Source organism: Elgaria multicarinata, chromosome 11 (assembly GCF_023053635.1).
Source record: "Elgaria multicarinata webbii isolate HBS135686 ecotype San Diego chromosome 11, rElgMul1.1.pri, whole genome shotgun sequence".
NCBI lineage: Eukaryota > Metazoa > Chordata > Lepidosauria > Squamata > Anguidae > Elgaria > Elgaria multicarinata.
In genome coordinates, this window is record NC_086181.1 from 27408470 (window position 1) to 27464068 (window position 55599).

The 55599-nt window shown below is 48.7% G+C and overlaps 1 protein-coding gene across 1 annotated transcript; it reads right to left on the reverse strand.

Moving 5' to 3' along the window:
- Window positions 1-3322: 3322 nt before the first annotated feature.
- Window positions 3323-44481, reverse strand: KREMEN2 (kringle containing transmembrane protein 2). Its single transcript, XM_063137254.1, has 8 exons — window positions 43062-44481; window positions 24257-24523; window positions 22350-22474; window positions 19492-19645; window positions 13659-13991; window positions 9471-9599; window positions 5200-5272; window positions 3323-4496 (listed from the first exon to the last, which is right to left on the reverse strand). Exons 1-8 carry the CDS (start codon window positions 43126-43128, stop codon window positions 4205-4207), a joined length of 1440 nt encoding a protein of 479 aa, XP_062993324.1. The 5' UTR covers window positions 43129-44481; the 3' UTR covers window positions 3323-4204.
- Window positions 44482-55599: the final 11118 nt, after the last annotated feature.

Below are 55599 nucleotides of genomic sequence, written 5' to 3' on the forward strand. Positions count from 1 at the left end.
ATGTGAACTCATTTGAAATAGGGGCCTGTTCATTTCAACTTCAAAACAAATGCCAGGGAAACAAAATGGGTTGGGTCCAGGATCTGCTTTCTGCAAGAGTAAGGGCTCTGCTCACCGAAGGTCCCTCTGCTCATTTTGGGGGGATCTTCCCCACCTTATACATCTCAGCTCACCCCCATTTAGCAGGGACTCCTGACTGTGTGGCATTTGAGGGGGGCGGCTGGAAGGACTGGTGTGGGCAGTGATGTCCACTTTTCTCAGCATAGCTGATCCAGCATAAATCTGGATCCAGTTGCCTATCTTTGAAACAGCATTGCATAGTGAACATTTCTAAAATAAGGTGCTGGAACTCCAGTGAGCCTGTAAATTGCACTTGCTTCCTTGGAAGCCCTTACCTTGAAGCCAGACATATCCAGTGGCAAATGGTAGTCAGCCTCAGCGCCAACACCCAGTACCCTTGGGCTGCTGCCTGGGTTCCAAACCTCTGGAGCGACCCATCAGCACTGAGGCCTCTCCCCTGGCCTTCCTTGCATGGGGTGGTTGGATCTGCAAGCCATCATTTGCACTGAGCAGCAGGTTGGACTCGATGGCCTTATAGACCCCTTCCAACCCTACTATTTTATGATTCTATAATTTTAAAAAACCCAATCCCCTGTAGCACTAATGATTTGGTGTCGAATGAAAGCACTTCACCGATGCTCAGAAACACTCTCTTTATTGTTTCACATATTCTAGGCTGAGAACTGAAAACATCCCATAGCAACGGGCCTAGTTTTACAGTCAGCTCTGGCAGCAATAATAACAACAATAATCAGAAATTAAAATATATACGAGGTTTTCTTTTAAACAAAGAAACCTGTAGCTCTTTCTGGTTCTTCAAAATGACTGAAAGTGACTCATTTCTTCTTCTTCTTCTTCTTCTTCTTCTTCTTCTTCTTCTTCTTCTTCTTCTTCTTCTTCTTCTTCTTCTCTCTCTCTCTCTCTCTCTTTCTCTCAGGGCTCATCTACACCAAGCAGGATATTCCACTATGGAAGCGGTATATAAAAGGCAGGAGCCACACGATTGCTTTATAGCAGTATTGAAGTGCACTGCCAACTGTTGGGGCCCATGACACATACCATATACCGCTTTCATACTACTTTCATAGTGTTATATCCTGCTTGGTGTAGATGTGCCATGGGCCCCAACAGTTGTCAGTGCACTTCAGTACCACTATAAAGCAGTAGTGTAGATCCTGCAGTGCACTTCGATACCGCTATAAGGCAGTAGTGTGGCTCTTTTTATATTCCGCTTTAATAGTGGAATATCCTGTTTGGTTTAGATGAGCCCTTGGTCTCTCTCTCTCTCTCTCCTGTCCCTGCTCTCAAAGTCTGCCCCTCACCTGGTGAATTCTAGAGTCCAGCCATCCACACCCATTATTTGCAATAAGTATGTTTGTAAACGCACTTTGAGATCCTGTAATTATGACTGAAAGAAACGGAGACACTTCATACATTCTGTTCATGGGCAATGAACCCCCTGCCCTGCCCTGCCTCACCCCACACAGCACTCCAGTCCCCTCCTGCACCCCACGGAGAACGGTCCTCGGGAGGCCTGGTTTCTAAACGGATAGCCTTGGCAGGTTCCCCCCATCACCCCCAAATTATAATTGGAGATATACTTGACTCTTATCTCCCCAGAGGAGGGACTTCAGAACAGGGGTGTTGAAAACCTTTCAGGCCAAGGCCAGATTCCATTTGAAGAAGCTCTTGGCCAGGGCTGGTGCTACCATAGAGGCCACTCAGGCAGCCGCCTAGAGCGCCAAGCTAAGAGGGGCGCCGGGTGCCTCGCAGCACTCATGCACGTTGTTGGCCGTGAGCTGGGCCGGCCCAGCCCGAGGATTCAGCTGGGCCTGGGCGGGCGAGGTGGCGCCCCACGCCCGCCCAGCCAAAGTGAAGCCAGGGACACTGGGGTGGGTGGGGGCTCCACGTTCGGACCCAGGAGGCCGCCGCCAGAAGAAGGAGAAAAAGCATGTGGCAAGCTCAACCCTGGCCCAAGCCAGCCACTGCCTTACTCCCAAGGAAAGGGCACCAGATCGCTTCGCCTCTCTCCTCAAACAGGCCGTGATGTCCAGGCAGGCGGGCAAGCGGGACTCCCTCTCCCTTCCCCCTTTCGAATGTGTACGAGTATGAAACTTTGGTGAAGAACATCCGTTGAAAGTGTTCTGCTCCCTGATAAAGATGCTGAATCGGCCCAAAGGCCTATCTAGACCAGCCTTCCGTTTCCACAGTGGCCTCCCGCTCATGTTTCCTAGCAACGGGTATACAGAAGCATACTACCTCCGACGCTGGAGGTAATGAAACAGCCACTAGTAGCCGTTGATAGCCTTATCCTCCATGGATTGTTCTAACCCCCTTTTAAAGTTGGGGGACATCACCATATCTTGTGGTGGCAAATTTCATAGTTTAAGAGCCTCAGTACAAGTGGCATGAATGATGTGATTAGTAAGCAATCGTGTCATAGATTTAAAACAACAACAGATGCAGGGGATCAATTATGGAAATGTAGCATAGGGGGAGGGGAGGTTTAAGACCCCCGCCCTCCACAAGGCAATTCACATTGGGGGGGGAGGGGAATCCATGGGAATCAATGGGGGGATTGATGCATGGGGAGAGGAGAGTTTCACTAAGATTGCACAGCAGGGGAAGAAAGGCTTAAACCTTTCTGCAGGTTGCAGTTCTGCTAATAATCACTGCCCCCAAAGCATCCAGTATATATTTTTTTTAAAATCCACATGATTGCCAGTCACATCGTTAATGTCACATGTAGTTAGGCCCTAAGTATTTGCTGTGTGAAGAAGTGTTTCCTTTTCTCTATCCTGAATCTCCCACCATTCAGCTTCATTGCATCACCCCAGGTTCTAATATTATGAGGGAAATGTTTTTCTCCCTATCCACTTTCTCCAGACCATGCATCATTTTATACACAACATGCTCCCCCCCACCCACCTTCTTCTGAAACTAAATAGCCCCAAACTTTGTAACTGTTCTTCATAGGGGAGTTTCTCCAGCCCCTCAACCCCCAATCATTTGGGTTGCCCTCTACTGCACCTTTCTGGGAGGGAGAATACCCAGAACAGTGACTCATACACAATGGGCAATGGGCAGACTCCTTTAAGGCTTGGTAACCTTGCGTGTCTTTGCCTTGGGAGTGAATGAATGTTCCATTTAGAGATCCGATCCAGGAAAGCAGGAAATCTTTAAACCTTCACTGTCCTGCTCCAAGCCCCATCCCAATGTGGCAGATTAGCGTAGACAATAACAGAGAAGCATCCTCACCAATATGAAAATAATTTAATGACACTTTAACGTTCCAAAATCCATATTGTGCCTGTGGGGCGCAGCGGACAAAGGGGCGGGTTTCTGTCTCCTCTCTTTTTTTGGTGTGTCCATAGAGCCCCCTGGAGCCAAGTGAGTTACCTTTCCAAGTCCATGATCACTGGGCTCTGCTTGCACCGAAGTGTCCTCCAGGTGACATTGGGGGTTCATCACTCAAGTCCCATTTTTTTAGGATCCAAAATCTAGCTACCCTCCCTGTGGAACCAATCCCTTTCTCCTTCCTCTTAACCCTCCAAGGTTGTGGTCACATAACCTCCCCCCACCCCTTTCCAGGCCTTTGTGTCTCACATAATGCAATTTTCTGAAGAAACCCAACTCCATGGGTTTGTCACACTGTCCTAAATTTCCCCATAATGCTATGCGGTACGAATCCTGTCCTGATGGGGATGTCTTTGACCCAGAAGAAATGTTTTCAAAATTCCAGCACCATAATGAGCCTCTTTGCTCCAAAGTATGCCCAGAAGTCTCTCCCGAAAGGGATGTGGCGAGAGGGTCCCACCACGTCAGCACTCTCCTGCCTCATAGAAAGCTACTGTGGCAGCAGATTAGAACATCTCGACTATAGGGGAACATTGCTATGCATGGCTGCTATCAAACGGCTTTCCATTTCTCTGGAATGTGGTTATCAGGGCCACGCTGGGCATTTGCTTCCATTATGTTCCAGCTGCCCTGCCTCACACCTTGAGTGGATATACAGTTGTAAGATCCAGGTCTCTTGGTCCCTAGTGAACTGAGTACGTTCCACCTCAGGGATCTGGCAATAGAAAGAAGGCTGACATTCATGAAGGTGACTGTGGGAGTTGAGAATTACAGGATTTGCCTCGCCTCAGATGGTGGAGATGAGAGATTTGAGCGAGGACTGGTTGGTGGAAGAAAGGTTCTCATAACTGTGGCACAGGCACGAGCAGTCCGAGGAGGCCTCGTCGTCCCCGGCAACCCCGCCATTGTGCAGGGGGCGATGGTGCGGAGCGCCGCGTGTAGTGCAGATCACCACACGGGTATGTCGGTAGGCTACGGCCCACGCCTCACCCCCGAGGCACTGGCAGCGGCTTCGCGGGCCTTTGGAGGAGAAAGGGACCAGGGAACCACCGGCTTTCTTTTGCACAAAAAGGCAGGTCCTGGAAAGGAGAACAATACAGGTAACACAACCCAGTGAGTTGAGAATTCATGCCACCAGCAACAGCAACACATCTTGAGGGCTCAACCATCGCCCACCACTTACAAAAGCCCCTTGACGGCACATCATCCAAAGTTTAATAGATGAAAACAAGTGATGTGACAAATCACAAATCAGTTGCCTTTGTGGCCATTGGTTTATGGCAATAAAATTATATGTTCCACCCCTGCCACTGTGCCATCAAAAATTTGGCAGCACGGTAGTGGCAATGGAGAAAAAGGCTCCTTTTCAAAGTGAGAAACCATGACAGCAGCTGGAAAAAGGGTCTATTTGAAGCAAATTTGCTTTTTGCTTTAAAAGGGACCTTTCCCCCGCTGCTGCTGCCTCAGTCTACACCTTTAAATACAATATTTATGTAAACAAGTCCAATTAGGGATATAACTGTAAGGTATTATTAATGTTCTGTCTCAATGGGGTACGCCAGGGTTGGGGAACATGTGGCCCTCCACATCTGGCTGTCCAGTCTAACAGCACCTAACGGGTCACACTTTCCCCACCTGTTGGCAGATCACTCTGGTATGAACTTCACAGTTGCCTTTGGCATGGACAGGCAGGGAAGGGGATAGAACCAGAGTGGGATGCAAATGCCGGAGCAAGCCGATTTCGCTGGACATCTCCCAGGTTTCTCCCCTACCCCAACCTACCTCTTGCGCAGATGGTACGAGATGATGATGATGGCTAAGATGAAGGTCCCTGTGGCTGTATACATCACCCAAGCTGTGTTACAAAGGAACAGAAGACACCATTTGTAGTCAACATGCTTGCACCAAAATTCTATATGGAAGGCTTGATTGTTCTCTACAGAATAAGGCTTCATCTACACCAAGCAGGATATTGCACAATGAAAGCAGTATATAAAAGGCAGGAGCCATACCAAGCAGGATATAGCAGTATGAAAGTGGTATGGTATGTGTCAACGGGCGCCAACAGTTGTCAGTGCACTTCAATACCTCTATAAAACAGTAGTGTGTCTCATGCCTTTTATATACCGCTTTCATACCGCTTTCCTGCTTAGTGTAGATGAGGCCTAAGTCTTTTTCTACCCTTACTGTGGCTGAGAGAATGTACTCACTCCCAGCACTGGTTTCCTCTCTCTCTTTCTCTCTCTCTCTCTCTCTCTCTCTCCAGCTCCAGAGAAGTTAAAGTAGGAAAAAGAAGTCATCAATTTTCCATATGAAGACAACTTAAATCATGGAATGGCCAGTGCTGCTGGTGACAGTCAATGTCCTGGATCTGCAAAGCAATTCTACAGTACCTGTCTCCACTCTCCTAAAGTGTGACTACAAAGTTTTAATCAAGACATGGTGAAGATTTCACCTGCAGGCTCACTTTTAAAGGGGGGGGGGGAAACCCTCTTTTCATATGCTGTAAAAATGATAGAGGTATTCTTCCGTTACACTTACATTACTGTGTGTTTTCTTTGTAAAGTGCTGGCCACTGCCTGCTTGGTAAAGACAGACATCCTGTGCATTTCATATAAATTTTTATTGTATTTGCTGTCTCAAGCAGATTCCAAAACACTGAAGAGCCAGCCAGTTCATGGGGATCCACAGTGGAGGCTGATGACTCTGATGTCAGTGGGGTGGTGAATCCACCCCAGGTTTCAATCAGAACCAGTCCGAAGAAGCTTCATACTTTGGAAAGCTCCTTTAGAGTTCTGATTGGTTCTGACTGAAACGTGGAGCGGATTGACCATCCTACTGACTTCGGAGCCACCAACTTCCACTGGAGAACCATGATCAGATCACACATTTCTCTTTTTTTTTTAAGCAGTTCTTTAGAAAGGGTGGAAAAGGTAAAAGATGGGGAACAATTTGGACTGGGATTGTGTCATGAGGTTGTGGGGAGGATAACCATCCCCTCCTGTCATAGTTTCCAGATGTAAACCAACCCCTGGAAATTTCTGTTTTCCCCATTAGGGAAAACGTGGAAGTACTCATACGTTTTCCCTAATGGCACAAATAAAGGCTCCATGATAGTGTGAGAACAGGACAGTTTACTTTGGAAATCCAAATTGCCTCAGCAATTAAGGAGATGTCAGATATGAACACAAAACTCAGAGTCTTGTCTGGTTTGGCCAAAAGAGATAGGTTAAAACAGGTGTGTTGAACCTCAGGCTCGTGGGCCCAAACTCCCCCTTCCAGGGCCCCAGTCTCCCCTGAGTACTGTTTATTGGTTTCTCAACTTTTGTGCCGTTCCCCTCCCTCCCATTTTAAAAGATTGAAATGCCTCTTCTAATACTTAGTTACTGGCAGTAAGAGCTTTACGTTAAAATAGGCTGATATCTGAGGTAATATTTTACCCTGCCCATTTTGCCTTCGGCCCCACCCACCACTGGAATGCAGCCCCAGAGTGCTTCTCTGAAAGATAGCACCTTGGAGGCCGGTCCATAATTGCAAAGCCTTTCCCACTGGGTGGTGTGAAATTTATGAGGTAATTTCAACATCCAGGAGTTGGGGAGGGCAGTGTGGTGCTGCAAAAAGAGGAGCCGTGAGAATACAGAAGGTGGCAACTGATTTAAATGCTTGCTAGTCTGGCCGGTACAAGGAGGAGTTTATTTATGTGGAAGTTTTTAGGATGTGGTGACAACCCAAATAAGGGATGTTCTTGGTCTGTGGGCGTGTTTGCGAGTCTGCTTGGGCAGGCAAGAAATGTAGGCATGTCATCGGACTCTGTGCATTCCACAGTTCCTTGATTGTGCCACACAAGCATTCAGAAAACTGAGCAACTTGATTTGTTCATTTTTAATGTTCCTAGTCCCTGTGAGTGCACAAATAGGTGTAAAAATGCCTGGGGAGTGTCTAGCAAAACTGCAGAAGCCAGGTAAGATGGGGACCGAGCAGTCTTTCTGGCCGAAACCAAAATGGGAGGGAGGCTTTTGTTGCTTTGTCCCGTTTTCTCCAGTTCCCCTGGCTAGCAGTGGAAAAATGTGCAAAACAAGCAGATATTCATAAACTTGCTTAACTGGTCTAATATATTGGCCTAATATATGCAGCCTCCGTGCAGAGTCCTGATTGTTGTTTTTTCCTTTAGTTTTTTTTAAAGTGCAGGGGGCCTTGCCCAGAATGAAGATTTATTTAGTATTTCTTATATCCTTTAACCCAACTCTGACTACAAACATGAACCTTAATGCATTCCATTAACCATTTGGGGGTTAAGCAGCATGGTTTAGCATGTTGTCTGAACGGGGTCATTGTAGTACAAAAGAGTGACCCCTGGTGGTTTTGTGGCAGGATTGCACCACAGCAACGTTTACAGAGGGATGGGCACAAGTTGGGCAAATTGCTACACATTTAAGATGGGAAAATCATTCTATTTTCTGTCAGTATCACTTTTGCATGTATTCACCCATAGGTCCATTATGTCTTGCTTCTGCATCCATTTGCGATTATTATGTTTAATCCACACAAAAGCACATAGATGATTGTGGATTTAAATACATATTCTCTCCCAAACTGTACATTTTTAAAAAGGTATTTTGGAATGTGCAAAAGCCGGTAGATCACTAAGTTCTAACTCACACATTATTAGCCTGGGAAGTGCAGATCTGGTCAGTTCATATTGAAATCTAGAATCATAGAATAGCAGAGTATTCTATATATACAGTATATGCAAGATGTGTGAAATATCCCCAACGTTTTGTTTTGTTTTTAAATGAGAAGCCACTTAGGAAAAGGGAAATTTAGAGCAAGAAAGTGGAAGGTGAGTGTGTGTGTTTCCCTACCTATTTCTCAGTTCCAAATGGGATCCCCAAGTAGTGTTCTCCCCTCCCGCATAAAGTGCCAATCATATATTCACATGCCACTGGAATCCTGTGGGTGTGTGGCAGGAAACTGCCGTGGAGAATGGTTTAGAACCCACATGGGCAACCGGCAGTCTATGAGCTACAGGCGGCCCTTGGAAGCTATGCAACCCATCACAGGTTCCCAAGCTGCCTCCTTATATTTCCTCACCTACACCACTGCACCCACCACAGGTGTCTGACAGGCTGTTGGGAGCATAAATGTGCTGGGGAGGAAGGAAACACAAGAACAGTCATCCCCATGCGCCCTCTTCCCTGGCACAATCACACTCCTAGGCTGTCAGGAGCATGATTTAAACTGCCTGTGTTCCTTGCTGCCCAGCTGTATAGCAGAAGTGAGTGAGGGTGGCTGGGAGGAGGCACAGTGACAGTGTTCAGGGAGGGCAGGTTTAAACCTCTGCATGTACTGCGCACAGAGATGGGGGGGGCAGAATGTATGTGGATGTGCATGGGGATATGGAGTGTGTGGTATGTGTGGATTACTCATTGCCCCATGAGTAATTGCCCCATTACTCATTGCCCCATGCAGCCCCAGGAGGGGGCTAAAAAGTTTGCACATGCATAGTTCAGGGCCACATACCATATTGAGTGGGAGGGTGGGGGCTGCACACGAGATGTGCAAAAACAGACACATGTTCACAAGCACACAACTGCAAAGCTCCTGCCGAAGATTGGTGCTTGAACCTCCTCCCCATTGCAGTGATCTTACTGGGAAAGAAGGGATGTGGGGCCCTTTGAAATTAAGTGCGTGGGGGTGACACTCTTCTCACACCCTCTTTCCCGGCACTCCCAGTTCTACTGGGAAACAGGGCCCCATACACCATGTTCCTCAGTAAAACTGGTTCTTCAGAATAGATAAATAGCAGGTAGAAAAAAGAAATAAACACACACACACACAGCTTTTCTCTGCTCTAAATCCCCCTCTCCCACAGCCATTTGTTCTTTTTTTTAAAAAAACTACCCTGCCGTCTGGGTTTTCTTGCATGTAAAGGGTAGCCAGCTCCACAGGTTCCTTTGCCAGGAGGGAAACTGACCCATGGGAGACTCTTTTGCCCTGAGCCAGCCAGCCAGGTTAGCACAAGTGGCAACTTCAGGGGAAGCCTAGTTCTTTACCTCCTACCCCAATGGTGGAGTCACTGGCACTGTAGGTCCAGGTGGAGTTCAGCCAATCAGAGGAGGTCGGGACAAGATGGGATCCATCGCCTGGCAGGGTCCGTATGTTGACCGAAGGACCCTTCATTCCTGCATGGAAATCAGAAACATGGATTGACTTTACAGTGAATTTTAAACTCCCCTTTCCCCCAAACTCTGTGGTTTAATTTATTATACTTAGGAACAACAAGATGTACCTTAATTAAGATTCTGGGTACCAGAATCTTGATAAACCCTGACTCAGCCATGATAAACACTGACTCAAACTAGGTCTTGCTTTTGAGAAGCCTTTGATACACCCTTCGTCAACGTGGGAGTTGCAGTCTGGAAGGCAATTGGCTGGGAACGCCTGCCGTGGCATGTTTGCCCATTGCGCACACCAAGTGCTACTAATGTTCATTTCCATTGAAAACTGGATCATTGACCTGCCTTATAAAGGCCGTGGCTTGTTAGGCCATAGCTAGACCTAAGGTTTATCCCTGGATCATCCAGGGGTCAAACCTGTTCATCTAGGTGACACACAGGGGATCCAATGCTCAGGCAGGGGCAAACCCTGGATGATCCCAGGATAAACCTTAGGTCTAGTTGTGGCCTTAGACACAAAACTTGCCCTAGTACTTGGGGAGAAGCCAGAGTAATGCGGTGATCAGAGTATCCAACTGGGCCAAGGGAGACATGGTTTCAAATCCTTTCAAGCCTAAGCCATGAGGCTCATAGAGTGACTTTGGGCCACTTATAACCTCTCAGCCTTATCTCCTCACAGGAGTGTTCTGAGGGTAAAATGGGGCCCAGGAGAGGGAGAACCATGTGTGGTACCCTGAATTATTTGTAGGTAGGGTGGGATGGAAATGTAAACAGAATTATATCTATATATAAAACAAAATTAATTTAAGAAACAACACCTTTAAAGTAAAAAAAAGCCCTTTTGCATGCAGAAGGGTCAACTCCTGGCATTTCAAGTAACAGGGCCAGGCCTAGGTAGGCCTCTCTCAGACAGCTGTTAGGCCTATTTCAGGGCCCACCGCTGACTTCTGCCCCTGGGCTGCCCCACTTTAAAAAATAATAATGCAGCACTCTGACTAGCAACAGATAGCTAGGTCTGGCAACCAATGTCTAAATTTCCCAGCATGCCCCCAAAGTAGCATTGCCCCAGAGCATTGTGGGAAATTAAAATGGCAGTTCCCACCAGCTCAGCCCACCAGCTCAGGTGAGGGGGTGGGCCACCACCAGCAGGCACTTTGCTGAGGCTCCCGACAGACTTCGAGCAGGTCTGGGAAAAGCCCGTCTCTGCCTGGTGGCCATGTTTCCAACTTTACAGTCCTGTTTTAATCACTGTTAGAGGACAGTCCTCCATTTCAGCCTTCATCAATTTGGTGCCCTCTAGATGTGTTGGACTATATGTTGGCTGGGGGTTGCTGGGAGCTGTAGTCCAACACCACTGGAGAGTATCAGGTTAAGGAAGTCTGCTTTATTTGAAGACATCTTCTATTTTTAAAGTCCAGTTTGATAATAAAGAGCCATAAGAAGAGAGAGCAGTAGGGGCCTAGAAATTGCTCATCCACAGTTAGCACTTGGACAGAAAACTGAGTTTTTCTACACAAGGTTGCTACATCTAGTTTTGTTTTTGTCACAGAATTGAGATCCAAATTCTAGATGAGGCACCTTTCCTGGTTTTCTGATGCATAATTTATAGGTGGCACTGGAGTATAGCAGAACAGTACAAATACACAAGAGGAAACTATGCTTTTTTCGCTTTCACAATTAAATGCCACTTTTCCCCTGCTCTAAAAAACTTGTTGAAAGTGCTTGTTAGACAAAGAAGCAAAACTGGAGGGCCACACGGTCATCGAAAGAACCCACCAACAGCTTAGTAGGGAATGATAAATGCCTCGTATAGGAAACCCCCTGATCCCAGTCTTCCCCACCATTGTATTTCTGTTTCAATTGTAGTAATTGTTTCCAAATTTACATCAAATACCTACGAATTAGGATATGTTATCCAAATCTGCGCTGTCCTTTTGTCCTCCTATGTGGTGATTCATTCCTGTGGCCACCCTAGGCAGAGTAGATGCCTAGTATGCTCAGGATAAAGGCGCTGCATATGTATATACACATGACATCCCAAAGGAAGGAGTGGGAATGGGAAACCAAAGGGAAGGTGTGATCCTTCCCACACAACAACCCCCAGCAGGGCTGGCCCTATCAGTAGGCAGAGTGAGCTGTCTGCTTCAAGCAGCTGATTTGGGGTGTCACATAAGAGCAGCAAATTGCCAATAATTTAATTTATGATCGCTATATTATTACTGCCAGGCAGGAAATGCGGGGGAGGAGCTTGTGGGATTTTCTGCTTTAGTTGCCAGAATGACTTGGCAGGCCCTTACGTACCTTGACTTGGCGGTGGGGATGGGCACCATTTGCTCTTTCACCTCAGGCTGCAAAATGCCTTGAGCCGGCCCTCACGCCAGTCCTTCAGCCCTGCAGCCTGAAATGACCTCATCCCTATCCGGGTGACTCTAGGCTTCTCCCCTGAATGTTCAGCTCAGACTTTAAATGCTCTCTTACACAAACTTACTTTCTAGTGGGATGTGGGAGCAGAGGGGGCAGTGATATAAAGAAAAGGACATAGGCAGTATTCTACACCATAGTTCAGTAAGAAGGTAACCAATGGTCAATGAATGAAGAGGAATTGGGATAACCTAGGGTGACCGTATGGAAAGGAGGACAGGGCTCCCGAATCTTTAACAGTTGTATAGAAAAGGGAATTTCAGCAGGTGTCATTTGTATCTTGCATGCAGCGCCTGGTGAAATTCCCTCTTCATCACAACCGTTAAAGCTGCAAGAGCCCTGCCCTCTTTTGTATCTCGTTAAGAGGGCAGGGCTCCTGCAGCTTTAACGGTTGTGATGAAGAGGGAATTTCACCAGGTGCTCCATGCATGATACAAATGACACCTGCTGAAATTCCCTTTTCTATACAACTGTTAAAGATACAGGAGCCCTGTCCTCCTTTCCATACGGTCACCCTAGATAACCAAGCACTAATCAGTGTCATCTTCAAGTTTTGGAGGGCCCTTGGGAGAGCCGCCCTCAACGGCCCCATTCCTTGCGTGAATCTACCTTCTCAGCATCACTGCCACCGCTGCTCTTGTTCCTCCTCCTCCTCTCTCTCTCTCTCTCTCTCATCATTGCTACCCCTTGCTTGCTTGAGAGGCAGAGAGCCAGGGAGCAAGTAGGTCGCAGCATCTCCTCCTCCTCCTCCTCCTCCTCCTCCTCCTCACCAGAGCGAGAGGCACGTGAACAAACAGGTTGCCATGGCAAAGAGGAGGTGCAACTCCAGGGGGGCTCTTATGAATGGGCCCTGTTGGGCTGTGGGCCATCGGCCTATGCCCAACCATGCTTACCTTTGACACCGGCCCTGTTATTAATATTTACTACAATTGTCCCACAACATGTTTGGCCACTGGTGTTTAGGTTCTTGCTGGCTTGCATTTATTCTATCTCCCCGCACACCTCCAACACCCCCCCTTAGCTCTCCCCCCATCACAAACATTTTTGGCTACATGCCCTGGGGCCACACAGGGGCTCAAAGGGACGTCAGGAGAAACTTGCCCATAATTAACCCGTTGGGTTGCGTGCAGGCCATTGGCTTGTTATTTCAAAGGCGCGGTAGCCAGGGGCAGGGTGAGTAAGTGCAGGTAACGCACTTGCAGGGCTTGACAGCGGCAGTCAAAAGAAACCTTCCTGGTTCCCAGGGCCCCAGTTCAAAGAGACATTCCTTCTCCCCGTGCAGGTGTGGAACCAATTGTTTCTAATTAGAGACTCTGAAGCTCCGAGCTCCAGGGAACGCTTGGCAGGCCCTGGGCCCAGCCTCGGAGTTCAAAGGCGGCCCGGTGCTCAGCACACACCCCTCTCTCCCAGTCAGCTGCAGCCCTTTAGGGACAAAGGCCTTTTGCTTCTGCTATTGTTGCGGCTGAAGAGTTGCCCCCATCCAAGCTTTTTTCTGCCCCCCTCTCCCTCTGGAAGCGGCGTCCCTTTCAGATCCCAGAAAGAGACGTCCCCCTGAGAACCAGGCCAACATTACTCAACGCAGGGGGAACGGGTCTTCTCCGCCTGCCCTACCTCGCGGCGTCGGGGCAAGGTCTCAGCGCGTACCTCTGTACAAGATGGCAAAGCCCTGGCCTTGAAGGAGCTGGTCCGACTGGAAGGAGAGGAGCAGGTAATCGGTGGGGAAGAGCAGGGGAGCCCCCGGCCTCCGGCGCCCATCAAACTGGGCCAGCACCAGGTTGCTGTGCCCGTCCCGTAGTTCCAGGCGGTCATTGGGGTCGTGGACGTCAAAGAGCCGGAAGGTGAGCTCCACGGAGTCGCAGCCCGGCGGGCGCAGGGCCCAGCTGCAGTTGCTGTCAGCCTCATAGTCGTCTGGGAACTGCGGAGAGTAGATCACTCCAGAGGATTCACTGAAGTTTCCCTGACAGGCCCCCATGGATACTGTGGGGTAGGAAAGAAGCGGGAAAGGATGTGAGAACATGATTGCAAGAAATATTAGGGCTGAGACGTTTAGTCAATGAGGTTTGTTGATGGGAAGACAACTTGGTCGACAAAAGAAGTGTCCGTGTTTAATCAAGCAAGCACCACCTTGGAAGAGGCATTCCCATTTGTGAGCGAAAGAGGAGGGGATGTCTCTGGTAAGGTCATGCCTCTTCTGGAGAATGTATGCATTATGTACAACCACAGAAAGTATGCTTCTTTCTTGAGAATTCCTGTTCATTTTCTCATGTGCAAATGTATTCATTGATCAATGAATCAAATAAAACAACTTTAAGTGGGTGGCAGCCCTAACAGATATAACACTTTAGAGTGTTCAAAGTACACACTGTACAAACAATGCACGAGATGATTGTGTGTTTCAAGGTTGCCTACAGCCACCCTGTAACCAGAGTTGGGCAACCTGCAGTGCTAGGACTCATTCCAAAAGCCCTCTGCAAATGATCAGTTCAGATCTCTGGCAAGAGCAATCTGTCACTTCCTTAGAAGCTTGCTGAGTGAGGAGGAAAACACAGAGAGAGAGAGAGAGAGAGAGAGAGAGAGAGAGAGAGAGAGAGAGAAAAGGGGGTTACAGAAAGAAATAAAAGGGAGGGGCAGAGAGAGAGAAGGGGTGGCAGAAAGAGAAAGAGAAAAGGGGTGGAAGAAAGAGAGAGAGAAGGGGTGGAAGAGAGAGAGAAAGAAGGGGTGGCAGAAAGAGAAAGAGAAAAGGGGTGGCAGAAAAAGAGAGAAAAGGGGTGGAAGAAAGAGAGAGAGAAGGGGTGGAAGAGAGAGAGAGAGAAGGGGTGGCAGAAAGAAAAGGGGTGGTAGGAAGGGGATGGCTCCACCCACTTATGGCTCTGGCCCCACCCTCCACTGGCTACCACCCTGCCCACCACAGGCAGGTGGTCCTTGACATACTGCCCCCATCCCTCCGCCAAGGAAATGCAGCCTTGACAGAAGAAAAGTTCTCATCCCTGCTGTAAACCAGTATGATTGCAGATGGGGAGGTGAAGGCTGTAAGAGATCAATTTTCCTAAGGCCAAATAGTCAGTGCTTGACTGAGCCAAGACTTGAACTCAGGACTTTTCAGCAGCCACTTCCTTACAACAAGGAAAGCAGTTCATAGATGAGGGGAGGGGAGAGCTACAACGGAGTTATTGCTCCCGGCCCAAAGCAAGTGCCGCGGACAGGAGCGGCTGCTTCATTACCTGGGTGAGCATCGCCACCTAGTGGTCTACTCACACATTGCACACTTCTCTGATTTAACTCTCCCATTGTTGGCGATCGGCTCTTCAAAATGCAACTGCAGGTGCTCATCCTGACAGTCCCTATAGCTCCGTCCCCCAAGGGGTGTCCAAAAATGCAAGTAGCTCAGCTGATGACCCATATTTATATGTGTGTGTGTCTGCGTTAGGGGAGAGCTCACAACAATATCTTATGGCTGGGAAAATCCATCACACACATATACACACAACAGCTAATGTGGGGATTGCAGCTAAGCTCAGAGAAAACCAGGGAGCCTAAGGGGGCTGGCAGGCACCACCGTTGCCCCTGCTAACCAAAAAGTCACAGTCCTTCACACCTGGGAGCCCTGGCTCCAGTACACCATTGCTTTTGAGGCTGACTGCTGGGAGCCATAGCTGAGATGCTCCACTCAGCTCTGGTGGCTTACAGTCAATGCTGCCATTCGGCTGTTGACAGGGATGTCTGTTGCTAGGAAATTCGTTCCGTTTTTGGCTCGACAGAGTTCTGGAGCATGTATGACTTGCTTTGTGTCACTGAGCCAAGCTGCAAGCTGTTTTCCCCAAATTTGCACAAATTGTGGCGAAATTTGTCCATAATTCATGAATTTTCTGCAAATTCAGCCGTAATTTGCAGAAATTCGACTGTAATTGCAGAACCTTCCAAAAATGCACACAAAACTTTCCCAGAAAATCCACAGGCAGGCTCGACTCACTGCAGATCAGGTCAGGGGCTGCAGCGGCAACTGAAACAAAGTCTGGGGGGTGGGGGTGAGCAAGCCTAAGAAAATACACTGTACTTTAACCCCAAACTATTGGTGAGCTATGGGAACTCAATCACATTTATTTGTAGGCCCCAAAGTGCTCTCTCCACAGGGGATGGTGCCTGCTGAGTCTCTGAGTGATTCTCTGTTCTGGCCTAGCCTCCTTCCAACTGGAGAACATTAATACTGCTACAAAGTTATGTGAGACGAGACTGGATTGTTTGACCATTCCTGTTGCAGTAGAATGACCCAGTCCTAGAGGAGGCTGCTTACTACATCTCTGTGTGATTCCCCACTCTGATCTTATCCTCGTCTAATCGGCTTCAGCATTAATTTTTTCACCAATAACGCAGAGACAATGTGGCATTACCTGCTGTCAAAAGAAATGGCCAGGCCCAGAACAGCGAATCACTCAGATACACAGTTGGTGGACTCCTTATTCAGATGCACTTTAAATGGGGGCAGGGAAAAAACTTTGTGGGTGTAAGGCCTTAGCTGGACCTAAGGTTTATCCCGGGATCATCCCAGGGTCATCCCTGTTCATGTAAATGACACACAGGATATCCCGGGAGCAGGCAGGGGCGACCTCAGGACGATCCCGGGATAAACCTTAGGTCTAGCTAGGGCCTGAGAATGAAGTGTGACTCCACTCTTCAAATACTCGAAAGGTTGTCACACAGAGGAGGGCCAGGATCTCTTCTCGATCCTCCCAGAGTGCAAGACACGGAATAATGGGCTCAAGTTACAGGAAGCCAGATTCCGGCAGGACATCAGGAAAAACTTCCTGACTGTTAGAGCAGTACGACAATGGAACCAGTTACCTAGCGAGGTTGTGGGCTCTCGCACACTAGAGACATTCAAGAGGCAGCTGGACAACCATCTGTCAGGGATGCTTTAAGGTGGATTCCTGCATTGAGAAGGGGTAGGACTCGATGGTCTTATAGGCCCCTTCCAACTCTACTATTCTATGATTCTATGATTCCAGTTTTAATTCAGAAAAAAAAGGTGTACCTTAGTTATTAGAACTCAGGGAAGCACTAATACAAAACATTATATTTATGTATGTATTTATTTTATATTTAGCAGATAGAAAGATATGTGGTACAGTGGGTAAAAAGCCAGGTTCAAATCTTTATTCAGTCACAAAGCTTATTTATTTATTGCATTTTTATACCGCCCAATAGCCGAAGCTCCTTGGGCGGTTCATAGCTCACTGGGTAATCCTGGGTGACCTTTAGGGTGTTCAATAGCTCTCACCTAACCTACCTCGCAGGGTTATTGTGAGGATAAGGTGGGACTTGAGCTACTTGTTTGTGAGAAAGGATGAGATAAAAATGTGAAAAATGAAATAAAATAAAACCATATTTAAAAAAAGAACATGCTGGATCAGACCAAAGTCCTATCCTATCCAGCATTCTGTTTCCACAATGGCTAACTAGATGTCCCAATTGGATGTGAATATCATAGCACCCTCCTCCTCATGTTCCCCAGCATACTGCCTCCATTACTGGAGGAGGTAATAGCCAGCCATCATAATTAGTAGCCACTGATAGCCTTATCTTCTGTGATTGCATTATTATCCATTATGATAAGTTCTTCTGGCAAATGGATGATCAAACTGTACAATACAGTTATAGCATAATAGTATCATAGCATTCTCTAATAATATTAAGCCATATACTAGTTGTACTGTAATAATATAATTCAGACATTGTTGTAAAGATGTCTGAAACAACGTGTGTGGTGCCCAAAAAGCGCCGCATAAATAAATGCCAAGTCTTGCTGCTGCTGCTGTTGCTGTTGTTTAAAACCAATTTAAAAAAGAAGAGAAAAACCAAACTGTTAAACTGAGACACCACGCTTTAACATCCATCAGAGTCAAAACTGGAAAAGAAAACAACCCAACTGTGTCTGAAAAAACAGGAAAACAGAAAAAAAAACCTTTAGAAAACCACTGCTGGCTAAAAATAAATAATTAAATGCAATCCAGATGTTGTAAACATGAAACCAGAAGAACGGGGGCGTAATGATATCCACTTTGGAAGCAGCTTGGGAAAGTCTTTCTTTTCTAAACCCAGAAATACGCGAAAGCACTTTCCCAATGCATTCTTCCTATTCCTAATCAGGACTCTTCCCTTGACGCTCATAAATGTTTAGCTCCCTGTTGCAAAATACGATCACAAGTGCACATGCACACACACACAGAGCGCATAGTACCTCTGAAAACATGAAGCTTCTCTGTAGCCATCATAGCTAAGAGCCGTCGGATAGAGCTCTACACCATGACAAATCGGTCTAATTCTGATTTAACGGTATCAGATTTGGGAGGCTTCACCATATGTTGTGGCAGCGAATTCCATAAGATACATGACAAGCCTGTGCCTGTCTACTCAATAGTAAGTCCCACTAAATTCAGTGCGACCTTCTCCCAGATAAATGTGTACAGAATTGCAGCCTTAATTATTCACTAAGTGAAGATGCACTTCCTTTTATCTGCCCTTGGCAAACCCCTAATATCAGGGGCTGGCAATTTCAATTCCCCTCATCCCAGAACCCAATGGGTATAGTGACCATATGAAAAGGAGGACTGGGCTCCTGTATCTTTAACAGTTGTTTTAACAAGGGAATTTCAGCAGGTGTCATGTGTATGCATGCTGGTGAAATTCCCTCTTCATCACAACAGTTAAAGCTGCAGGAGCCCTGTCCTCTTTTGTATCTGGTCACTCTAGTATAGCTCCTGCAGCTTTAACTGTTGTGATGAAGAGGGAATTTCACCAGGTGCTGCAGGCATGCAAATGATACCTGCTGAAATTCCCTTTTCTATGCAACTGTTAAAGATACAGGAGCCCTGTCCTCCTTTCCATATGGTCACCCTACCACTGTGGGCTGCCCTCCTGATCAATGGCACGCTGCTGAATTTGCTGCTGAAATTCAGTGGTGCGCAGCAAAACAAAAAACTATGAGTTTGCTGTTAAACAGGGCACATATGGAGCACGCACCTTGTTTTAAAGCAAAATTGCACTTTCAGGAAGCTCCCAGGAATTTGCTGCCATGAGTACAGCAGAGGGGAGGGCCGGCCAGGGCCATAAAAAGGGACGGAAAGAGCCACCATAGGCCCACATGTTACCCACTGCAGCACTGTGTATTCTGACATTGCTCAACACTGCCACCTAGAGTGTCTGGGATTTCACACTCCTGCAGTGAAACCCAGATATATCTATACCCGGCGTTTTGTCTCTGTGTAAGTATCCTGAAGTTAATCCTAAACCTACTGCCCGATTTCACTGTGTGACCCCCCTCCCCACATTTAGTATTATGGGAGAGGGGAAAAGAACCTTCTCTTTATCTCAGTGGATATAGTTATATCACCATGCATACACATCAGATGTATATAAATCTTTGCCAAAAAAAAAAAAAAGGTTTAAAACGCTAAACCCAGTGTGGGTGTTTCACACTCACCATTGTATATACCGATTCTCCCATCCCCTCCGCACAGCTCGCTGGACTTCCCAAAGCACACTTGGTCACATTCCACAGCACTCACTGGCTGGCTACGCCGGACATCCCCTTCATGGCCACAGAAACATGCGTAACCGGCTTCTACCCCAGCAAACTTCAGAGGAGAAAGAGAAAGACAGTGTTTGTGCGGAAGGTGGATCTGTCTCTAGGAAGTGCCTGTTACATTTGTGATTTGCATGGCTGAGATTGTGAATTGTAGAATGACAATAATAAATGGGCCTTGATCCAGAGAAAGTGAGGCTCTGGATCAAGTATGTTGAAAGTATTTTAAGAGAAGTTTCACTTCCTTGGGTGTACACATATATTTCTTCCCCGCCCCCCTTTTTTTTATCCCTGGTCCAATAGGTTTTGTAGGTTTTTGAAACAATACAACCTATTTGCCAGAGGTTAATGTGCATGTAGATATCATGGACAGCAGGTTAGCTCTTTCAAACTGCCTTCAACTCTCTAAAAAAAACCTATCCTGTGATGTTCTCTGGACTGGGGTCAATATTTCTATTAAGGCTTTGGGGTGAATTTTACAATATTTTTAAATTGGTAATGAATGCTACCAATGGTTGGACTGGGAAAGTGGGGAAGACCTCAGTCTCAGGTAAGGCACTTAAAAATAAATTATAACTCAAATTAAATGTAAAAAAGAAAAATCACACCACGGACTGAGTGTGTGGGAGCTGCAGCGCCAACCGCATCACAGGCAGTGGCCAATAGGTGCTTGCAGGGCAGGGCAGGACCACAGTTGAGACTGGGTGATGAAATGAACTTGGTGGATGGAGCATAAATTAATGCAAAACAGTACAATAAAAACTACATATAAAATGAATATATTTAAATGAAAACCAGTTCTTTAATTCAATTATTGTAATAAAATACGGTACCTTCTTCAGATTTTTTTTTTTTAAATTAAAGTGCTGAAGCTCTGGCCAGTCATCCCAAGGGGTAGTCAATCTACCGCCCTCCAGATATTTTGGACTACAATTCCCATCAGCCCAAGCCAACATGGGCAATGGTAAGGGATTAAGGGAGTTGTAGTTCAGAACATCTGGAGTCCCCTAGATTGTTTAGTAGGGGTGGGTTTATTTCTTATTTAGCAATAGGGTCACAGGATAGGATATTAACTGCAGCCTTTCCTTACATTTCCATAGATATCAGGGCTGGGGAGTTGGGAGACATGCTTTTATTTTTTTTCTTACTTCAACGACAGCTGAAAACCAGGGAAAGAGCCCAAAATATCTCTAAGGGCCCCGGGCACTAGACGCTTGCTGGGAGAATGACCAAATGGATATCATAATCGGAGGGCAAACGGAACGGCATTTTCATTTCCCCAGGTACAAAAACCAAACAAAACCCAGCGCATGTCATGATCAGAAAACGCAGGATCCCTGGAACAGAAGCATAACCACCAGGGCGGACGTCCGAACCGAGCGCAACAAATGGCTAACAACTGTGCATTTACTGCGCCAATAAAAACTGATCGCCCGGAACGCCAAAACAAATGCTGCCTGGATGGCCGTGCTCCCCATCGCTCAGAGCTGAGGAACAGGCAGATAGGTTGGAAACAGAGAAGGGGTTTGATGTGCTCAAAGGTCCCCGTTCCTTTCACGGGGCAGGAGTCACGGAAGGGTGCAAGGCGGATCAGGAAAAGGGAAAACGGGCTCCGCAGCATGGATCAATGAAGACAGATGTATAGACTGAGGGCTTTTCCACGTGAGGCTTTTAACCCGCCACGTTACCGAGGCTTCTGTTTCCGAATTATTTGCATGATTAAAATAGGCTCCTTTATATGTTCCCGCCACCCCCATTGGAGGGGGTTCTTTCTCTTCTTTTCCTTATGTTCCATTACACAAGCGCTAGGTGGCGCTGTGGTGCAGTGGAATTACGCAATCACACCAGGCTTTATCCTGCCATTCACAAATAATACCAGACTTTCCTCGTTAGAAATCCCACCCCCCGCTAAAATAGTTGCAAAGCATGGGAGAGACCCTGGAGGAGGAAGATGTTGTGTAAAGGACCCGCAAACTATGATTAACTAAGGAATCATGAGTGCACAATAAAGGTTTCGTAGGCTCTGAATGTACAATGACGTTGAGAAGGAGGAGCAGTTGATGTAACAGCCTACTTGCTCACTTGCTTCCTGCCTGCCGAGCAAGCCAGTGGTAGCAATGATGAGGGAGGGGAGAGGAGCAAGACCAGCTGGTGAGAATGGTGGCGAGAAGGTAGACCCACGGAGGGAGAGGTCCCATTTAGGGATGTCTCGAAAGTCCATGGGGCGTAGGGTCCGACAGACTCCCCCGCTCTGGCCCTCCTGGACCCCACTTGCTGAACCATGGGGTGCTCATGGACCCACTCATCGAGTCCCCCGCAGCTCGGCAAGAACCCAGCAGCTGCCCACCTCCTTAGTGACCTTCCATTTTGCATACAATGGCGGCTCGGGGGTTTCTAAAAAGGTAATATTATGTAAATAGTAGCATTAAAGGGGCCACTTATGCAACATTACAGGCGTGAATGGAGCATTTATTAGTGGCCATAAAGGGGGCATTTACATAACATTATCTTCCCGGAAAACCCCGAGCTGCCACTGTTGTGGAAAACGGTGGCTCGCTAAGAGAACTGGGTGGGGGGCACGCCTTCGTCAGGTGCTCGCCAGGCCGACCAGAACCTCGTGCAGTGCCAGGAGCAGGCGGTGGCTCAGTGAGCATCCGCCAAAGCGAGCGAGTCCTTCCATCCCTAGGCCCGTGGAGGCTGCTTTGCCCGAGGGCCCTCCAAACCCTGTGATGCCCACAGCTGAGAGAGGGCTTTACCTTATATCCTCGCTTGCGGCAGAAGCTGAGGCAAACTTGCACCGTGAGCTTGGTGGAGGTCCCACTGCTGCCACTCAGCGCTGGGGGAGTCCCGGAGTCTAGGAAGCAGCCGACATAACCGGGCACTGGAGGAAACAACAAAGGAGTCCAGTTACAAGATTGCCCCTCTCCTAGTCAGCCACATAGTCGGAAATGGTGTGTGTGTGTGTGTGTGTGTGTGTGTGTGTGGAGGGGGGTGGGGAATAGCAGCATAACACAATGCAAAACCGAAAGAGCTTAAATCTGAGTTGGCCAGTATGATCCATGTCACCTAATGCGTATAAATGATCGTTCTTTTCACTTAAATAAATAAATAAAATATATGCTATATTCCAGTAGATCCAAAAGGCTGCCTACTACTCTGTTTTGAACCTGCGCAGGTATGAGGCAGGTGGCGACTAAGGAAGAGACTATTTGGATGGTGACGCTCCGTTATGGAACACCCTCTTCAGAAAGATCTATTTGGGCTATGGGGGACTCAGGCAGGCTTTCCCGACTTGGTGCCCTTCATATGTTTTGGACTATAACTCCTATCAGCCCCAGCGAGCATGACCAAAGGTTAGGAATGATGGGAGTTATTGTCAATATGGAGGACACCAGGCTGGGGAAGGCTGGAGTAAAGCATTGTACCATAGTCTTCACAGAAAAGGTGTGTCTGATGCAGGGCCAGCTCTATCGTTAGGTATAGTGAGCTGGCTGCCTCAGGCGGCAGAGATGCAGAGGGTGGCAGCAACCTTACAGTTGTTTCCATCCTCCTGAGACGGCACTCCAGCACTACTGATGCTTGCTTTTTGCTCCCTTGGGCTGGCTGGCTTTCTCGCCCTGACATCTTCTCCCAGAGCATTACAGAAAGTGCCACTGGGAAAGTGCCCTGACTAATCAAGCAGGCAGGCAGCTGGGCATCCCAGCAGGTCTTGCGCATGTGCATGCTTTGCTCTGTTCACGTGATGCACGCTGCGACACTATTGCCGCAGTGCAGCATTTGTTGTGGGTGGGCAATGAGCAGCCTCCAGGCGGAGTGACAGCAAGTGACAGCAAGGTCAGGGAGTCTGGAGTGGTGTGTCAACATGCGGCCTGCCTTGCACCCCTAAATTGCTCTCCTCAGGTGCGGTGGAGGATGCGGTCTCATTGCCAGTGCTGAAGTAAGGTACGACCAGCTAGATTAGTTGGCTCCTGTACCTGAAACGGGGACGAGGCACTTCTCTTTCACCTCAGGTAGCAAACTATCTTAGGCCAGCCCTAGTTTTGAGCAAGGATGCAAAGGAATTAAAGAGCTGGCATTAGAGATGTATGGATTTTGCAAAATCTGTTCCATCTGCATTTTGTCAGGAGCTGTTATTCCGTCGTCTGCCCATTGATGGAATCAGGGTTTTTTTCCAATTTCCGAAATTTGCGCAAATTCACAACTGAGCAAATTCACGCTTCCCAAAATGCGGAAAACCTCCTCTCCCGAAATGTATGAATCCTCCCCAAAATGCACAGTTTCATTCTTTAGACTTGGGAAATGTGCATTTTCGGTTCCCCCCTTTTCTACAACTAAATCTCCGCAAAATTCTGGAAAGTAAAACAACAACAACGGTTCGCCAAGTCCATGGCATCTGTGTGACTTGGGAAAACCAGTCCGCTGCCGAATCTGCCGGTCGGATTCATGGAAATCCAAACCAGTCCGCTGCGGTGAGGAGGCAAACACTCTGAGGCAGGGGGCCCCATTGAGGGGGTCTCCTCCAAGGATCCTCAAAAAACCAGAGCCAACACTGCATCCAGCTTTGATCAAACTCTCCTACTGACCGGAGCAAATGTTTGTACCTACCCGTTGCTGACTGACAACCCTAAACACACACACTGCTTGCCCAGCCTCCTGCACTCACTGTGGCAGGTGGGGATGTCGCAGTACTTCCAGTAGATCCCTTCCTCGTTCTCCGAGATGTAACACCAGGGCTGAACGTCGCCGTCCGGGTTCCGGCAATAGTTGTGACTGCCCAGCCCCCACTCCCCGTGGGGATACTTGGCCGTGTTGTAGGCATGCTCCCGCGTCTGGTTCCAGTAGAGGCAAGGCCGCCCTGTGCTCCCCGGCGAAGTCCTGTTCTGTGAGCCCCGGTAATCGGCTCCATTCACCATAAAACATTCGGACAACTCTGAGGACGAGGGAGCGGGAGGGAGGGAGCGAGGGAGAGAAAGAGAAACGGGACAATTAGCAAGACGGTGCTTCTTGAACACACTTCAGTCGCCCCATTTGCCGTCCCAAAGAGGTTTTTAAGATTTAAAAGAACAAAAGAAAATAAATATAATTTAAAACCAACTATTACCAATGAAGCTGATTGGTGGGAGATTCAGGACAAATAAAAGGCAGTGTTTCTTGATGCAGCACATGGTGAAATTATGTAGTAATGGCCACCAATTTGGATGGCTTTAAAAGGGAGTTGGATAAATTCTTGGAGGAGAAGGCTATCAATGGCTACTAGCCCTGATGGCTATGTGCTACCTCCAGTATCCAAGGCAGTAAGCCTGTGTGCACCAGTTGCTGGGGAACACGGGTGGGAGGGTGCTGTTGCACCCGTGTCCTGCTTGTGGGTCCCTGGTCGACAGCTGGTTGGCCACGGTGTGAACACAGTGCTGGACTAGATGGACCCTTGGTCTGATCCAGCAGGGCTCTTCTTATGTTCTTAAATTTTATTTATTTGGGGTTTTTAAAATAAAATAAAATCCCACCCTTCCACCAAAAATCTTAGGCTGCACATGGATTCACAGGTGTAGACATGCCTCTTAAGTCTCACAGCAACCCTGTGGGGGTAGGTTAGGGTGAGAGATGGTGACTGACCAATAGTCCTCCACTCCGCTTCATGGCCAAGTGGGGATTTCAACCTGGGTCTCCAGATCCTACTCCCAGCACTCAAGGGAGTCTCGATGCCACACTAAATAGTCTTACGGTGCAATCCTACACCTGTTTAGACAGAGAAAAGTCCTACAATTCCCAGCATGCTAGCTGGGGCAGGCTGAAAGTTTTAAGACTTTTCCCGTCTACATATGCATAGGATTGCGCCCGTCGCCACCAAATTTGTGGCGATTTAAAAACAAAAACAAAATAAATATCTCAACAGTCCTTACTATCCTGTAAGCTTGATCAGCATTATTATGCCCATGTTCCAGATTGAGGGAGTGGAGGTTGGAAATATAATAATAGCTTGCCATGGTAAATTTATGCTTGATGAGAGATTTGAATCGAGGAGTTCCCTACTGGAAACTCTCGCTCATAAGTGCAACCTACGCATCTTTATGCAGATGAAGTAACTTACTTCCAAGCAAATATGCACAGGGTTGTCCTGTTAGCCACCATTTTACCCCTGCTTTGTTAGAACCCAGAAGCGCCCTGACTTCTAGAGTTTAATTTTTAAACAAGAAGAAATAGGAGAGATTCCGGGGTTTCAGAAGCCCTGGCACGGCGCTCTCAAGCCTGAAAGAACTGACTGCTGATTCCTAGTGGCTGAGGGCCAGCCTTGTTTGGTGAGGGAAAGGCACTCTGTGCCTGCTCAGAGACAGTGGGTGCTTCCAGACAAGACCTCTAATGTGCAATACGCCTGCCTTCTTCACAGAATTTTACAGGTAGTCCAGATGAATCCATCTTTCACCCAAAACTCTCTCTTCTTTTCCCATTGCTTGTTCAGTCATTTTTCTTTGTACCAAAAAATCTGGCATGGCTGCATAAGGAGCCCTCCATGTGGAAACATCCACCGCCTTGAGTCAAACCGAAGGGTTGTCTCCGCCCATATATACTTGCCCAGACTCTAAATTCATCCTCACAGGCCTTCCTCCAGGTGCCCCCACCAAATGAAGTGAAGTGAGTGAAGCCCCAGTCCAAGCTTTCCTGCCGCCTGAGGCGGGAGGGAACGCGTGGTGTCAGTGCCGCATCATGCCTCTTCCCGCTGCCTCTGCATTGCACCCCTTCCCCCATTGCATGCAAGAGCCCCACTGCAATTCACCGCTCCTCTGCTGAGGGAACTGTACTGGCTGCCCATTCACTACCAGGCCTTGGACTTGTGTACAAAGCCCTAAACAACTTGGGACCAGGATACCTGAAAGAGCGCCTTCTCCCCTACCAACCTGCCCAGTCACTGAGGTCATCCAAGGGCCTGCTCCTGGTGGTTCCACATAGACCAATCCTCCGACTGGAGTCCACCAGGGGAAGAGCCTTCTGTGTGGTAGCCCCCCTCCAGTGGAATTCCCTGCCTCTGGAGGTCAGGCAGGCGCCAACTTTGTATTCCTTTTGGCGTCTTCTGAAAACGTCATTATTCCAGGAAGCCTTTCCTTAATGACTAGCCACAGATTACTGTATATTTTGCTTCTTTTAAAATCTATTTTAAAGTGTTTTATTCTGTTTTTATTTTATTTTATCTTGTACACTGCTCTGAAATTTTCAATGGGGAGTGTTATATAAATATTGTAAATAAATAATAAATAAATAATTCGACCATCTGATCTGGGCACCTCACCCTACTTCATGGGAGAGCCGGCCCTGAATGGGTGGCTATTAAAGATGGGGCCTTTTCTGTCATAGCACCCCGATTCTGGAATGCCCTCCACAGAGAGGCTCGTCTGGTGCCTATATTGTAGTCTTTTTCATGCCAGGTGAAAGCTTTTTTTATTTTCCCAGGTATTTTAGTCCTTCGGTTTTTATTCTTTTAAATCCATTTATTGTATTATTATTATTATTATTATTATTATTATTATTATTATTATTATTATTATTATCTATATACTGCTGCTGGTTTGACTTTGACTTTATACTATTGTTTTAAGCTTTTAAACGTTTTAGATTGTGTCTTGTCATGGTGGTATACTTTATGGCCTTAACTGTTGTGAACCGGCTGTATAGAAATGTAATAATAAATAAACTGGGGTACAACGTAAGCCCCTGTGGTGGGAAGATTTAAACACACATCCCCATCCATAAAGTCGAGGGTGACTGCAGGGCTTGAGAAGAAGTCCCGCAGAAGGAAGGTCTCCTGTCTTTTCCGGGAATTCGCAAGAGACCTCCAGCTGCCCCCTCCTCCCCCTCACCGGCCCCCCATTCCAGAAATGTGGAGCTGGAGAAACATCAGAGCAAGCGTGACAAGACAAGCTTGAAAGAAGAGGGACACGTCCCAAGGTTGCCTCCAGGGTGGGGGCCAAAAAGGAGATTAGAGATGCTAAATGTGTAATCAGTTAAAGCATGCAAAGGCTTTGAAGATTCAAAGGAAATCGGTGTGGAGGGTGTCGCGTGAGCCTTGGCTGGAGGCAAGAGAAACACAGGAGACCCTTTTAGATCTTATATTTGGGGGAGGAGGATCAAAGCGCTCAAAGACGCATTTAATCGGCCATGCCAAGAAAGTCAAGTGCAGGCAAAGCACAAGGGGGGGCGGGGGCGGAGAGAGATAAGATGGAGAGGACCCACACACACATTCATCGCTTTGACCTCTACCAAGGTCAACAGTGGGTCCTCCTCGAGGGTGGTGGATTCAGGCCGAGTCCTCAAGTTACATCAGCGGAACCAGGGTTCAGTTGCCTCCGAGAACCCAGCCTTACAGCGCACAAAGCCTAGTAACAATAAAAGTCAGTGTGCCTCTGAGCACGTGCAAAACTGTGGTCCTGTCATTACGCAACCTGCCCTCTGAAATTAAGGCCTGGTCAGGTCTACCCTTGTAGCAGAATGAGGTGGCAGAATGGAGGGTACCTCTTCATGTTGCAAGTCGGAATGCCATTCCTGAATGCTGCTACATCTAGAACACACAAACCACACACATAAACACACACACATCCAACTCCCTGCAAGCCCAATCTAGCCCATTAAAGAGAAAACAAAGTTGAAACTCCCTGCTCTGCTGAATTTCCATTTGCAGGGACTTTGTTGTAGTTTGTGTTCAGGGAACTTTCAAACGCGTGATTCCGCCCCTGCGTTCTGAAGTCGTACAGCCCACTAATTTATCACCTCAGGATGTGCCTCCCTCCCTCCACTGCACACATAGAGCAGGCCAAAGATGCCTGGAGCAGAAAGCCAGCCTGGCCCAGACTTTCAGCACCTGCCCTTTTGAAGGTTCAGCAGTGCCCATTGCCATGGGATTGGGGCCAGGGCATCTGTGGATACATTGGCATGCAAAGGAACCTGGAGTATATTCTGAGCGATACAAAGAGGGCGTCCAGTAGTCACAGGAGGAACTTCAATGCCTTACAGACCTACTTCACCCTCTCCATGAAACGTGGAAGAAAAAGAAAAATTACGGAGCAGAAGCAAGCGACTCTCTGCAAATCTGTAATGAAACCGGTTGTAGAATGCACATTGTCATGGTGCCGAAACTTGATTAGATTTCATCCCGCTTTTTAAAGCGGAGAAAAGGCACGGATCTGGCAGGCGTTCTTGTGGATCCAGTCATGCTGCGTGCCAGGTTGTGTGCAGAGCAGGGGAGGCTCTCCCTGGGGCTGGCGAGAAAACCAGCCGCTCTCGGCTCTCTGCCTCCCCGAGAACCCAGGAGTCCTGGCTCCTCGCCGGCCTTCTTCTATCCCAGACATATTAATGTCCTTTCACAGCTGGGAATAAGCCCATGTCTTGCTCCCCCCCCCCCCGCAACCTTGACCGCCTCCACCAAGCCCGAACCTCTCATGGTGTAACCAGACGCCTTTTCCGAACTAGCAGACATAAGCCCCAGGGGGACATGGTCCCACCTGTTGTTGGTGATGGAAATAGCTGAGAACATAATAAACAGGTGGCTGATATAAAGCAAAAGGGGTGGGGGGAAAGCAGAGGGAGGGCTATGGGGGGGGGAGTTCTTTGTGGGGAGATGCGGTAGCCCACGGAGGCCGGAGCCTGGTTGTCTAGCAGGTGGTGTCTCTTGGCAGCTGGGACTCCTACAGGCCGCTTGGGCCCAGTGGAGGCTGTTTTGAGGTGGGTGAGGTGGGGGGTGGGTAATAAAGCCCATGAATGTGAGATGGCCTTGACAGAGCGGGGTGTGTATGTGTGAAATAAAGATTGGGGTGGGACATCAGAAGGACAAATGGCTCAGGAGTCTGTGTTACCGAGTGCTGGAATTGCCGAAAAAATGCTCCATAAATGCCACGGGATGCGTACCGGGTGGGGGCGGGGGAAATAGTTCTATTCCGACAAACGTGGGATTAGCTATTTTGGTACCATTGTAGAGGGCTTCCTCCCGCTGGGGCTGCAGCTGTCGAAAGACCAACAGGCTGCGGGGAGAAGGAATGGGATAAAGAAGAATTCCAAACGTATCTGTAATGCCTCTCTTTAAAAGAGAAAAAAGGAATACCAAGGGCGCCTTCGCACCTTTAGAACTGGTGTGTGTATGCGTGCCGTCGTTTTTTTTCCAGACTGTTGTTCCAGGACCCCTTTGGATGCTTCTCGGGGCCTTTCAGTGAGAAAGTCAGTCGTGTCAGACCGAACCGATCTTCCTCTGCAATGTGCTGGAGGTGTTTCAGGCTGAGCCCCTCATGACAGAGGCTCCGTTCTTGTGTCCACACACCAAGCAAAGGTCAGGAGTTGAACTTTAAAGGTAAAAGGAGAACACAGCAGAGGGGTTTCAATGCGCTGAACCCTCCTCAGATCCTCCTGGCCTCAGCTCAGCCAATTGTTCCAGAGCCACATTTCTCTCTTTCCAGCTATCATATTTAGGGTGACCAACTGTCAGGATTTCCCCAGATTTGTCCTGGTTTTTGTTCTTTCCATGGTGTCAGGGGGGATTTTCTATCATTTTCAATAATGTCCTGGAATGACACACCTTCCTCTTTAAGGCTGCCATTAGCATGGCAGGAGGGAATGACATGCTTTCTTGAGGCACATCATTCCCCCTCCCCGAGCTCCAATTGAGGTCTTAAAGGGGAAAGTGGGTCATTCGTGGACATTATAGAAAAGGCCCCAATTGGAGTGGATGGTGGTGGTGCAGAATGAAATCCTTTCCCCTCCTCCACTCCAATTGGGTTCTTTAAGGTGGCGGGGGAATAACGTACTTTCTGCAGGACTCAGAAAGCTGCTTCCCCCCCCCCACACACACACACACACACTAGGTGTCCTCTTTTTTGGTTTCCCAAATATGGTCACCCTAATCATATTGAAAGTGAGTTGGGAAACGGAGAGAAAGAGACCACCAGTAGCCATCCCAGAAACAGAGATGCGATCGGAAGCAGGGCAAGTCCACTAGTCCTGCTAGAACACTACTTCATCATTTCCTCTTCCCTCCCCATCCCTTTTTCCCCTTTGTGTGTGTTGTGTTTTTAGATTGTAAACCTGCAGGCAGACACTAGTGTTCTTTAACAGTTTGTTTGCAATTTGGTCTGGGAGACTGTTTGCCTGAGGAGTGGGATAAAAGTTCTATAAATAAATAAATTCCCAGAGCAATAGTCTAAGGGGGCAGTTAAGGCAGAAGAGCTGGGAGGGCTGAAGGCCCCATTCCCACATACTCCTTTGACTGTCCAAGGAAGACCACCCTAACCCCATCCCATCCCACAGGGCAGGGGTGTGAAAAGGAACATGGGTTCACTGCCACTGCCACATCTAGGACACATGGCTTGACACGGAGGCCCAACAGGCCTTGCCTGTGCTCTGCAGAACTGAGTGGGCACCTGGGAAATATCCCAGAATCCTCTGCAATAGACAACAGTTCTATGGCAGTCCACTCAGGTCTTCCTCAGGAGATTAACTGATGTGAAAAGTGTTATTTCCAGTGACTATAGAAAATTTGGAATAAAAAACAATAAAATTAGAATTAGAATTGTAGTTCTGGATCCCCAGCCTACTGTTTTCTAAAAGGAGAGCTATTAAAAGATACAGGGGAAAATAACCAGAAAGGCTTTTTATAATAGAGAGGGCTACAAAAATGAGTTCTTAAGAACCTAGATGAAAGATGGCGATGGCATGAAGTGAAAATTGGGGTTATGAAGAAGAAAGGGGAACAGGGAATAAAGCTTTACTGAGCCTTATATAGGATAAGTGGAAGCTGTGGCAAAAATCTTGCAATGTTCAGTGCTCCTGTTCAGCCACGCTCCCTTGAAGGATGCTCCATTCCGATTCCCTCTACTCTCCAATTTTCTGTCCCCGCCTGCAATAACCTGTTAATGTTCCATCACCATCAAACACACTCAGTCGTTATTGAGCTGTTTGGGGGGGGGGGTTCTTTCCTCCCCACGTTCTGTTACTTTCCCCCTAATTATTTTTGTAGTTCTGCAAACCGGGGGCCTAAGGTGGTTCCCAAAGGGGATAAGACAAATTCATGGAGGAGGTGATCATTGGCTACTAGTCATGAGGGTTATTTGCTACTCTCAGCTTCAGGGGCAACATGCCTCCAGTTGCTATTGGACAAGAGCAGGAGAGAGCTATTGCGTTCAAGTCCTGGTTGTTGACTTTCTGTGGGAAGCCAGTTGACAACTGTGGCAAATAGGACATTGGACTAGATGGATATGAATGTAAAGCAATTGCCTGTAAAAAACAAAAAAGGAAGACAGTGGGCCTATTCAGACAACACACTAAGCCATGGTTAGGCTGCTAACTCTTTTGCAGCAAATGGTTAGTGAACGTGTTTAAACTGTTGTTATGTAGCCACCATGGTCAAGAATGGCTCACACGACATGTTAACTCATGGTTCACATGCACGCTAAGCCATAATATTTAGCTCAAAATGCTTAGCCACCATGGCTTAGCGTGTCGTCTGAACAGGGTCACTGCAGTCTAATGGTCAGAGCCCTGGATTTGAAGCTGAGATTCAAATTCCATCTCCACTTCAGGACATATGGAATGTGTCAGCAGAGGGGCGGGAAAAGATAGGCTTGCTGAAACCACTGACTACTCAGAGTAAGTTATCGGGCGTCGGAGGGGATTAGGGCTGTAAAGATGCACGTTGTGCAGTGATGGGTGAATCTGTCAAGCTGTTTTTCTCAGCTTCTCATTTTTCCAGTGCTAAGTTTGATCCTTTCTCATTCTGCATTGTGATGAATTCTTTAGTCCACAGGAAAATTTGTACACATTTTGGTGGACGTGTTTTTTTAAAAAAAAATACACACTTTTGCACACATTTTTTCAAATGTATGTGTTTTTTTTAGTGGTTTCCCATCTCTTATCATCTGTATCCACATTTTTTATAAAGCATATGCATTCATTGTGCTGTTTTTAAAAAACAAACACACACACATGCTTTTGTGCATGCAGTTTCAAATGTATGTGGGTGTGTTTTTCCTTGCAAGCTGCATTGCAAACTTCTGATATATCTATATTTTGACGGCAAACTGCATTCCAGTTCGTGCTTCGTCTCATGAAGTCCGAATCTGTGCAAACTGCAAAGTCTCGAATTTCGGTTTGAGTACGTTCGCATCGAAATAAGTACTTAATTTCTTTCACACCCATCCCTAGCACTGTGAGGTTAAAAATTCCATTCCCTGCACCATACTGAGATATTTTAAGAGGGAATTAAAGACACCCTTTCCCACTCTCCAGATTCCACACACATGCACGCACCCCGTCGCCACTATAAAGTAATAAAATGCTCTGGTTCCTGGCTGGCAGCTGGCAGCAGCTGGTGCTGAAAGGACACAGGAATATTGCAAAGTACCTTCTAGCAGGTCAGACTATTCATGTAGCAGCAGTTCTCCGGGGCTCCTCCAATCACCTACTACTTTTTCATAAAGGGGAAAGACTTCAGGGGGTGGGAAAGAAAAGATCCTCACCCCCACCCTCAGCCCCACGAACAGCCCTACCAGGTTCTTGCTCAAGTCTGGCCAGAGCCCTGAATGGGAACATGCGTTTTAGGAGTTGGGGAGACGCCTCAACACTGCGTTGCAGGTCTCATGTTTTTGACCACCGTGGTACAAGTGTCAGTAACCTCAAAACTGGATTACTGCGACATGCTCTATGTGGGGGCTGCCCTTATGGTTGGTCCAGCAGCTGCAGCTAGTGCGGAACGCAGCAGTTTGGCCCTTTTCAGCATGTAACGCCTTTGCTGAGGGAACTGCACTCGCTGCCTATTGAAACTGGGCCAGGTTTAAGGTGCTGTTATTGGTGTATAATGTCCTAAGCAACTTGGGACCAGAATAAAGGAGAGCCTTCTCCTTTACCAGCCTGCCCAGTCACTGTGGTCTTCAGGTGAGGTGCTTCTGATGGGTCCACACAGACCTGAGGTTCATTTGGTATCCACTTGGAGGAGAGCCTTCAGTGTACTGGTTCTCTCTCTGTGGAACTCCCTGCCTCTTGATATCAGGCAGAGACTGATGTTGTTTTGTTGTCAGCACCTGCTGAAGACATTTTTATTTAAACAAGCCTTGCCTGACTCACCAGTCATGGTTTAGATAACTTAATTTGGTTTTAAATATTTTAATTCCATATTTTGTTTTCTTTCTTTCTATTGTTCACAACTCAGTAATCTTATTGGATATACAGCGGTATATAAAAAGCCTGTAAAAAAAACAAAATTAAAATGGGTACTGTATATTCATGGCCGCCTTGAGGTCCAGCATTGGGCAAAAGGCGGGATACAAATAAATATAATAATAATTCATGGTCCGTAATATTGCTACTGTAATATTGCTACAGATCTTTAAATCTGAGTTGCATTTTATTCTTGTAAACTGCTTTGATCTCTCTTTCTGTGTGTGTGTGTGTGTGTGTGTGTGTGTGTGTATGTGATATTCCAATTTGAGTGCCATTTTTGGAGACAGGAAGGATATAAGTTATAAATTTTTCTATTATAAATTTAATAAAATATAATTAGACAGGAACTCCGTAGTGGAGTTCTTCCACCACTGTTGAGAAATATGTTGTCTGGTGGGAAAACTCCACCCCACGATGGAGTTTTTTTGGAAAACTTTCCATGCAGAATATCCACACTGTGCAGAGGAGACTTCCTGCACAACCACTGTGTTGCATGTTTTCACACTAGGTAGGCTACATAAGGTGGTGTGATCCTTACTTACCAAGGACAGTGGCAATTCTTACCTGTCCCTGATAAACAGTGGTGTAGGGGAGGAGGAAAACAGGGGAGCACTTTTTTTTGGAGCATAGCAGGAGCAATGATGGTGATAATGAGGCTTTCAAGTTTTACTCTTGCCCATGACAGATGAGCAGTTAGGGAAAGTCAACGAATGAGGAAAATAATTAAGCAAGAGGCTGGATGTTCTATTCAATGAGGTTCCTACTTCATACTAACAACGTAAACGGTAATGCTTCTTTGCAAGATGGCTTGCATTTCTAATTAAAAGCTAAAAGCTGTGTTTCAGCTGGCTGAAGTTCTCTTGAGCTCAACACACCACTGAGTTCAATGGAGCTCACTCCCAGGAAATGATGCATAGGATTGCAGTCACGCCCCATAAACTTTATGGTGAGATTTTTAGTCATGGGCTGCATTTCAAAGATTTACCACTAAGCCACTGCTGATAAATCACAGCCCTCAATTCTGTCCTTTTGGAGAAGCGTCGACGATGCCCTTCTAAAATGACAGTGTGAGTAGGCAGAGTTGCCGTTCCATGGGTTCCAGTCCATTCCCATAGAATCCCTAAAAGTTAAATTCCTGAATTGGATGGAAGGCGATGCAACCGGTCTCTAGAACACATCACGTACATCAGAAGTGGGGAACTTCTTTACTCTGAATTCAGTTTCAAAGGCACTCTTGAGGGCCTCATTTATTTTATTTTTACCCTGCACAGAAGTGGAGCCAAAATACCAGCGCGCAAGGCGGGTGAGCATCCCAGATGTACACAAAAAGGGAGAAAAGTCTCAGGATGCTATAGGAAAATTTTATTATACAAAAGGCATTTGGGCCTCTTGGGTTTTTTTTTAATCTTCTTCAGGGGGTGGTTATATACTCTGCAGAAATAAATAAGTAATCATTTCTGCAGGTATCCCTATTTTCATCTGGAAAATATTGAAAAGCACAAGCCCTTTGGCATGAGCCCTTTGGAATGCTACCGCCCTTCCTTCAAATCCTTTTTCAAAACCCACCTTTTCTGGGATGCCTTTAGTACAACCCCTTAGCCAATTTTAGACTCTGGACTTAATGGTCTTATGGGGTTTCCCCTCTTAAGATGACCCTGGGGGTATTCAACAGACGGCCACTTTGGAACAGATCTTTGGAAGAGCACATTAGTTATTTGACAGATTAGAAAAGTACTAAATAAATAAACTGCCTTAGCTACTTCCTAGAATTTGGGTTTGTAAGATTGCCCCCAATGAAGAAACTATTCATTCCAAAATGTGTTGGGATTACTACTACTACTACTACTACTACTACTACTACTACTACTATTATTATTTCCCCATTGGCCCCTTTGAGAACACATTCTACTTTCACATTCTTTCTTATGGGGATCTGGATTTAATAGTGTTATGAAAATTCCCCTCTTAAACTGGCAATGAGTATTATTTCAAAATGTGGTAAGACCTCCTGCATTTGGGGGCCATCTGGCTCTTTCTGCTAAATGGGCCCCTGGGCACCTGCCCCAGAGTCCTACCCTAACAGCACCACTACTAAGGGCTCATCTACATCTACACCAAGCAGGTAATCCACAATGAAAGCGGTATGAAAGCAGTACATAAAAGGAAGGATTTACACTACTGCTTTATAGTGGTACTGAAGCACATGACAACTGTTGGGGCCCATGACACATCTATACCAAGCAGGATATAGCACTATGAAAGTGGTATAAAAGCTGTATATGGTATGTGTCAATGGGCCCCAAGAATTGTCAGTGCACTTCAATACTGCTATAAAGCAGTAGTGTGGCTCCTGCCTTTTATATAGCACTTTCATACTGCAATATCCTGCTTGGTGTAGATGAGCCTTAAGACTAGGTACCTGTAACTGAACTGAAGGTATATCCTTCTCCTCTTTAACTTTGCCTCCTTTTTCTCCCTCTGTTGCCTCCTCTGTATCAAATGTCGGATTGCCTACTCCGTGGAGCAGAGGCCTGTCTTCCTTTTGCTTCTGCTTAAAGGGCCATGCACCCTGGAGGTGCTGCATAAAATAATAAACAACAACAAGGCTGTGCACACAACAGAATGAGAGTTTTCTAACCCTTTCACGCACACCACACGCTACCAAAGTGTACCCTTTTTAGCCAAGGGGTCATTGTACAGCCTTGAAACACATTGGTCACTGATCTGCAAGGCATCTCACCCTGAAGTGTTTCAACGACCCACAGGACCATGTGATGCTGAGGTCGGAGTGAACAGGAAGAGAAGAAGACCTGTGACACTCAGCAAAGCACGAGAGGTGGGAAAACACACACAAGGCGCAGCTGATCTCTGAGGTCACTGAAGACAGGGAAAAATAGATAGACCCAGTAGATTTAATTATACAGGGTGGATAGAGTTTGGTTTGTCACATGGAATGGTTTCAATAACCTTGGCCAGTTAGGATTTGAAGGCTGGTGACTGTTGCGTGTTTGGGTTTTTTTATTTGGTCCCAGCATGACTAGCAGTGGGTCAGTTTTGTTCACAAGCATGTGAGCAATTCAGGGAACCAATGGAACTAATTGATAAGCCCTAAATGTCAAACACTCCACTGTAATGAATCCCAAATAACTACCCTTCTTCCTCCATTACTGCCACTCTGTTGTAGTTCCATGTTCAAAATTGCAATGAGGATTATAAATCCTGGCTCATCCAAAAATAACCACGAGAGCCTAACTTAGGGTGACCAACTGTCAGGATTTCCCCAGATTTGTCCTGGTTTTTGTTCTTTCCATAGTGTCAGGGGGGATTTTCTATAATTTTCAATAATGTCCTGGAATGACACACCTTCCCCTTTAAGGCTGCCATTAGCATGGCAGGAGGGAATGTCATGCTTTCTTGAGGCACATCATTCCCCCACCCTGAGCTCCAATTGAGGTCTTAAAGGGGCAAGTGGGTCATTCGTGGACATTATAGAAAAGGCCCCAATTGGAGTGGATGGTGGTGGTGCAGAATGAAATCCTTTCCCCTCCTCCACTCCAATCGGGTTCTTTAAGGTGGCGGGGGAATAACGTACTTTCTGCAGGACTCAGAAAGCTGCTTCCCCACACACACACTAGGTGTCCTCTTTTTTGGTTTCCCAAATATGGTCACCCTAGCCTAACTTACATGTTTAGACAGAAACAATTCCTACAACTCCCAGTGATACAGGCAGGGGGGATGCTGGGAGTTGTAGTACTTATTTCTTTCTAGACATGCACAGGCTTGCACCCTTAATGGATTTCACTAGTACATGATGGCCACTAGTTTAGATAGCTTTATAAAAATTTTTTTAAAAAACTTGTTATTAAGATTACAACACTGCATTAATTAAACTATATTAGGATAAACAAAATTCTGTACTCACAATCACCAAAGCATCCCCATCACACAAGGATAGGAAATCAGCTAGCTCTCTTTCTTTCTTTTAATAGGAAGCTGCCTTAGGCCGCTGTATTAAATAGCGGTATTGAAGTGCACTGACAACTGTGGGGGCCCATTGACACATACCATATACCGCTTTCATACCACTATATCCTGCTTGGCGTGGCTCCTGCCTTTTATATACCGCTTTTATAGTGCAATATCCTGCTTGGTGTAGATTAGGCCTTAGGCCTTAGACTGAGTCAGACCCAGAATTGTGGAAGCTGACTGGCAGTGGCTCTCCAGGGATTCAGAAAGACGTTTTTCCTGCCCTACCTGCAGATACCAAGGATCGAACCTGGGGCCTTCTGCATGCAAAGGAGGTGCTCTACCAGTGAGGTACAGCAAGTCATAAGATGTTTAAAGGAAGTTACACGGGTATCTAGTGAGCGTCAATGGATTCTGACGGGTGTGTGTGTGTTTGTGTGTGCACACAAACACACACATCTGCCCCCAAACACCCTTGGTTTAAGGAAGCTACAAAAGAGGGCAGGGCTCCTGCAGCTTGAACCGTTGTGATGAAGAGGGAATTTCACCAGGTGCTGCATGCATACAAATGACACCTGGTGGAATTCCCTTTTCTGTACAACTGTTAAAGTTACAGGAGCCCTGTCCTCCTTTTCATACGGTCACCCTAGCCCAGGGAGGGTGCGAGCCACTTTCTTGGTGGAAATGAGATGCCCAACAGAGTCAAAATTCATCCTTCCAGCACAGGAAAAGCTCAAAGATTCTCCTCATAGGAGCAGGCATGAAGGAATGACCTGGCGCAACTGCCTCCTGCACGACAGTGGCCCCTCCTGGCAGTCTGATGCATTGCAGCTGGGTCCCCCCCCCCCCCCCAGTTCTCAGTGTCCCAAACGTGGGGAAAAGGGAAGAAGCTACTTTCAAAGGGACTGACCAATATTTCCTGTTACAAAGGAAACCGAGAGAAACAACGATTGATCCTGGCAACAGAACAAAGAGGCAACACGCTGGGTTTTATGTCCTGCAGCCACCAGGATGGAGAACATTCCCCCTCCCCACAGACTTTACTGAATGCACAGAAAGGCAGGCGTCCCACGGGGGCGTCTTTCCCCACTCACTTCAGCTGCACGAAGCGTCACCTGTTGAATTTTTGCTTGTCACACAGCTTTCAAAGCAGAGGCAAGGAAGGTCTTGGTTTGATTCTCGAATCCAGATGGGGGGAAACCTTTTTTTCAATGAAGGAAATGGACATAAGAACAGAGGAAGCTGACTTTTACTGAGTCAGACCGTCAGTCCATCCAGCCCAATACTGTCGACACTGACTGGCAGTGGCTCTCCAGGCAGGAGATGCCAGGGCTCGAATCTGGGACTTTCTGCATGCAAATCAAGTTCTCTTATTACTGAGCTACAGGCCCTCCCCTGACCCACAGGAAAAGTCTGTCAGGGCCTTCTATGATGGTGGACAGAGTCAGAACTGATGATCAATGAGTCCAGGGCCAAGATTACATAGCTCATTCTCTCTCTCTCTTTCTCTCTCTCTCTCTCTCTCTCTCTGTGTGTGTGTGTGTGTGTGTGTGCCATCCCATCTGTCTCCTCTCCAGTCCTTCCATCATGCTGGCTCTTCTGGTTTCCCCTCCCCTCCATTTTCCCCCTCCTCAGCAGAAATTAGGTGGAGGGCCACATGTGGCTCCCGGGTCCGGGTCCCCCAGCCCAGCTCTAAGCCCTACGCTCCAGCCACTTCGTGAGAGGCACAGAGGGGTAAGTGTGTCTCTTCTTCTTCTTCTTCTTCTTCTTCTTCTTCTTCTTCTTCTTCTTCTTCTTCTTCTTCTTCTAATACCAGTGTTTAACTCAGGCAGGATTGCAATTACTCCAAAGTGTGCTTCTGTTCTAGGGGAAGGGAAACGGAAGATACTCTTCAAATGCTCAGAGATTCCCTTTTTCTTTAGGATCATGGCACTAACACCCCACAGAGACTTATATAAAATTCTGCCTAGGAATGTCCGTTTACACACCCATCAGTAAAACTGGTGCTAGGGGTGCAAAACAGAGAAAGTTCAGAATTAGAGCCAAGTTCATAAAGTAATGTGTTAGAGGCACAGAAGCACAGCCTGGTGTGTGTATGTAAAGTTGGCAACCATAGTAGCCCCCTGATCTCAGTAATCCAACCCTTGGATCTAGGTCCCTGCCGGCCTGGGATAGTAGCCAGCCCCTTTTCTCTCTCTCCCTGGGAGACATAACTGAGAGAGATTCCTGGATTCCTGGACAGCATCTGTTATGTGGTCCTCGGCACTGATGCATGTTGACTTGCTTGTGAACCCATCAAGACGCCTTCTACTGAGTCAGGCCCACTGATCCATCTAGTATAATCAGCCATTCACAACCTAGTGACCTTCAGACGTTTTGCACAACTCCGAGCATTCCTGACTGTTGGGGCTGATGGGAGTCGAAGTCCACCACATCCAGAGGGAACCAGGTTGGATGAGGCAAGTCTGCTCTGAGTAACAGAGGCGCTCCAGGGCTTCAAGCAGGCGTCTTCGCCTCCACCTGTTATGTGATGCTTTTTAACTGGTGATGTCAGCAGAGGCTGAACCTGGGACAGGCGTTCTACTACTGAGCCACAACCCTCCCTGGAAAAATTCCTGGAGGAGAAGGCTATGAGTGGCTGCAAGTCCTGATGACTCCTGTCTCAGAGGCAGTAGGTTTATGCACATCAGCTGCTGGGGAACATGGATAGGAGGGTGCTGTTGCACTCACATCCTGCTTATGGCTTTCCCATGATCTACTGGTTGGCCACTGTGCGAACAGAATGCTGGATTAGATGGACTCTTGGTCCGATGCATCAGGGCTCTGCTTAAGTTCTCCACACACCCCTGGAAACTCCCCAAAGGAGAACCTCTGAGCATGTGAAGAGTGCCTTCCCTTCCTCCCTCAACCACAACACACACACACACACACACACACACACTTTGGAATAATTGCAATTTTGCTCATTCTGTTTCAAAGTCAAAAAGCAGGACTTCCAGGTCAAAGTAAGGGGGGGTAAGCTGAACCCCCTGCCCACCACACCCCTTCCTCCCCATTAACTCTGCTTACATTGCTATTAATAAGGTCGCTTTGGGGAAACAGAGATAAATGTATCTTTCCATGACACCTCTGGTAAAACCCCTTGTCCAGCCTTCCCCCAACCTGGTGCCTTCCAGATGTTTTAGACGACAACTCTGACTATTGACCATACTGGCTAAGGCTGATGGGAGGTGAAATCCCAAATATCTGGAGGGCACAGAGTCAAGGGAGGCCGTCTTGCTACAGCTCAGTCTCAGTAAGTGGAGTAATCACAGATGTTTCCCAGGTTTCCCCTGCTTCCAGTTCTCTCTCTTGCATCTCATGTCTCTATTATTATTTTTTACAGTGTAAGCTCCACGGGGCAGGGACCTGTCCTCTCATGCTTTGTAAAGTGCCTTGTCCATTGATGAAATAATAATAATAATAATAATAATAATAATAATAATAATAATGATAACAACAACAACAACAACAACAAACAACCATTCCTTGCTCTGACCCATCAAGACCACAGCCTCAAATCCCCCTCCCCACGAAGAATGCAAAACTCCTGTATGATGCCAATGATGGAATAAGACGTGACTCCTCCACTCTCTTGATTGCTGAAAGGCTATCAATGGCTACTAGTCCTGATGGCTCTATGCTACCTCCAGTCTTAGAAGCAATATGCCTTCATACACCAGTTGCTGGGGAACATGGGCAGGAGGGTTCTGTTGCACTCATGTCCTGCTTGTGGGTTTCCCGGGGGCATCTGGTTGGCCACTGTGGGAACAGAATGCTGGGCTAGATGGACCCTTGGTCTGGTCCAACAGGGCCCTGCTTATGTTCTTGACATAACTCAGCCTTCAACCTGGTGCCCTCCAGATCTTTTGCACTACAACTCCCAGCATTCCTGGCCCTTGGCCACACTGGCTGGGGCTGGTGGGAGTTGGAGTCCCCCACCTCCAGAGAAAACCAGCCTGGCAAAACTTGGCAAGCTGATGAAGAGCTCTGAAAATAAATCACGGAGTTTGGAAGGAGAGTTGGAACACGCCACCCCCTACCGATTCCCCCCCCCCCCAATTGTCTGGGGGCATCTCTCGCTGTTGGGGGGAGGCGGCGCTTTCTGTCGCTGCCGCTGCCGCTGCCACGATGCCATCAGCAACCTTGAAGACAGCATCTTCCCTCCCCAATTGTAACCCAGCCCAACCTTGTAGAGCCAGTTCCCGGCGCTTGGGATTCCCATCTGACAGGTATCCTGGACGGCGTCCAAAGGCATCTGGTGGGGAGACAGGAGCGGTCTGGGCTAGAAGTGGGGCTGAGCCCGGACGGAGACGGGAGACTCCAGCCCAGGCGCTCTCTCCCTCGGTCGCTCTCTCTCTTCCCTTCCCCCCCCCGGCCCCCCCGGCCCGGCGCTCGCCTGGGTCCGGCAGCTGTCTCAGGAGGGCCGCGTGTGAAATCGGCAGGGCTCCGTCTGTCTGCCGTCGGGCGGGACAGGTGGCCACATCGCCGGGCTGCTTGGAAGCCGGGGGCTCGTCGGGCCAAGCCGAGGCAGGCCAAGCGGGGCGGGGCGGGGAGAGGGAGAGGGAGGCGGGTTCCCGCCAGGCCAAGGGCGAGGGGCGCCCCCGGTGCCAAGCCGCATCGGCAGAGGGGTCCCGCCTCGCCTCGCCTCCCCTGGACGCTTTCCACAACCGCCGCCGCCAAGCCACGGCCCTGCCCCAGGCCGCAGCCAATGGGAAGCCCTGCGCGAAGGGCCGCTCGCTCGCTCGCTCGCAGGGTGGCCCCTTGCCCCGGGCCCGCGACGCGCTGCCTGCCCCGCCAAACGACCCGCATCCTTACAGGGACCTACATTATGCGGGGGGTGGGTGGGGGTGGGTGGGGAAGCACACCACTCAGACCTAACTCAGGAGAAACCACGGGAGGGAACCCAGGCGTCCGGGCTGTCATGCGACCCACATCTTATGCCCTCTAGTCCTTTCCTAAATCGGGGGGGGGGAGGCCTCTCGGGAGCGGTGGCCCTTATTCAATACCCCTCTTCTGTTCCCAGGGAACCCAGGCGTCCGGGCTGTCATGCCACTCCCGTTTCACAGCCCTTTTCTAAAGCTGGGGGTGGGTGGGGAGGCGCTCTGGGGTGGTGCCCTCTATACACTATCCCCCACCCCACCCCCCAACGCCAGAGAATCCAGGCGTCCTGACCCCGCTCGTTCTAGAGCCGAGGAGAGGATTCTGGTTCTAATTATTCCACACACACACAAGCGCGCACACACACGCACCCGCTCGCCCCTCGCCTCACTCACCTGCCCTCTGCAGAGCCAGCGACCCTCGAAGGAGCAGCACCAAGAGGCCGAGAACCACCCAGGGCATCTCTGGACGGAGTCACCCCCCTGCCCTGGGCACCGAGGCTGCCCCACAGCCCGAGGGGGCCACAACAGCCAGGGCCCCGAGCGAGAGCCCCGGCGGCGGGTTAGAGGAAGGACGGGGTGGGGTGGAGGGGTGTCTCTGGGCTGTCACAGCGCCAGCCAATCCCCGACCCAGGAGTCTACATCGGCGGGGATGGTGCTGAAAAGAGCCGGGCGATCCAGTAGCTCTCTCTGAGGATCCAAGGGATCTCTGCTGAGGGTGGCTCAGTGGGTAGAGCCCCTAGCCATTGTGTTTGAGGGGCTCGGAACCCCCCGGTTCCTCTTCCCGCTCCAGGAAAGTTGCTGTCATCGGTGAGTGGGTCGTGGATCTGGCCGTGGGATCTAGGCGCACGTGTCGCTGCTCCGCTCTCGCGGGGGTCCCCGCGGGGCGCCGGGGCTGTCCTCTGCTGGCCTGCGCTCCCCGCAGGACACACTCATCTGGAGCTCAAGCCAAGCGTCTCCTGCCGTCAGACGCCCGGGGCGATCCGGATGGGTCCCCTCCCGGCCCTGCTACGTTCCGAGCCTGCAGCCCCCGAAGGATCTCTGATCCAGTCGATCATCTCCCCGGCCACGATCCCGAGGATCTGGGGGTGGGGTGGGGGTGCCCGAACACGGCTCGCGACGGGATCTCGCCTCCCCCTTCTGGACTCCGTCCGCAGCTGCGCCGCCCAACAGATCTCGAATCTGGTAGATCTCTTGCCAGAAGTGCGATGCTAGAGGATCTCTCTCTCTCTCTCTTTCTCCTCCCCTCTCCGCCTCTCTTGGCTTCCCCAACCAATCCCTTCTCGCCCCCCTGTCCCTCCTGGCGTGAATCCGGAGTCGTTTCTGAGTCCCCCCTCCCGGAGGAGGGGCGTGTGGCGGTGGGGGGAGGGGTCTGGTAGAGATCAGTTCTGGTCCCCGCCAGGTGTCCCGACCAGGTGGGTTCCTTCCCTCGCCCCGGGGATCTGTCTGGGCGCCTGTCGGGCTGTGCCGTTCAGTGCAGGACCCGTCCAGCCGCCCCGTCCCTTGGAACGAGCGCCTCTCCCGAGAGCGGATCCAAAGGGCAGCGTCCGTCGGGGGCTGAAGCCGAGCTCATCCAGGCGGACCTGCTGTGGCTTTGGGGGCAGAGAAGAGCCGGATCCCGCCCCAGCCGGACCCACAGCACCACCTGCGACAGCCCCGGAGCCGATTCGCGCGTCTCCCTCGGCTTGGCGCTTGTCCGACGGCGCCGATGCCTGCCTGGGTTGCCGCCGCCGCCGCCGCCACGCTCTGCTCTGCTCTCGGTTCCCCCCAGCGCGCTCCCCTGGCAGCCGGAGGCAGAAGGGAAGGCGGCTCCTCCGCCATCCCCACCCCACTCCCAGCAGATCTCCCCGCCCCGACCGGCGGCCGCCCCTGGGACGTCCCATCCCGAAGGGGGAGGGCCGAGGGAGGAGGGGGAGGCGGCGGCAGCGGCGGCGGCTCTTCTGGCGGCGTCTTCTCTGTGGCCGACTCCCTTTCTCATCTCTACGCGCCGCCTTGAAATCCGAGACGGGGCGGGAAGGAGAGGAAAAGGAGGACGCGAAGGGAGGGGCGGGGAGTGCAGCCAGCCAGACAGCCGCGGCGGGATGGCAGAAGGCACGGGGTGTGGGGACTGGGGGGGCGGGCGACGCCCGGGTCTGTATTTGGGCCAAGGTTCACACCCCGGAAACACTTTCCAAGCCCTGTCCTGGATCCCCAAAGCACGTGAGTGGAGTGTGTGTCTCTGACCACGTGCAGAGTGCATCGCCCGTGGCGTGTTTGTAGCAGCCACGGCCCCGAGAGACCCACCCTCTCTCTCTCTCTCTCTCTCTCTCTCTCTCTCCCCCTCCCTCCCTCTCTCTCTCTCTCTCTCTCTCTCTCCCTCTCTCTCTCTCTCCCTCTCCCTCTCTCCCAGTATGGCTGAGCCCGGGTGAGGTGCAAGCAACCATCGAAGTGGGCTTTGTCTGAGCAGCTGCAGAGTGTCCTGCCCTCGTAACAAAGTTGGGAGTTTGGTATTATGGGCTTCCAGAGAGAGCACCTCCGAAAAATCTGAAATTAAAGCACTGAGGGGAGCATATTGAATACTGGGGGCCCTGACACCCACACCCACACCCCCATTTACTCCAGCAGCCCGGGTATTGAAGTCAACTGCGAGCCAGGACATCCTACAACAGTGATCCCCCAAACCATAATTTCGGTAACATCCAACAGCAGCGTGTTGTGAATTTTACAAATAGGATTATTGGTCCTTATTTTATTCCAGAGTCATTTATCTGTAACCATCATAATAATAAACTTGCTAACAAGCCACTCTGAAAACCAGATCCTGTGTGTGTGTGAGAGAGGCCCAGGTATGGTTATTCAATTAGGAGGAAACTTACTCTCTGTACATGTTCAGAAGTAACTTCTTGTCACATATTACAGAGTCAGATCCTGGCAATGAAATGTCCTGCCCCCTTTCCAACCTTGGCTCTTGTTCTTATGTATTTGGTATATCAGGAAAGTCAAAACTCCCCACCTCCAAGTACGGACAGATGGAGAAGATGGGATTCCACTCCTGTCTTTCCCCACTCAGTACCCTAAGTCAGATGTGTCTGACTACAACTTCTATCATCCCCAATCAACATATTGTGATGGGAGTTGCAGTCTGACACATCTGGAGCAGGCTTGTATAGTAGTTAGAGCATTGGGGAGACCTAGGTTCAAATTCAAACTTGAGCCACGAAGTTCATGGGTTACTTTGCGCTGATCACCACCTCACAGGGTTGTCGTAAGGATAAATAAGAGCAGGGGGCTGAGGACCCATTACCCTGACCTCCTTGGAGGAAAGGAAGAATCAAAAGGATAAATTAATAAGGTTCCTTTGATTTTATAAAGGTGTTTTGGGGAAGAGTGGACCAAGTATGTTAAGCACCAGCCAACCAGCTAGTGTGGTTTAAGGGAATGTTGACGCTACAAAATTTAAACTGGTTTGAGGAACCAGTTCAACTGTTGAAGATCCGCTTCAAAGGATGTTGGGAACTGCAATCTAGCTGAAAACGGCTTGGTTCAAAGTCACCTAAATTAAAAACACTTTTCCAGTACCATAGTTCCCAGGAGTGGTTGGTTGGGGGCTGTGTTGGCAGAACGCAGCTCAAGCGTAGATGTGAGCAGAGAAAGCGCTGGATGTGGCTTGTGGCTGCTAATTGAGAAAGGTTCGCTCAGAAAGATTGGACACGTTGATGAAGGATAGGTCTGCCAGGGGCTGAATGGAGCCAACACGCTCGGCCAGGGCAGCGTCATGGGCAGGCATGGTTGGTCACAGTCCGAGGGCCCACACCTCCGTAGGGGCCCACTGAGAACCTGCCTGCTCACCCACCTCTCACTCTGGCCCAGTGATGGTGATCATGAAGATCAAGAAATCCCACGGCCCACTTGCTAACTGGCTCTCTGCCTTTCAAGCAAGGAACTGGTGGGAATGAGGAGAAAGGACGAGGAGCTAGAGCAGCTGGTGATAATGGGGGTGAGAAGGTGGACTCACTAAGGGAGGCGCCATTGGGAGGGCCTTCGCCAGCCACCCTCCAAAACCTGCTGCCAGCACTGTGTTTGACGGTACAGCCCAGAGTATATGACACACACCAAATGACAACGTTCTATCCCCTTCCCGTTTTGCTTGGGATCTTTCAGGGCGATCTGGCTGTCTGCTTTCGGGCAACAGAAAGCTAGAGACGAGGGCGGCCTTCCCCTGCCATCCGGATGTCTTGGACTACAACTTCCATCACCTCCAGGACTTACTGCTGAGTAAGCAGCAAAGGCTTGTGCTGGACATGGCCTCAAGACACTACCCAAGGGGGTGGGGGGACAAGATAGAGATGTACAAAATTATGCCTGGTGTGGAGAATTTGGACAGGGAGACATTTTTCTCCCTCTCTCATAATACTAGAAGCCAATGGGGCTGTCCCATGAAGCTGATTGGTGGGAGATTCAGGACAGATACAAGGAAGAGCGTCTTCACGCAGCGCCTAGTTAAACTATGAAATTCCCTTCCACAAGATGTATTGATGGCCACCAATTTGGATGGCTTTAAAAGGGGGTTGGATGAATTCCTGGAGGAAAAGGCTATCCATGGCTATTAGCCCTGATGGTTATATGCTACCTCCTGAATCAGAGGCAGTAAGCCTATGTGCACCAGCTGCTGGGGCACATGGGTGGGAGGGTACTGTTGCACTTGTGCTTGTGGATTCCTGGTTGGCCACTGTGTGAACAGAGTGCTGGACTAGATGGGCCTTTGTACGATCCAGCATGGCTCTACTTATGTTCTTCTGCTCTACCCCAGAGGTCTTCAAATGTTCCAGACCCGGGACCCACCTCAGACTCCCAACCTCAGACCCACTTTCACAATTTTCTCCATGCCCAACATGGCAGCAACAACTTTGCCACAATCCATTTGGACTGACCATGCAACCCACTTTGTGTCGTGAACCGCCAGTTGAAGACCACTGCTCTAACTGAGAGGACATCCAGTCCAGCTGTGAGTGATTTTCAGGGCTGGCTTCAGGAGTCAGTATTGGTGGGCAGCTTCTAAATCTCCAAATCCTGAGGGGGCAGGGACTACTGACCTGCCATGGAGCATCCTGATCCTTCTTGTCATCATCCGCTATTCGCTGGCCCACTCCGAGAATGCAAGCAAGGATAAGAGTGGGAACATGGAGCAGTATCTGCCACTTCCCTTGTGCTGTCCCCCTGGGCAGTTGTGCAGCTTTGGGCCCAGAGGGAGAGGCCAAGCAAGCGGGAGGTGGTGCCTTAGAGAGGAGGAGAGGCCCACAAAGAGGGGCCCTTACCTAAGGGGTGTGTGGAGCAACTGCAACTCCCTCATGAGGAAAGGTTATAATGTTTGGGACTGTTTAGCTTAGAAAAAATGCAAGTAACAAGGGACAAGGTATAGATGTACAAAGTTATGCATGATAGTGTGGAGAAAGCAGATAGGGAGATGTCTTTCTCCCTCTCTCATAATACTAGAACCCGTTCATCCCATGAAGCTGAAGGGTGGGAGAGTTAGAACAGATAAAAGGAAGTACGTCTTCACACAGCACAAATTGGACTATAGAATTTACTACCACAGGATATAGAGCGTCATCAACACAGGGGGAAATCACATTTGCTTATCGTCGCTTCTCCGCCCGTGCGGTTGTCCCTCATTACTTCCTCTTTTTCGAAAGAGGAAGTAAACAACGTGCACGTGGCCCATTCAGTGGGGCATTTTGATCCTGCTGCTTCTCCTACACACAACAGGAGATAGCGGCAATTTCAGTCTTTAAAAAGAAGTCTTTTTTTGTCACGTGAAGGAGGCTAGAAGGGGCGAGAGGTGCGCGGGAGGCAGACGGCGTTGTGAGAGGGACCCGCAAAAATCTGCGAGTGCCCAGTAACAAGCGTGAAATAAAATGCTCCTCTGATGGAGTTCATAATGATGGCCACCAGCATGGACAGCTTTAAAAGGGGATTAGTCAGATTCCTAGAAGAGAAGGATTTCAATAGGTACTAGACCGGATGGCTATAGGCTTCCTCTGATACCAGCGGCAGAATGCTGAGGGACAAGAGCAGGAGGGTGATATTGTGCTCATGTCGTACTTCTGGGCTTTCCACTGGTTGGCCACCGTGGGAACAGACTGTCCGATGGGATGGCTCCTTGGTCCGATCCAGCAGGGATCCCAGAGCCACCACAGGCCATCTTCTCTTGAAGTCTTCCAACCCTTGTGTGGATTGATGTTCACCCCAACCATGGTGGGGTGGCTGGGATGAAAGGGCGCCGCCCTTAAGGTGTCAGGATTAGGCCCATACTGTGGCTGATGGAGGGGGTGCCGTTAGGTGGAACTGAGCACCCTTAGCAGGATGGGTGTTAGGATGATATCTGGTGTGATGGCATGGGATGCTGCAACCTTGATGAAGCTAAGCGGGTCTAGGCCTGTTCAGTTTCTGGAAGGGCGACTACCAGGGAACCCCATGTACATTGATTCCTGCATTGAGCAGGGGGTTGGACTCAATGGCCGTGTAGGCCCCTTCCAACTCTATGATTCTATGAGCAAGCTGTGAGTGGGTGAGGCAGAACAGGGGGCAAGAAAAGAGCTCTTGCAGATTGGGAATGGGATTGCGCCTTATCAGCCCCAGAGGACCACACCTTCTCCACCTCCTCCTCCTCCTCCTCCTTTCATCTGCTCTTTCCTTTCAGGTTCAAAGCTGTCGAGGAGGAGGGGGGGCACTTGGGGGGAAGCATTTTCTTGGGGATCAAGGGGGGGATTAGGTGTGATGTGGCTTGTTTTGGTTTCTCCTGGCAGCCAGCGAGGCTGGTTGAGGGGGTTTCCGCGCAGGGAGAAGAAGAAGAAGAAAAAACCCAGCTGGGATTTGGGGCCTGCAGGAACCTGCCCCCTTTGAAGGGGCCTTGGAATCTCCCCCAGGCTCGGGGAACAGGCAGGGGGGACAGGGGAGAGGAGTGGCCCCAGGTGGTAGCTGAAATAGCGGCGCAGGTTGGGGAGAAGGATCAGAGAGAGATCAGGGACGCATCAATCACACACAGAGTACAAAAGCTTCTGTGAACAGTGAAGCATATAGAGGAATCCAGGCTTTGAAACAGAACCAAGTCTATCAAACACTAGGGCGGGCACTGAAACCTCACCCTCACAACCGCACACTCACATTCCTAGAAAACAGCACGGCACACAAATAGCTGCAGTGGTACACACACACACACACACACACACACACACACACACACACACACACACACACACACTGGGGAGCAAATCAAGCCGCAACCAAGGTCTAATTTGACATCTCAGGGTTCGTTCTTCTGAAGACCAGATGGCTCCAGAAAGGTCTTAGTAGATACAAGGGTGCCTCTGTGAGTAAGCAGAGTGCCTTTCCTTTGCCACTTAATCATCATCCATTGTTCAACACAACACACACACACCATTCCTTTGGGATTAAAATACAGGCCCCCACCCCCTGTCAGTGGAAAGACACATGGGTCAGATGTATGAAGAAACACAGCACCATCTCCCATGGGTACATACACATTTTTGAGACATCAGACATGTGTCTTTTACCTTGATGTCCACCAGAACGAGAGCAACAAGGAAGAGGGCCTTTTCAGTGGTGGCCTCTCCAATTATGGAACAATCTCTACGACAAAGCTTGCCTGGCATCAACATTGCTATCTTTTCGGCGCCAGGTCTTTTCTCTTCTCCCAGGCATTTAATGGCATATGTTGAGTTTTTAACTGACCCCAAATAGATATTGTATGTAATCAGTTTTTATGCTTTTAAATTTTGTATATTTGTTTTTAATGTTCTGTGTTTTAATCTTTGTAAACTGCCCGCTATGGGGCGGTGTATAAATGTAATAAATAAAATAAAATGTGTGGAGTTTGGTGGGCCTGGCCCTCCCAGAGGATTTTATAAGCAAAACCTAAGTAGAGTTCTGTTGGGTCAGCCCAAGAATCCGGCCTTAGCTAGACCTAAGGTTTATCCCAGGATCGTCCCGGGGTCATCCCTGTTCATGTAAATGACACACAGGATATCCCAGGAGCAGGATATAAAATAGCAAGTGCATTTTTTGTGCAAGCTGGTGTCATCTTTTTTTGACACTGCACATCCTATTTTTTCACAATGTCTAACTCGCCACCTTCGTGTGCAGTACCGGAGGCAGATGTACTGATGGACCTAAGGTCAGATCCAGCACACCCACCCACACCCGTGAGACACATCAAGACAATCACAGCTACCTAGAGAGTTACAAAGCTGCCAAGTTCAGCGGAATTCACACCCACCACCCGTCACCGCTCCTCACACACACTCTCCAATTCTCCAGGGGTGGAACGAGGCCCACAACAAGACAGGGAATTTCCGAGGGAGGGAATAAGGGTGGGACCGGTCAGGGCGGCTTGGCCTGCTCACGGGAACCGGTGCTTTGAGGCATCACCTTTCAGCTGGAGAGTCTTCTGCTGAGCCAAGGAAACCCTTCATCCGAGCCGGCAGGACTGATTCTGTTTTCAGAGCCAGCCAAAGTAGGAGTAAAGTGAAATAACAAAGGAGCAAGGTTGCCCCTGAACACTGCAACACACATTCCTTCCACCGCACTAAGTCAACAGAGCCAGGGCCAGCGTTTTGCTGGGTCTGGGAGATGGCGCGGTGGTGGCCCCAGGATTTGGGGGTGGGCTCAGCCGTGGGGTGGAGAGCTAACCTGGAAGAGGGGAGAAATGCAAACTCAGCATTCTCTCTGGCTGCGTTTGATAATCTTAGATACTCTGTGTAAAGTGGAAATGGTCGCCCTTTGGGGGCAGTGGGACCCACGCTAGTCTTGGGGCCCTGGCAAATGCCCACCTTGCCACCCTGTGGCATGCAAGGTAGAGTTTGAGTCCTGGTACCTCTTTTTATGGGAATTAACCATGGTGTCTATCCATAAGCAACTCAGCCTCCTAGGGGTACCATAGGACAAGAGGAAGCTGCCTTATACAAGGTCAAGCCACTGATCTACCTAGCCCACAGGTGCAGAACCTCAGGGATTCTCAAGATGGCCCCGCCCCTTTTCCCTGGCCCCACCCCTTTCGCCCAACCCCTGATCGTTTTGTGATTTTCCAGCTTTCGTCCCCAACCCGTTTCTACAAGGTTGAAATGCCTCTCCTAAGGGCTTTGTTACTGGCTGTAAGAGCCTTAAGCAAAAATAGGCTGGTGTTTCTGCTATTTGCACCCATACTTTTGCCTTTGGCTCCGCCCACCACAGGAATGCAGCCACTGAGAGCTTCTATCTAATTCAGCTTTCAGCCCCTGCTCTAACCCAGTGCTGGCCACTGTGACTGGCAGTGGCTCTCCAGGGTACCCTGGTACCTATGTTTAGGGTGACCATATGAAAAGGATGGCAAGGCTCCTGTATCCTTAACAGTTGTATTGAAAGGGGAACTTCAGCAGGTGTCAGCATGCAGCACTGGGTGAAATTCCCTCTTCATCACAACAGTTAAAGCTGCAGGAGCCCTGCCCTCTTTTGTACCTGGTCACTCTAGTATAGCCCCTGCAGCTTTAACTGTGTGTGTGAGTGTATGTAAAAATGACATGTTTCTAGCTCTCATGGTGGAATAGTCAGATTAGAATGTGTGTGTACGTGAGCAATACTTGCTGAAATCTCTGAAGCCAAACGCAAGGAGCTGAGCAGGATTAGGACTCTGATGTCCTGCATAGCTCACGACTAACAGAAGCTTTCAAGCCTGGGTGACTTTGGGCCAGTTACAGACTCTCAGCCCAACCTACCTCACAGGGTTGTTGTTGTGAGGATAAAATGGAGAGGAGGATTATTGCGTACACCACCTTGGGTTCCTTGGAGGAAAAAAGGCGGGATACAAATGAAATAAATAAATAAATAAATAAATAAATAAATAAATGAAATAAATAAATGAAATAAATAAATAAATAAATAAATAAATAAAATCTTTGCAGCTATGGGGGCTAGCAACTTGATTTAACAACAACGAATTGCTGTTTTTGTGAACCGCCCAGAGAGCTTCGGCTATTGGGCGGTGTAAAAATGTAATAAATAAATAAATAAATAAATAAATAAATAAACAAAATCCCAAACCAACCTAAACACTCCAGTTCTATGAGGAAGCCTGTATCCAAAACTGAATCCTGCACTTGAGTGTCACTTGCGGAGAACAATGGAATATGCGCCAGGGCCCTCTGTTCACATTGCAACAATCAGGAACTTTGGAATGGAAGCGGGGCTGTTGGGGGTGTGTGTGTGAAGAAATGAGAGGGACGGCAGGCAGGATTGAGCAAGGGCTTTCCCACTCCTTGCCAAACCACTAGAGAGTAAGCCCTGGGGTACCCAGGATTGTTTTTCCTTTTCTGAGCAAGGGACCCTGGAGCAAGACTTTCTCGAGACAAGCCCGTTTTCTCATCTTTCATAATACGACTTTTGCAAAACGGTTCACATTTGCCTCGGGACCCGACGCTCAGGAAATTTCACATCACCCCTGGGGATGTACAGCAGCGGTTGGCGACTCAATTTCACTGGCAGACCAATTTAGGGCAGATCTGTGGCAGGGAGCCAAACCCCTTCCCTCTCCTCCTCCTCCTCCAAGTCGCTTGCTGACTCCAGGAGAACTCTTGAGCTGGCTGAAGTGAAGAGCCTCCGACGGGCCTTACAAAAATAAATAAAAAGCAGCCTTTGCAGGAGCTTGGCTGGAGCTAATAGTCTTCATTTAGCTACTAGGATAGCAACAACAAGGACTGGGCCAAGTGATAGTTATCTGTAGGCCTGGCTTTACCCATGGGCTGTGAGTTCCCGACCAAGGTCTTACAGGGTTGTCAGTTTGGCTGCACTGCACAGCCACCGGGGTGGGTGGGTGGTTCAAGCACTGTGCCACCCTTAAGTGTCCTAGTAGCCCCCTAGCCGGACACCAAAAAGGAGGAAACAGATCTCCTCCAAAAAAGAAGGTGAAGATTTGCACAAAACTTGCATGTGCTAATCTAGAGAGAGAGACGCACATTTAGAAATTATGACTGTAATTTAAACAGAAGCACAATACATCTCACCAAAGTGCAGAAGACAGTGGCCAGGAGATTTGTGTGCCTGCTCAGTCTGCTGTCCAGGTGCTAAGCCTTGATGGGCAAGCTCAAGGCCCCTAAGTCAGCCTTCCTCAACCTGGGGCGCTCCAGATGTGTTGGACTGCATCTCCCAGAATGCCCCAGCCAAGTGCATTCTGGGAGATGCAGTCCAACACATCTGGAGCGCCCTAGGTTGAGGAAGGCTGCCCTAAGTGCTCACCCTTCTCCTTATATGGTTCTTTATCTTTAAACCAGACTTGGCCCGTGTCTTGCCACTGCATTGACGCTCCTTCCAACCATCTACAGTGGAAGGAGCACAGTTGTGGGCTTTCCAAGAGGCGCCGCCCGAGCACAGACACGGCAGTTCCGAGGCGCCTGGGAGCATCTGAGCCCCCTCTTCCACGGTTAGGGTTTGTTGGTTTTAAAATTGTTTAGTTCTTTTCTTTCATTCATTCATTTTTTAAAGCTGTAAATGTGAAGGATCGCATTTACAGCTAAATGGGGGGGGAACAAGAGGGGAGGAACGAGGTGCTCCCTCTCTCACAGAATATCTAACCCCCCCACCCTTTAATTTTTTTTAAAAAAAAAAATTTTTTTTGACAAGGGTCTGCAGAGGCGCAGAGCCTCGCTCCAAGCTAATAAAAGTCGGGGCAAGTGCCCGACTTTTTTAGAGCGGAGCTTTGGGGCTTTGCCCCGGATTGCTTCTGAGTGGCGGCTGTGTCATGTAGGTCACCTGCTGCCACTCTGAAGCTACCGCGGGGGGAAAGTGCACGTCTAGACAAGCCCTTCAACAACAGCACTTCAAAGAGAAAAAGGCTTCAAAGAGAGGGCTGTTCTCTCTTCCAGCTCTCCCAAATAAAGGACTGTCCTATGCAAGCTGGACACCTGGTTCTCCACCGCCCAACATTTTGGATTACAATTCCCATCGTCCCTGACTATGGCTCACATTGTCCGGGGGTCATGGGAGTTGCAGTCCCAAACAGCCCAGGATGGTAGGGAAAGCCTGCCCCCTAACATTTTAGACCACAACTCCCATCATCCCTGATTATGGCCCACACTGTCTGGGGGGGTCATTGGAGTTATAGTCCCAAACAGGAGGAGGGCCTTCTATGCTGTGGCACCCCAGCTGTGGAATGAGCTCCCTAAAGAGGTTCACCTGGCACCTACACTATACTCTTTTAGACACCAGGTGAAGACATTTTTATTTTCTCAGAATTTTAACAGTCTAGCAACTTAATTTTAACTTTGCTGTTTTAAATTTGTATTTTAAATCTGTATTAATTTCTGCAGTGCTGCTCAATTTTATCCTGGCTGTATTTTTATATTGTATTTTATATTATGCTTTTATACTGTTCGTTTTATATTTTGAATGGTTTCCATGGTTTTAATTTTTGTAAACCGCCCAGAGAACTTTGGCTATTGAGCGGTATAAAAATGCAATAAATAAATAAACAGCTCAGGAGGGTAGGGAAAGCCTGCATAAGATGGATCAGTTATCTCACACGGGACAAGGTAGCTGTGTCCGTCCTGCCTTCATGTCGCAAATGCCCAAATCAAGGTGTGGAGCCCAGTGCTTTTGGTACCTGAGGCAGAAAATCCCATAAGCGCCTCTCTCCGTCCTTGGGCAGTAAAAAATATGATAATAATACGTTCAAATAACAAACACGTTGCTGCCCTTTCAGGATACCCCAAATCGGATGCCCGAGGCAGCTGCCCCACTCTATCTAATGGTAGGGCCGGCCTTGTTACTGGATCTACCTGGCCTGATCCAGCAGGTCTCTCTCCTGTTGTGAATCAGTAACTACTATAGTGGCCTGCTTACTGCAAGTGAACTTATGATACTCAGAACACTGGCTCACACTTTCCTGAGAAAATTTAACATTGCTTTT

Bases quoted from the DNA above. Each gene is read 5' to 3' on its own strand.
- KREMEN2 (XM_063137254.1), bottom strand. From the start codon at position 43,128: ATGCCCTGGGTGGTTCTCGGCCTCTTGGTGCTGCTCCTTCGAGGGTCG. The intron at 5,273-9,470 runs GTAAAGAACTAG...TTTGTAACACAG, and splicing joins CTCCACCATTGGGGTAGGAG to CTTGGGTGATGTATACAGCC. The intron at 4,497-5,199 runs GTAGGTTGGGGT...TCTCCTTTCCAG, and splicing joins TCGTACCATCTGCGCAAGAG to GACCTGCCTTTTTGTGCAAA.